This window comes from Mus caroli, unplaced genomic scaffold (assembly GCF_978045245.1).
Source record: "Mus caroli unplaced genomic scaffold, Mus_caroli_1 scaffold_11, whole genome shotgun sequence".
Classification (NCBI taxonomy): domain Eukaryota; kingdom Metazoa; phylum Chordata; class Mammalia; order Rodentia; family Muridae; genus Mus; species Mus caroli.
In genome coordinates this window covers 41,130,902-41,188,285 of record NW_028227266.1, presented here as the reverse complement: position 1 = coordinate 41,188,285, position 57,384 = coordinate 41,130,902, and the positions used below count along the sequence as shown (strand labels likewise).

The 57,384-nt window shown below is 48.3% G+C and overlaps 1 long non-coding RNA gene across 8 annotated transcripts; it reads right to left on the bottom strand.

Moving 5' to 3' along the window:
- Positions 1–24,695: 24,695 nt before the first annotated feature.
- Positions 24,696–34,316, bottom strand: LOC147002001 (uncharacterized). Of its 8 annotated transcripts, XR_015048937.1 has the most exons (5): positions 34,235–34,316; positions 30,741–30,867; positions 30,514–30,586; positions 28,495–28,678; positions 24,696–24,956 (listed from the first exon to the last, which is right to left on the bottom strand). It is a non-coding gene; the product is annotated as an uncharacterized LOC147002001 (long non-coding RNA). The 8 variants fall into 8 exon arrangements; XR_015048939.1 differs by lacking the exon at positions 30,514–30,586; XR_015048932.1 differs by lacking the exons at positions 28,495–28,678; positions 30,514–30,586.
- Between the last annotated feature and the right edge of the window lie 23,068 nt (positions 34,317–57,384).

The following is a 57,384-nucleotide window of genomic DNA, read 5'->3' as shown; positions in this document are numbered from 1 at the left end:
GCCACAGACAGGGCCACTCGCCTCAGAGAGCGGCGCACTGGAGGAGTGTGGGCTGGCACGGGTGATTAGGGTGGGAAATGGATTCCGCAGCATTTCCTCCTTGACATCTGGATTCTAGATCCTTACTTTTACAGAACTGTGAGAGAGAGGAGAAAAGAGACTAGGAACGAAAGGGTTGGTTTTGACTTATGGTTCCAGAGGGAGATAGTTCGCGGCGGTGAGAAAGGCTCGGCCTCAGACAGGGAAAGCACGGTGACAGGGGCAGGAAGATGGCTGACATGCTTGTCCACACCGGAAGTAGAGAAGAGAATAAAAGGGTTTTTAAAAAAATACAAACTGAACAGCTATTAGGGGATATAAAGAAGTTGGGCCAGCAGCCCTAGACCCAGGGAGTCATGAGATGCCTCGCCCCCAAGGCTTAGCGATAACAAGGAGCCACAAATCAAAGCATGGAGTCCCTGCCTGCTCCTCAGAGTCCCGCCATAGGCACCTCTCGCCCTTCCTTCCTGGAACAGTAAATGTCCAAGGAAGGCTGGGAAGGACATTTCTGTCCTGAGCCTGCCAGCCAGCCAGTGCCCCTCTTACCCCTTCATCATTACTGGTGCTTTTAAAGGAACAGAACCAGCTACTGTTTTAGGTTTGGTGCATTCTCTTGCCAGGAACTTCATATAGACACAGCCCTGGTTGCATAACTGCCTACTACAAAACACAGGTTAGGAATCAGAGGCCCAGAGATAGAAAGCAACCCTCCCAAAGCCACCCAGCAGCCAGGACTCAGCCTAGAGCCGTTCTGAACCGTGAGAGGACAGAACACAAAAGAGCTAAGAGCAAGAAGTTGAGCTGTTTCCCTCACTCACTGATCCCAAGGATGCTCTAAGCTTCTCTCCTGCACACTCCCATTCGGCTCTGATTACCAGGGATGGAAGGGACAATCCCGGCAAGGCTCCCAGAGGGTGACAGGAACAGCTAGAAGTCTCACAATCAATAAATGGCATTACCATTATATGTGACATGTTTTATTCTTCCCGTTTTACATAAGAGGAACTAGACAGGTTAGGTAACAGGCCCAAGGTCAGTAGGCTAATAGCTAGCAGAACTGGGTTTGAACTCAGCATAATCCAGCCCCGGAACTTTCTCTTTAATTCCCTACACTCTGCTAGTGAATTTTGCTTCTGGCTGGGCATGCCAGGAGCTTCTCTGTGAAGTGTCTAACACGTTTTGTCTATTCCCCCACATTCCTTCAGCTTCCCAATGTGTTGGGGGGAGTGGGCCTCCTCCAGCTGCTTCTTAATCCTAGAGAAGCCACTGAATCCTACCCACTCCACACTGCCCAGTGCCCCTCTATCCCAGCTCAAGAGTATGTGGGATAGAGGGGTACCTTTGGTATCTGTGAGGTCAGTGTCAGGCTCCAACAAGGCCTGGCTACCTGGGTATATGCTCAGCTAGGGAGCAGCACTGGCATCAGAACCACAATCAAAAACATGATCCAGAGACAGAGACAGAATTCCCCAGAAGACAAAGGGAACAGAGGAGCAGGTGAGGCACCGAGGCAGAGGCAGGAGTCACATGTCAGACACTGAGGCCAGCTCCTCCTGAGTCATTGCCCAGCCAGAGGCTTGGTGGGGTGGGGTTGGGTGGGAGGGGTTGGGAGAATGGGGGATGGGGGTGGGGGTGGGGATAGGAATTGGGGGATGGGGGTCAGGGCATGGGGGCATCCCTGTAGGAAATGAATGAAGGTTGGGTACCAGTTCTACTTCACCACTCCGGGAAAGGCCATATCTGCGTGAGCAAGGACACTGGTGGCTTAGCTGAGGAAGAATGGGCCGGTGCGTGGCCGATCCTGGCAGGGAGGCTGTGTGAGCATCACAGGCTTCTTTTCGGCCTGACCCTCCCTTTACACCTGCACTGCCTGCAGCTCCCAGGGAGCCCAGCCCAAGAGAGCTAACCTCACTGCCTCACAGGCTGTGTCCAGGCCTGTTCGCCTACTTTGGATCTTAGCTTCATGGGTGTTTTGTCTAGCATGGCCTGACCTACCTCCCCAAGCTATGCTGTATATAAGGGCCCTCTGTGTGCCCCACAGCTTGGCAACACTGTATCATAACCCCTGCATTTTATTTTACCTCCCTTAACCGTGGATGGCTATGACCACAGGGTCTAACAGTACCTAGCAAATAATAGGTGCTCATTAAACACTGCTGAGCTCATAGGTGGTTAACAGAGAACAAGAGTGAGTGCAGAGAGTCAGCGTCTCGTGAGACCGCCCTGAGCTGATGCCTGGCAAGAAAAGAATCAGGGCGCAAGCGCTGGGGCGCTGACAGAGAAGCGAGGCTGTCACCCACATCTGTCTGAACAGGAGCCAGATTGAGGTACAAGGTTGGGTGGAGTAGGGAGGGTGCCTTCTGCAGGGAGGTGAGCCAGGTCTTAGGGCTGGGAGCCAGAATCAAACTTCCCCTAATCTGAGAGTTTTGGGGAAAGCCAGGGAGAGGTGACAAGGGCCAGCTGCACAGCCTGCCCATCCTGTCACAAGTACCCTTGGCTTTCAGTCAAGAGTGTCACCAGCCTCTTCTGGAGGAGGAGTCAGGAGCACGGAGAGCAAAGGACAATGAGGAAAGAAAGCAGAACCTCAAAGGGGTCCCAAGCCCCTTCCCCATTGTTTATCCCCAAAATTGTCACCCCGGTGGACAAAGGGCCATAGGGAAAGGGCAGTGAAGGTTCAAAGCAGAAACCAGGCAGGTGCAAACTGGGGGAAGGAGTGTAAGGTGATCTCAGCACTGGAGAGGCTGAGGCAGGAGGATATCTGGAATAGAGAGGACAGTCTGGGCTAGACAGTGAGGAGATCCTGTCTCTGAAAAACAGAAGGTGGAGAAGAGAAACGGGAGGGGGTGGAGGAGCAACGGTAAAAGAAAAGAACTCATCAGGAAGGGTGAAGAAGAAGGGAGAAGATGAAGAAGAAGGAGGCAGTGGCTACAGCAGATCCTGACGGGAGGAGAGGAGAGCAGATCACACGGGGAGAGCACAGACCTCAGAATGTACTCCACAGCCTTCGAAGCCCTCCCCAACCTTCGCAGGAACTCGAAACAGCCCCTCAAGGTGCAATTATCCTTTTCTTCCCCTTTATTTTATTTCACTTTTTATTATGGGAAACTTGAAAAACACACAAAGTAAACATAATGGTCTAATTGAGAGCCCTGTGCGCCCATCACCGGCTCCAGCGACAATCACAGTATGCCATTCTCGCTATGATTTCACACACTCCATTTGTGTGCTTTTTTTTTTTTTTTGAACATGGCTTTTCTAAGAAAATTTGCATAGTCAAATGTACAAATATTAGCTGCATGGTGCTGATAAGTGTTTATATCCCAGTGCCCACATCTCTGTCATAACACCGTACGTTAACATCTTATTGGGAAATTCTCTCTCATTCCTTCCCAGGTAATCCCACAGGCTACCACCACTCCAAACTAACACCACCTCCAACGATGGATGCATTTCTTCACTTTGCTTCCTCTAGATCTTGGAGAAAGCAGAATTACACAGCAAGCTTTCTCACGGGCTTGCTTTGTGTCTGAGCATCACGTCTCGGTGACTCACCTGTCTCATGTCTGTGGCTTTTTATTCCTCTGGATGTGAGCATTGCAATTCATCTCCAAGTTTTGCTGGTGGCCATTTGGGTCGTTTCCAGTGTACGACTATAGTGTATGAGGCTCCTGTCACATCTGTCTCTGGCCAGGCTCTCACTTCTCCTGGGTAAATAAATACCCAGGAGTGGAGTATGTGTGTTTAACTGTAAACGAAACAGTCGGCTGGCCAGATGGTTCAGCACAAAAAGGGAAAAGCCCTTGCCACTAAGTCTGAGGATCTGAATTTGTTTCTTGAGGCTTAAGTGGTGGAAGAAAAGTGACTTCCACAAGTTGTCTTTTGACCCCTGCATGGACACTGTGGCACTTTTCAGTGCTCTTATGCATGTTCTTGCTCATGCATGCATGCTTGTATGTATGTGTGTGCACAACACAGAAATAAATGAGGAAAATCAGAAGAAAGGAAGGATGGGGGAGGGAGGGAGGGAGGGAGGGAGGGAGAAAGGGGGGAGAAGGGAGGAAGAGGGGAGGGAGGAAGGAGGGAAGGAGGAAAGGGGGAGGGAGAATGAAGTAGGGGAAAGAGGGAGGGAAGGAGGAAGTGGGGGGAGAGGAAGGGAAGGAGAGAGGGAGAGAGAGGGACAAAAGAAGGGAGGGAAGGGAAGGGAGGGAGACAAGGAGGGAGAGGGTGGGAGAGAGGGAGGGAGGGAGGGAGGGAAGGAGTGGGGAGGAAGGGAGAAAGAGTCCATTTTTTTCAGATGTGGCTGCGCTGTGTGAAATTCCAACAGTGGTGTGTATGCATCCAGCTTCTGTGGCTTCTTCAACTTCTTGTTGACCGTAGGCTTTTTCTTCCTCCTCCCCACAATATTACATATATTCATTTTACCTGCATGTATGTCTGTGTACCATAGTATGTCTGGTGCTGGAGGAGACCAGAGGAGGCATCAGATCCCTGGAACTGGAGTTACAGACAGTTGTGCCATCATACGGGTGCTGGGGAGTGAGCCAGGGTCCTCTGCAAGAGCAGCCTGCCTTCTTTCTTAACCACTGAGCCATCTCTCCAGCCCCTATAAGTGTTTTCAATGCAGCCACCAGGAGGTCTGTGGTGATCTCTCATCGTTGCCTAGTGACTAATGATGTCACCAGTGTTTCATGTGAATATTGTGCATTCGTTTCCCTGTGTGTGTGAGGACTCTCTTCAACTCTTTTACCCATTTTCACTACGGTTACTTGACTTTTAGGGGGTGCATATGTGGTGCATGTATAAGTTCATGTGGATGCATGCAGGTGGGTAGTGAGGGTGTATGTGCCCATGTGTGTACATGCGAAGGCCAAGGGTCAATGTCAGGTGTCTTCCTGGATGGCGCTTCACCTTCTTTTCTGAGATAGGGTCAGTCTGTGACTGAGCCTCGAGCTCACTGATTGGTTGGATTGGTCAGTGAACCCTTGAGATCCTCTCAGCATCCTGGAGCTGGAGTTACAGCCAAGCATAGCCACGCCCATGTGGGTGCTGGGAGCCTAGATGCAGGGCCTCACCCTTAGGTGGTGAGCCCTCTAACTACAGAGCTATCGCCATAGCTCCTTATCTTAAGCTTCTTACTATTAATATTATTAATGCATGAGATTGGCCCCAGAGTTTCACCCATGCTAAATTTCACCATCAAGCTATGTCCCAGTCCCTGTCACTGAATGAGAGGACTTTATTGTGCATTTGGGTAGGAACAAGTCCTTTTGCAGACATATGCTTTATAGATATTTTCTTTAAATATGTGGTCAGCCTATTTGCTTAATAGGATGCTTTTAAAGAATTACTAAAGCATACTTCACATAAGTTATATAAAATTAAATAAGGTATACATAAACCAATTTAAAGTGTGCCAATCAACGAGCCCCTGATAAACGTATAGACTAATGAGAGGTGCAGTCCTTTGGGCTACTGCCAGGCCCTGGACATCACTGACCGGCTTTCTGACATTAGCTTCTCTAGACGGTCATATCAATGGGTACTTACAGAATATCATCTTCTCTGCCTGCCTGGCCTCTTTCTCTGACACAACATTTTGAGAGCCATCCATGATTTTGCTGTAAGTTCCTTTGCAGTGTTCATCTTTGGATGAGCCATGACTGGTTTATCTATTCAACTCTTGATGCACATTTGGTCTTTGTTTCAGTTTGAAGTTGTTATACCAACTGCTATGAATACTCTGGGCATGGTGGCTCATGCCTATAATTCGGCACTGGGGAAGCTGAGGCAGGGGGATTGCCACAAACTGGGCTAGGTTACAGAATGAGTTCCAGGCTGGTCTGGACTACAAAGCATGAACCTATCTCAAAAACAAAAAAAGAAAAGAAAATACAAGAAAAAGAAAAATAGAAAGAAGGAAGGAATGGATGGAGGGAGGGAAGGGAGAGGGAGGGAAGGGGGAAGGAGGGAGGGAAGGAGGAAGAAAAGAAGGAAGGGGAAGGGAGAAAGAAAAGGAAAATGGAAAAGAAAAAAAACATACTATGAAGAAATGTCTTTTTTTTTTCTTTTCCCATTCTCAGGTGTGTGGAGTATGCATGTGTGTATACACGTTTGCACATTGTAGGCACACACGTGTGGATGTGAATGCACCCGTGCTGTGTACACATGCTGTGTACATGTGCCTGTAGAGGCCTGAAGAGGATGACAGAAATCATCCTTTATCCACTCTTCTGTTTTATTCACTGAGCCAGGATCTCTCCATCATCTCAGAGCTCTCAGACATGGCTAGTCTCTCCCTAGGCAGATTGTTCAGGGATCCCTTGTCTCCACCTTCTGAGTCTGGAACTGCAGGCTGGCTAACACATTCCCTCAACATAAACATGGGTTCTGGGCATCCTGACGGACACACCTGTCCTCACACATCTGCAGCAAGCGCTTTCACCCTCGAGCTGTCTTCCTGGCCCCCAGAAATCTCTGTCTTCATGTCTTACAAATGGATTCTTTGGTCATGTAACTGTCACACTATTTTCCAGGGTGGCTGTACCATCTCCCATCCCTCCAACAAGAGTTCTTGTTTCACATCTTGCTGACACAGGATCTAATCGGTCTTTTTCCATTGTTGAGCTCCTAGCCCTTGCATGGCACCCCAGTGTGATGGAGGTGCACGTTCATCCAGTGATGGATGATGCTGAGCTTATGCTGTGTGCTAGCCCTGCTATGTGCTAGCCCTGCTGTGTGCTAGCCCTGCTATGTGCTAACCATTATGGGCTCAGGGTCTTTACATCTTTGGCCCAGCTCTTACACAGGCTGTTTGTTTTCCTATAGAAGGAAAAGGAGATACAAGCACATATCCTAGACCCAAGTCTGTTGTTAGACACTGATTTTGCAAATGTTTCCAGCCCCAGTATGACTTGCGTTTGTACTTTGAGAACCATGTCTTCTAAAAAGCAGATTTTCATTTTGATAAAATCCAAAAGATTGTTTTTCTTATAAGAGTTATGCTTCCAATGTTTAAAAAAAATTCTAAACTTAGATTTAAAAGACTTGAAGCATTGAACCAGATTAACTCTTAGTTTTGGTACAAAATGATTTTTTTTTTTTACTATTGTCCATGGACATCCCATCTTTATAGGGTCATTCATTAAAAACTCTTGTTAAACAAAAACTATTATTTTCCCCATTAAATTGCAGTGTCATCTCTATGAAAAACCCGTTCGCTGTATTTATAAAATCTATTCCTGGACTCCTCTGCTCTTCCGGTCATCTAAGTGACTTGTCTGTGTTATAAAACAGTCTTGGCTCTTGCCATCTTGCTATAAGTCTTGAAATAAGAAATGAAGTTTCCAAAGCCTGCACAGACAAAGTCACAAGTCTAAAACGTATTTTATGACTCTCTCGCACAACCCAGCCTGCACTCAGACTTGCTGCATAAGCAACAATGGCCTCTAACTCCTCATAGTCCTACCTCCAACCACCCACCCCTGAGCGCTGGGGTTACAGTGTGTGCTACCACACCTGACTCACAAGGTTCTGTGAATCAAACCCAGGTTTTGTGCCAGCTAGATACGCACTCTGCCAGTTGACCTGCATCCCCAACCTGGGGTGTTGAGGTTTTTTGCAAGACAGGATGTAGTCCTGGATGGCCTGGAACTCATAGCAGCTCTCCTGCCTCAGCCTCCCAAGTGCTGGGATTCCAGGTCCAAATTATCACACCCAGCTAAGTTTCATTTATTTGTGGACAAAGACGTTCAATTATGTCTTTACCGCTTGCTCAAAGAGTGTCTTCTCTTCACAGAATGTCTTAGATTCCACTAAATTCAATCAACTATGTATAGTGCCAGCCCTTGTCTAGAGTTTCCATTGTATGTCCACAGTTCTGTCTGTCCCAATACGACACCATCTCAGTTTCCACTTATTTAAGATCTTTTTTTTAATTTTTTTCTTTTTTAAGATTTATTTTTTATTATTATATAAGAGTACACTGTAGCTGTTCAGACACACCAGAAGAGGGCATCCGATCTCATTACAGGTGGTTGTGAGCCACCATGTGGTTGCTGGGATTTGAACTCAGGACCTCTGTAAGAACAGTCAGTGCTCTTACCCGCTGAGCCATCTCGACAGCCCCTTATTTAAGATCTTAAAGCAAACCCAGCACTCATCCTTGAGATTTGTTTATCTTTTTTAGGTTTATTTTGGCTTTTTTATACTTCCACATATTTTTCAGAATGAATACACCAGAAAGCCTCCCAGGAATATGACAGAAATTACATTACATCTGTAGACTAATTTGTCAAAAATGATCTTCTCAATGTTTTCCCATTCATAATCTGCTTCTCTCTCCCCTTGCCTGGATCTTCTCCATTTCACTCAGCCATGGTTTTTCCGAGCACAGCTCCTGCATATCTCTGTGGAAGACTTTCCTGACTCTTTCATAATTCTCTTGTAACAGGTATATTCCCTGTGTCATCAATGGCTTTTCTGAACACTAGTATGCATGAATACAATTTATTTGTATATAATGACCTCATATCCTGCAACTTTGCTAAATTCACGTGTTAGTTCTAGTAAGATTTTTATCCACATAAATCATCACCACCTGTTTCTTTTTTTTTCCTTATATCACTTATTTCTTTTTCTTGCCTTGTACTCGAGGCTATGATCACTATCATACTTTGTAACCATGGTAATGAAGGTGAACACCCTGGCAGTTAGTCCTGGGCTGTGAAGCATGTCTTAGGGGTTTTGCCTGTAATGGTGACTTTAGCTGGATTTTTTTAAATAAAATACTCTTTATCAGACTGATTAAACTTATACAGCTTTCCAAAGTTTTCCTGTGAGTGGTTGGAATTATTTTTCAAATGATTTTTGAATACTTACTGATGTAATAACGTCAGGATCCAGCTTAACCTGCCTCCAGCCCCTGTGGTGGTAACTACCATTCTCTCTGCCAAGCAACCTTGGCGTCCGTTCCATATGCTAGAAGATAAACAAAGTCATTAAGAGTCCACCCAAGCATTTGGTGCCAGGCCTAGATTGCTGCTCACCTGATGCGTGCCATGTTGATAGGTTTTGAGAAAACCCAGGTACATTTCCACTGGCTGCAGCCCTGCTGTGTCCAGCTTGGTGCATAAACCTCTCCCTCCTGCCCTGCGTTACAAGAATCCTCATTTGCTACTGCCCAAGGTACGCATCGATTAAGTGTTGATAAGTGTTTGTAAGTCCCTAATATCTACACTTTGTGCAACTCCATCTTTCCGCAGGTGGTTCCTACACGCAGTCTTAACAAATAGTAACATGTTTTACTTTGACTCTGTAAGGAAGGTGGGTTACCATAACTGCTCTATGAATTTAATTCAACGTGGACTGGTTTACATGGGCAATCTCCTACTAAGGAAGGAGAAACCTACTGGGTTGTTTGGGTTTTTTGTTGTTTTGTTTCTCTTACTTTATTTTGGTGAGAAGTGCACATCAGTCCACATTCTGCATCCTGATCTTCTCCTGGGATAGTGATGTACAGCACCACTGTCTTTCGTGATGACGGGCAGTGGTGGAGAGCTGCACCATCCGTCAGCCACTGGATCACAGGAAGAAGTGGCCAGAATTCTAACGTGCATCCACCCTGTTACTAAGCTACAATGGTTGGTAGGTTAAGTGTATCAAATGGATTTTGCTCTGTTTTGCTTTTTGTTCTAGGTTTGTTTGTTTGTTTGTTTGTTTTTAATTTGGTTATTTGTTTGTTTGGGATTTTGTTTGGGTTCGTTGTTGTTGTTGTTTGGGTTTTGGGTTTTGGACTCTGTTGGAGATTGAATTCATGACTTCAATCATGCTAGGGTAAATGCCCTGCCCTGACCTTTAGCCCCAATTCAAATACATTCTTGACTTAGAATTTTCAACTTGCGGTTGAACTAGTGGATGACACTCCATTTGTGGAGACTGGGGAGATGGCTCAGTTAGTGAAGCAGATTCTGGAGCTCAGTGGGCCAATCACTGTAGCAGACTTGATGCGCTTCAAGTTCAGTGAGAGACCCTGCATCAGACAAGTCGATAAAATGTGATCAAAGACATCTGATCTCCACACACATACATGCACACACACATACAAGTGAATACAACATACACAGAAACAGACCCATACAAATAAAAAGTGATTAGACCCCATCATTTGTGTATTTTGGATTTAGTTTGAAATTAAATAATACAGCTTTGTTGAGTGTGGTAGGTAGATTCTTTTGATTCCAGCATTCAGGAGGCAGAGGCAGATGGATCTCTGTGAGTTCAAGACCAGCCTGGTCTACATAGTGAGTTCCAGGACAGCCAGGGCTTTATAGAGAGACCCTGTCTCAAAAAACCAGCAACAACAAAAACATATATAGAGAGAGTGCAAGTGATATTTCATACCATAAAAGGGTCAATGCATTACAGAATCACAATAATTACCAACATGTCCCAAAGCCTAATAATAATAATAATCTGTACCAAATCTAATAACAGGGCTTCAAAATATGAAGCGAAAACTGACAGGACAAAGAGGAAAAAGACAAAAGCTAAGACAGAAATTTTAAAGTTATCTTAAACTAACCAATGATGGTAAAGCATCAAGATTTGCTAAAAATCCAAATCAAGATTTGGATTCAATTCTGTTGTTTTTATTGTTTGATTCCACCTGTTGGGGAGTTTGAGATGGGGCTGTCACTCTGTCACTTGGGAGGGATCTGCACTCAGTATGTAACACAAACTGGCGCACCTCAGGACTTCCAGGCCCTAGTGCCAAGATCATGACTGTTAACCAACACACTGTTCAAGCTTGGAAACGCTGAGACGTTTTCTTTTCTCCAGCGTGTGACTCATTGCTGCTTCTTGATGTCTGTTTTGTTTTTATTTTTTGAGAAATCTCATGTATGCCAGGACCCACGATGTAACCTGGATTAGCTTGAACTGATCTTCCAGCCTCTGCCTCCTGAGTGCTGGGTTACAGTCATGAGCCAGCACGCCTCGTTTTATCTGGTGCTGAGGATCTAGACCAGGACTTTGTGTGTGCTGGTCAAACACTCTATCAACTGAGCTGTGTCCCCAGCCCCAGATGCATCATGGTGAGTGTTCCACGTACTCCCCGGGGAAATTAGTTGTTCTGTGTCATATTTCAGAAATATCAATTCAGTCGAGAAAGCGGGTAGTAGTATTCAGGCCTTCTGTATTCTGACTGAATTTGTGTCCAATTACACCATCAATTACCTCAAGAAGCATAAAATCTGCAGCTGTAAATGCGAATTTCTCTATTTTTTCTCTTCATTCTGTCAGTTTTTGCTTCATGTATTTGAAGCTCTGTTATTAGATTTGGTACAGATTATAATTATTATTATTATTATGAGGCTTTGGAACATGTTGGTAATTATTGTGATTCTTTAATGCGCTGACCCTTTTATGGCTATGAAATATCACTTTCGCTCTGTCTTGAAATCTATTTCATCAGATACGATTATAGTAACTGCAGCTTTATTGATGAATTCTGTTTGAGTGATAGATCCAGAAAGGAGGGAAAAGTGAAGCGGGGAAGGGAAAGAGAAGAAGAAGAAGAATTTTAAGGACAAGTTAGAGATGTGTAAGGCTAGCTATCCTTGGTCTCTGCAGGAAGTGAGTCAGGAGGATGCCTGCGCTGGTGAGCTTTCTCACAACCAGGTCCCCCCAGCTTAGGGGAATGGTACCACACACTCAAATTGAGTCTTCCTCCTTGGTTAAATATCCTTGGAAATACATCACAGACACACAGAAGTGTCCTTGAGTCCTAGGCACATCACAATGTAATCAAGTTGACACACAACACTACTGTCACGGCATCTGGTCACAAGGATGCCTACGTTACTGTTTGATTGAGTTGCTGGCTACCAAGCATACCCATAAACCAACACAAATACCTTTTCTAACCTTTAGCTTCCAGGTTGCATTTAAAGTGTATCTCTGGTAGTCCGTGCACACTTAGTCTTGCCTCTAAATCCAGTTGGCTAACCCGTACCTTTGAATTAAAGTGTTCAGTTCATCTATTTTGTATCATCCAACATAATTTAATGTAGTTACTGCTAAGTTTTCATTTAGGCCTACTGCTTCCTATGTCTTTGTTGCTGTTGTATTTGTTTGTTTGGTTTTGTTCTTTATACAGGGTCTCTTGTAGCTCTGCCTAGCCTTGAACTCTGTAGTTTCTGACTCTTGCCTCTGCTTTTCTTTTTTTCTTTTTTTTTTTAATATTTTTATTACATATTTTCCTCAATTACATTTCCAATGCTATCCCAAAAGTCCCCCATAGCGCCCCCCACTTCCCTACCCACCCATTCCCATTCTTTTGGCCCTGGCATTCCCCTATATTGGGGCATATAAAGTTTGCAAGTCCAATGGGCCTCTCTTTCCAGTGATGGCCGACTAGGCCATCTTTCGATACATATGCAGCTAGAGACAAGAGCTCCGGGGTACTGGTTAGTTCATAATGTTGTTCCAACAATAGGGTTGCAGATCCCTTTAGCTCCTTGGGTACTTTCTCTAGCTTCTCCATTGGGAGCCCTGTGATACATCCAATAGCTGACTGTGAGCATCCACTCCTGTGTTTGCTAGGCCCCGGCATCGTCTCACAAGAGACGCCTCTGCTTTTCAAGTGATGAGATTAGAGGTGTGTGACTGCCCCAGAGCAGCTCTGTTCTAACTAGCTGGCTGACGTTAGGCGTACATAATCCTTACGGACAATCCTCCTACAAGCTCGGTTTCCTAACACTTCCAGCTCTGTTGTTAAGCCTATCTGATGATTGTTTTATTTCAATTTTTAGTGATCTTTAGCTATGATTTTTTCATTTGTTTCCTCAAACAGCATCTATTTCTTTCCTGGGATCTCCCACTTGTTCATTCATAATCTATATATTTTCCTTTAAATTATCAAACACATTGTTGTTATTAAAACAGGGTTGCAGTCTGCAACACAGGCTGGCCTCAAACTCTCAATCACTCTGCCTTGGTCTACAGTTGAGAGTGCAGATGTGCGCCACCAGGCCCAGATCTCGGACATATTTTAACAGCTGCTTTAAAATCTTTATCCACTAATCACAAAAACCAGGTCATCTCACGGCTGGGATCAGCTGGTGTTTTGAACAAGTACAGGTGACACTTGGCTGTTACTTTGCATGCCTAGTGACTTCCAATTAGATATTGAGCATCGTGGTGTGTCACAGAGACTCCAGATTCTGCTATATTCTTCTGAAGGATCGATTTTGCACCAGATGTCAGTCACTCTGGCTGGACTCCAAACCATCTCCACTGTGGTAAGCAAAGTATGCCATCTTTGCTTGCATTTTTTTTTTCAATTTAAATTCTACATGACGTGTGTGTGTGTGTGTGTGTGTGTGTGTGTGTGTGTGTGTGTGTGTGTTTCCCTCACAGACTTGGTTATCTAGCTTACTAGTTTAGTAAGCAGCAAGGCCTTGGGCCAATTTTATACAAACATATTCTACACTGCTTTGGAAGGTCACCCCCTCTTTGGCACCGTTCATTTCAAAGTCTTACCCCAGTGTTCTGGTTACCCCCACCTTAACACCTCCAACAGATCTCCCTCACAAATTCACTCCTTGCTAATGAAATTTCAGCTCCTGCTTGCTTTTAATTATTCTATGACGTTTGCAAAGAATTACTTTTAAAAAACGTTTGCATAAAGACCTGAAGAGATGACTCGGTGACTACAAGCCTGGCTGCTCTTCTAGAGGACTCAGGTTCGATTCCCAGCACCCACGTGTTGGCTCCCAACCATCAGTAACTCCAGTTCTAGAGGCTCCAACACTCCCAGCCTCCTCAGGCACCTGGCATACATGTGGGACGCAAACCTATATGCAAGCAAAATAGTCATGCACAAAATAAATCTCTTTTTAAAATGCATTTGTCTAGGGCTGGGAAGCTCAGTTAGTACGGCATTTGCCTTGCCAGCATGGGACCCTGAGCCCAACCCTAAGAGTTCATATAGAGCAGAATAAACCCCAGAGCTATGACCCCAGCACTGGGTAGGTGGAGGCAGACTGATACTGCCTACCCAAATCAGCAAATTTAAGGTGGCGAGAGACCCTGGTTCAAAAAGCAAGGATCTCTTGGGGGATGTAGCAGAGTGGTAGAGTGTTTGACCAACACAAGTGTGGTCTGAGTTTCAATTCCCCAGAGTTGGAAGTAACAAGGTAAACAGTCATGGATGGCACCTGACCAACAGCATTGAAGATGGTCCTCTGACCTATGCACTTGTGCACACACATATGCACTCATCTACTGTGGGAGGGTGTGGGGGGTGCATGCACGCATGTGCTCATGCACGCACACACCTAGATTCTATAACTGCTGTCCTTTGAGGTTGGGGGATTGATCCAGCAAAGCCATTTTTCCATTACTGGAAGCCAAAACTTTATTATTCCTTTTGGCCCAGAGGAAATGGAGGCCTGCCATAGAAACGACGTGACTAGTGCAAGTCATGTGACTAATTACCAGCCTCAGCGTCCAAGTCCCGCCTCCTTGGGTGGTGCGAGGGAGCGCGCTCTGTTCTCGCCTGGGATGCTTCCACCTCTCTCCCTCTTCTCATCCGACAAACAGTTTTACTCTGGCTCTGATATGGGGTGTGAACACGACACCGACCGGCCAGCCACGAACTGACTTTGTCTCATTTCAAAACAATTGATCTGCATTGGTGGTGACTTTGGACACACCATGTGGTGTGCTGATGGGGTCACTGCCTTCAGCGGTACCTGGACATAACACATGCATTTTGGTGGCCAATTGTACAAGAGAGCAGAGGGGTGTGCTGAAAATAAGGTGTTGGGTCCTGAGTGTTTGGTGTAGCTCTAAACCTGCTACATCATAGATGCGAACTGCTATCGTTCCAGTCATTACAATGTGCCAGGATCGATGTAACTCTCAGAGTTATCGTACTGTTCTAAAGACCAAAGAGAAGTATGGAGTGTGCAAGCTGTGAGGCTCACAAATATGAGCTTTCCTCCTCTTCCTCCTCCTCCTTTTCCTCCTCCTCCTCCTTTTCCTCTTCCTCTTCCTTTCTCTCCTCTTCCTCGTCTTCTTCCTCCTCTTCTTCCTCCTCCTTTCCCTCCTCCTTTTCCTCCTTCTCCTCCTCCTCCTTTTCCTCCTCCTCCTCCTTTTCCTCTTCCTCTTCCTTTCTCTCCTCTTCCTCGTCTTCTTCCTCCTCTTCTTCCTCCTCCTTTCCCTCCTCCTTTTCCTCCTTCTCCTCCTCCTCTTCCTCCTCTTCATCATCAGGCCAGGTGAGGGTGACTAGCCGTAAACCTGGCCACACAGGACAGGTTTGCCAGTATTTGTGGCAGGAAGCGCTTCCAAGGATGATCATGGAAGTAGTAACCGCACAAGGAGAGTACAGAAGTGACCCAAGGGGGCCATCCACAAACAGGAAGATAAAAGGATTTGGAAGCCTGTATGTTCATTTCCAGGAACCAAAGTGCACACAGAGCAGAAAGAATGGCCAATGCTGAGTGAGAAGCAGACAGCAGTAGTGGCTCACATCTGTAATCTGGCCAAGGAAGGAGGACCATCATGAGTTTGTGGCCAGCCTAGGCTACCTAGTAGTTCAGACAGTCTGAGGCTCTGTCCCAGAATCAGAAGGAGAAAAGCAGTCTGAGAAGGCGTACACAGTTCAAAAGCAATCAGTGTCAGGAAGAAGAAGGCAAAGACAGATCCTGGGGGACAGTTACAAACACCCCAATACGCCAGAGAACAGGGGCTTCCCAGGTGCCACAGAGGTACTTCCTACTGGGAGACAGAAGAGTTCATGAGAGAAGGACCCTGGGACTTCCTGCATATGACACATAAGAAGATAACCAACACATGAGACACATACTACATATGACTAACCTAAATCCTGCATGTCCTCTACAGTCAATGTGGTAATAGTCAGTGGAGTGTGTGTGTGTGTGTGTGTGTGTGTGTGTGTGTGTGTGTGTGTGTGTGCGTGCTCATGAGCACCATATATCATCATAATTGGAATTGTGCTCACAACTCTGCAAGACCTTCATACACTACTTCAACATTATGCTTTCTTATTTGGGCTTCCAGACATTAATCATGAGTCACTTCCTGGGGGACGGGGACGGGTTGCCTCTGGTTGTGCCTGAGATTGGAGAGCAAGAGAGACTAAAAATTGTGAACCTATCTCCCCACATACATGCTTTCCATGTAAAAGCCTTTTGGGCCTGGCACGGGGCTGGCCAAGAACTCGGCTGTAGACATGGGGAATGTGTCTGTGGTCACAGCTTAGAGGTGGTGTGGCCGATTTGAACAAAGCCTCAGGACAAACACATTCTAGAGTAGGGGAAGGTCCTCTGGAAAGGAAAGATGGTCTAGGAGCCAGTGAGTGAGGTGCTTCGGGAATGAGGAGAGGCTATGCTGCCTGTCTCCTACCAATGAGTGCATGCCATTGGGTTCTTACTTAGTCAGTCAGTTGGTATCCTTTGCCTGGTTTAGTGTTCTGATTTGTGGAGTGTCACACCGAGACCAGGGCTGGCCTTGAACTTGAAGCCATCCTCCTGCCTCAACCTCTCAAGTGATAGGATTACAAGCATGAGCCACAAGGCTGAACTGTTTTATATATTGCTGTTGTTCAGGAAAGGAGTGTTGGTTTTGAGACAGGATCTCATTCTGAAACCCAAGCTGGTCTTGAACTTGCAGCAATCCTCCTGCCTCAGCCTCCCAAATGCTAGGATTTATAGGTATGAGCCAGGATGGCCAGCTGGTGGTTTGGGTTTTTTTTTTTTGTTTTGTTGTTGATGGTTGGTTGGTTGGTTGGTTGGGTTTTGGCTTTTTGTGGCTTTGTTTGTTTGTTTTGAATCAAGGTCTTGCTATGTAGCCCAGGCTGAGCTGGAGTTTGCAGTAACCTACTTGCCTCTGCCTCCAGAATGCTGGGATTCCAGGAGTGTGCTAACACACCCAGATAAATTCAATAAGCATAGCCCTGACACCATCACCACTGGGGCATCTCTAATGTCTCTGATGTTCCTGGTTGCTATCTCAGAGCACCCTGGCTCACCTGGGTCCATTCTCAGCAGCCACAGGTATCACGCCAAAACAAATCTGCTGTGTCCTCCACCTGTTACACCCTGCCAACCTCCCTGCAGGAGCCTCCCATCGTTTTCAGGAGGCAGACCCAAGTCTAAGATGACCAATAGCTGGGCAAAGTCTCACCGGCTATCGCATGCTGAGTTTATGAGTAGGTGGCTAATGACTTAGCTCTAAATGTCACCTTCATGGCTCCTGGCCTAGCGAAGCAAATCAGTCCAAGGGAGGTCGTCCCCAAATGCTATTCAAGCGATAGGCATCTTTTTTTTTTTTTTTTTTTTTGCCTAAGTGAAATGTAGAAAAAACGGAGACAAAGGGTCTGCAAAGGGGACTTGAAGAGAGGCAGAGAGTCCGGCAGGAAGGGGGTGGGGGGGAAGACGACGACACGTGCGCCCCCGTGCGGTGAGTTGAGGCACTGCAGTGTGGCTGCCGGGCCTTGGGAGCGGTGGGAAGGCTGTGCCTCTCTGGCTCCCAGCGCTGACCGACCTGCCTCGGCTCGCTAGGCTTTGATGACCGCCCCCCTCTTCCACAAAGGCCTGGGTTTTTTTTTTTTTTTTTTTTTTTGGCCAGCGCCGAGATACGTTTTATGATCGCCCTCGGATTCTCTATAGCAGGGAGAAGGCTGCTCTCAAACACATATTCCAGCCGGGTTCCTGTTTTAAACCAGGTTACTCTGTTGTATTGGGGGTGGGGCTTCACCCAGGATTCGGCTTCTATCAGGGTCAGTGTTTCTCTCTAGGCCCCTCCCTGGGCATCAGGCTGAATTCGTACTTTCTGTAAACCCACCGTGAGCACTCACCGAGCAAGAGAGCAATGCAGGTAGCAACAGCAGGCCTCTGCCTAGATCCTGAGGCTCGAGGCTGCAGGGACAGCTGCTAAAGTGGCAATTCCTATGGTTGGCAGGATTTAGATATTGAATGTCACCTCACCCCTCAGCCCCTGATTCCCAGAGTGCCCTAAGGAAGATCTTCTTGACTCTTGTCATGATGAAAAAAATACAACATCTGAAATGGCACACCGAAAAAGGTGGTGGACTGCTCTCAGCGGGCAAGAAGTATAGGACCACTTATAGGCCCGAGCATAGGTCTGTCTTGGCCATATGTCTATTCCTAACCCTGTCGTGGTCATCTGTGTAGTATGTGCCCCACAGGACTCTGCTTTCTGGAGGTAGGACTTATATCCTCTAGCCTCTGGCTAAGAATTCTGGTCTTCCACAAAAATCGCCAACCACACTGATTCCCTTCTTCCCAACCTCGCCCATTTCCCTAAGTCCCTATTACCACCCAAATTTGCAACGCCTTTCACTGCCCCGGCTCTCCCTCAACCCAGCCCACAGCCCCACTCTCTATTCAAAGCCAAACACAAGAGCTGACAGGTACAATGGTAGTAAGTACGGACTCAGCTGACCTGGGCTCAAATCCCACCTCTACAATGCTTAGGAGCACAGACCCCAGGATCCAGGTTGCTGCCTGCAGCCCTCGTTGGCCAGTGCCAGGTATGATCCATCAGGGTGGGCTGCCTGGCATACTGTGGTCACATCTCAGCCCCCTTACCCATCACAGATGTGTACAGACAAGGGACAAGCCCTGCCAAGGTCAGCTAGCAAAGGGTCCCAGGAGTGGAAACAGGTAGGGCAGGGAGACAATTGGCGCCTGAGCTCCAGGACACTGGCTCAGGAGCCCCGACTCCTCGGGCCAGCTCCAGCATGTTACAAGGAGAGGTCCCACCCTGCTTCTGGGCAGGATCCCAGCGCAGGAGGCCACCCCACCCCCAGGGCCCTGAATCACCCAGCCGGTGGCTTCTTGATTTACCCAGATCATTCTTGGCTCCGGCTGCTCCTCTTCAGAATGAAGGGAGAAAACAAGGGCTGGTGCGGAGCCAGCTCCCCTGAAAACAGTTAGGGCACAGGATCAGAGCCACAGATGCATAAGGCCACACCTGACTTTTTTTCTCAAACAATTTCCTCCTTGAAGAAGCATGCATAGGGGAGGGGAAGGGAAGGTATCTGGGCCAAGGTCCCTTAGGACACTCCTATAGGGGCTGAGCAGGTGGCAAAGGGACTCAAAAGAGTGAAGACAACAGTCGCCCACCCTAGCTAAGTCTGGAATAGAGGACTGGGGTAGCATCTAGCTCCATGGCTCTAACTCGTGTTGCCCAAGCCACTGGGATCACTACAGCTCGTGGTCTCCTCTTTAAGAATAGAAGGGTCCATTCCAAATCATGCCAGGTGACACAGATCTGCTTCTCCTGTTTGCAGAGCAGGCTTGCCAAAACAAAAACAAACAAACAAACAAGCAGATGTGGCCATTCAACTTTCTCTTGCCTCACCTGAGATGGTATATAACCCTCTCCATCCTAAGAACCATTATCAGCTTGGGGTCCACTCTGTCTCCAGTAAAACACAGTAAGTTCCCTTCTAACTATGTGACATTGGGAAAGAGGTCCCCTTTCTAGCAGTGGCCAGCCTTTCTTTGGCTGGTGTTCCATGCTAGACCTTGGGCTAAGCATCTGTCCCCTTGACTGGCACAACCTGCTGGTACATCCCATTTCACAGGTGAAGAAACTGAGGCTTTGTGGGGTAATGGAAGACTTCTAGAAAGTGCAACTAGAAGGTGGGCAGTAGCTGAGCTTGGGCCATTGCTCCTCCCTGTAGGGGCTGCTGGGGTGTGGATGGGCTCTGCCTTTAACACCAGCAAGGCTTTGCTCCCAGGCCCTGCAGTGAACCAAAGTGTAGTACCCATTTTTACCACAGGGTGTCTCCACACCACCGCTCAACCAGCCTCACAGGGCAGGCTCAGCCAATTCTCCCTCCCTGCCCTGGGTCTCGTTCCAGCGTAGGTCTGCTTTGTCAGACTCTTTCTCCAGCAAAGCCTGGGGACAGCTGGGTGGCCTGGAACAGACGTTTTGCTTCCCATTAAGGCCCCTAGCCTAAAGCCCTAGGTGGCTTCCTCTCTGACCTTCCTCGATCCCACCATCTTTGTGATCTATTGAAAGCCTCTGGTAGCGTCAAAGCTCCCATCGAGCCGCGGAAAAGAGCCTAAAGAACAAGATGAAGTGCTCACTATTGAAATCCCGGCCCTAGGACAGTGGAAGCGCGCCATTAGTTTGAGACCAACCTACGCTACATAGTTCCAGATCAGCCGGGGCTGCAGAGCAAGACCCTGAGCCAAAACATTGAGGGGAATAATAATAATAATAATAGCAATGATGATAATAATGAAGAGAAGCAAGGGGGCAAGGTGGGTTGCTGAGTTCCAGACCAGCCATAACTACATAGGAAGACCCTGTTTCATAAAAATAAGAAAGGAAAAACAAGTAACAGAGAAAGAAAGAGCTTAAAGCCAAGGTGCAGACCTGTAATTCAGAATGTAGGGGTAGAGACAAGAGCAGTAAGAGATGGAGACTCATTTTTTTTAAATATCAAATATTGAGTGACAGAAATTGAATTTTTTTTAATTTTTTATTAGATATTTCTTCATTTACATTTCAAATGCTATCCCAAAAGTCCCCTATACCCTCCCCCCGCCCTGTTCCCCTACCCACTCACTAACACTTCTTGGCCCTGGTGTTCCCCTGTACTGGGGCATATAAAGTTTGCAAAACCAAGGGGCTTCTCTTCCCAATGATGGCTGACTAGGCCATCCTCTGCTACATATGCAGCTAGAGACACGAGCTCTGGGGGTACTGGTTAGTTCATAATGTTGTTCCACCTATAGGGTTGCAGACCCCTTCAGCTCCTTGGGTACTTTCTCTAGCTCTAGAGATGGAGACTCTTACTACTCAGCCTGGACTACATGAGACCTTGTGTCCAAATGAGTAGAGGATGATGGGAAAGGAAGAAGAAAGAAAAAAGCCTAAGGAGACCCTGGGTCCTCTGTGAGCCTTTGTCAGCTTGGAGACAGGCTCAGGCCTTGCTCCGGGACCCCTCTCAGTCTGGCATCCGGACTGCTGGCTTCTAGTTCCCCGTATCTCACATATTCTTAGAAGCCCCTCTGTGATGGTCAACAGAAGAGGTATAATGAGAGATTCCACAAGCCTATGTAAATGGAAACCATTCTGGAAGTCCTTTATTGCAATAGAAATGTTGATTGCCAAGGCGGGGACACTGAAACTAGGTTGATTAGCTTTTCCAAAGCCACTCTGAAGTCAGCGGTGGTCACATGAGCACAGCCATTCTCCCAAAAAGCCACACTTGACTTTGCAATTGCCTGCTTCCTAGTCCAGGTGCGACCTATTCCAGGGTGCTAAAAGAGAAGAAAGTGCCAGCGAGTCTGCGGTTAAGGAGGTCAGGAGCCAGGGTAGTTGAAGGCTGGCTACTAACAGATCAGGACTGGAGCAGGAGGCCAGAAAGGCTGGCTTTGATTAGGCTCTCAGAGCTGTGTGGAGGATCTGACTGGAGAGACTGGCTGGCTGTGTGAAGCCACTGTGAATGTAGAGGAGAGAGGGGTGCTCCCTACAGTGCCTCTGCAAGGGTCACAATAGAGGACTCCTTCCCTAGAAACCTGACCAACCCCATCAGCCTAAGCCACACAGCCCTGCCTCGCTGCCTGCAATACAGGATCCCCTCCACCACCAAAGCCACCCCAAAGATGTACTATCACCCCAAGGAGAGAGGCCTCTGTGCTCTCTCTCTCTACAAGAGCCATGTCAGGATAATGGAAGCAAGCTTGGAGCCAGCCAACCCATACCTGGCCATCAAATCACAAGCAGCCAGCCAGTTGAACATGACGTGTGCCCATCTGGTCCCCAACCTAACTGCAGCATCTGGGACAGACATTAAATAGTGTCCTTTATGGTGAGGGTTTGGTGGTCCACCTAACTATGCACTTCCCATAGGCCTAAGGTCATGGAGTTAACTGAAGTCAGCGCTGGATTTGAACTCTAGACTCCTTACTCTTGAACCAGACCATCACCCAGTCCATCATCAGACAGCTTCCTGGATCTTGGTTTCTTCATCAAACCAAAGATATCTACTCTGCCTCCCTCGCAGCTGAAACGGAATGAAAGGTGGATTGCAAAAGGCTTTGAAAAATTAAAATCATGTTTCGAATGACCAAACCATGGCTGTACATGAGGAGGATCTCCACAGAGCTCCCTGGGGTGGGCCAGTAGCTTGGCTCAGAGATGTAAGCAGCACTCAGCCAAAGCAAACATCCGAACATCGCTGAGCAAACACCTCTGCATCGTTAGGAGGATGGATGGTCCTCTCTAAACCCCCCATAGAAGCGATTCTCAGGAACTCCACAAAGCAGTTAGCCACATCACTGTGCTGCATCACTTCTTGTTGGGGGCTGGAGGTCAGGGGGAGCAGACTTGCAAGGTTGGCATACAACTCTGTCCCCACTCAGAGTCCATGCTGGTTGGAAGACAACGTAAGTAAGCAATGCCTATCAATCCTGGGCTGCATATCCCTGTGGCAGCCATTCTGTTTCCAGAAATTGCACAGATGACTGTGCGTAAAGCTGGTTCCTCAGCTTCATCTTTACAGATGGACTAGAATGCCCTTCCTTAGGAGAGGTCAAAAAAATCACCATGGCTGTGCTTTATATGTAGCAAAAGGTGAAATTAATTAGATGCTCATACAAAAAATAAAATGTGTGACTAAATAAAGTCGACTTGTACAAAGATCTCTAATATGTATTGTTAAAAGCTACTAGCCAAGGCTTGATCACCTAAGCCAAGGATGATCCTGAACTTCTGGCCCTGCTGCCTCCCCTCTCAAGTGTCGGGGTGACAGATACACACCACCATGCCTAGCTTTGTGTTTGCTTGCTTAGTTACTTGAGGCCAGGACTCCTTGCTAATTAGCCCAGGCTAGCCTCAAACTCCTAACAATCCTCCTACCTCAGCTTTCTGAATTCCAAGATTACAGATGAGTACCACCAAGCCTGGTTCAGAAAAACAAAACAAAACAAAACAAACAAACAAACAAACAAAAAACAAGCAAGCAAACAAACGAACAAAAATGTAAATGATTCGGATATACTATAGCCTCTGCTTGAGAGATGGGTGTTCTAAAGTAAAGGGGGCTTATTTTTTCATTATATTCGTAAACATACAACTTCTTTTAACCAGGTAAGAGAAGAAGGGGAGAGGAGAAAGGAGAAGAGAATAACCATGAAAAATAATTTTGGGGGGTTCAACCACATGTCTCAGCCCCATCCACTTTCCAAGTTCCAAATCTTCTCCCAGCTCTGACCACTCCCGCCTGTCTGTTTCCACTCCAGCCATAGCCCCTGGAGATAGCTTTCCTTCGTTCTGTGGGGACCAAGGACTCCCTTTCATGCCCAGCCACAAGAAGCATCAAGAGTCCCCATGGGAGAAGCTCAGATGCTCGGACAGAGGAGGTGCTCTAGGTAGAGCCTTTGTGAGCTCGCCCAGGGGCTTGGTTTCCCATTAGATTCATGGAAGGAGTGGCTATTTAAGACGAAGCTTCAAAGAGTAGAGGATTTTCAAACATTGCTTTTGGGGAATATGCGGCTTTTATTGGAGGTGTCAGACGCTAATGAGGGCTCTGCATCTTTCCCAGCCTACAGAGTGGCTCTCTCCCTCTCATTTCGCCCCCACTCATTCTGGAAGCCGGATACCCCTACTTTGATGAGTCAAGAGAGGTAGGGGAGTTCAAGGAACAATCTTTTCCCCTCCTCAGCCCGTCTCTCTGCCTTCCTTGCTTTAGAAGCCAAGAGGACCCCAGGGAGGCAGGGAGAAGCCAAGGGCAGGGCTCAGAACAGGTTCAGACAGGGCAGAGGGGTCAGCCCTGCTGCCTGTGCCTCTGTGCAGGATTTCATTGCAATGAATTAGCAAATCTTGGGTCTGCCCCATGCCAAAGGGGCTGACACCCTCCACACTAATGCTCTTGGGGACAATGGTCTAAGTGTACTCAAAGCTTGCACAGAAGCAGGAACAGCTCCGCGTTGTACGATTCCATCATTACAAATGAGGACATTTGTAGTGCCAGGAGTTGTGTTGCATGTATGTAATCCCAGCACATGGAAGGCTGGGGCATGAGGATCGCTGTGAATTAGAGGCCAATGTGATCTGCATAGTGAATTGGGCCAGCCTCAGTTACACATGGGTCTCAAAAGAAAGAAAGAAAGAAAGAAAGAAAGAAAGAAAGAAAGAAAGAAAGAAAGAAAGAAAGAAAGAGAGGGGGGGAGGGAGGGAGGGAGGGAGGGAAGGAAAGGAAAGGAAGGAAGGAAGGAAGGAAGGAAGGAAGGAAGGAAGGAAGGAAGGAAAAGAAAAGAAAATGAAAGAGAAAAAGAAAAAGAAAAAGAAAAAAAGAATTAATTTTATTGTCTTAGTTTTATTTTGAGATAGGTTCTTAGTATTACAGCCTTGAATTTGTAAGCTTCCTGCCCTAGTCCCCATGTAAAACTTAAACTAGAAGTTTGGTTGTATCATTGTGAAGTCCTTTGGGGTTTGTTTAACAGGTGTGGTGGTAATAGCAGTGGTAATGGTGGTGGTGGTGACAGTGGTCCTGATGTTGGTGATGCTGATGGCAGTAGGAGACTGACTGTCCATCATGGTAGTGAGGAAGGGATTAGCAGGTAGTAAATAAATTTATCCTTTAGAGCTGGATAGAAAGAAAACAAGTTTATTTGCCATACTACAGGGGGCAGTGAGCTGGGCAGTAACAGGAGCTCAGCCCACCAGTTGTGAGGCTTCACCCCAGGTTGAATATTGGTCCAAGTCCCAGGTTAGAATATACCAAGTGAGCTTGAAGCATATGCTGAGTGTCCAGCGCAGAAGAGCATCTGGTGCAGTTCATCTGGATAGATAATACTCTCGAGCATCACCCAGTTCATCTGGATAGATGACAAGGCTCTCAAAAGTATCTGCAAAAAGAATATATGCTTCAGGTTTGCACAGATGACTACACGTGTGACCTTACTTTAATCATCCTTATTTATAAAGTGAGGGCATTAGTTATTAACACTAGCCTGTAGATTGGACACTAGAAGTTATTCCTTCATGGGGCAGTGGGATATTCAGAAATCCCAAGCTATAAGGGCTTTCTCTCACTTCCTGCCAATGTCTAGGTTGCAATCCAGGGCCGTCCTCTACCTCTGAGTAACACCTCCAGCTCTGAGGTTTGTTTGTTTGTTTGTTTGTTTGTTTGGCTTTTTGGAGACAGCGTTTCTCTGTATAGCCCTGGCTGTCTTGGAACTCACTTTGTAGATCAGGCTGGCCTCAAACTCAGAAATCTGCCTGCCTCTGCCTCCTGAGTGCTGGGATTAAAGGCGTGCGCCACCACTGCCCGGCCTCAGCTCTGAGTTTTGTCGTCTTGTTTTGTTTTGAAGACGGAGTCTTACTGTGTACTCCAGGCTGGGCTCCAACTCGCCCTCCTTCTCTCCCTTCCTGACTGCTTCCTCAATGTTGGGATTATGGGTATGCGCCATCATACCCAGCCTTGAACTGTAAGTCCTTAAGAAAAAGGACTCATGCCTTATTCCTCTTTCAATAAATGATGGATGGAGAGAGAATTAGAGGAGTCTATAGACAGTGCCCTAAGCCCCGGAAACATGGGGTAATAACCAGACAGCCATACATCAAACGTTAGTCCTGCCTGAAGCAGGAAGATCCACAAAATGACCTTTGGCTCAGTTTCCTGCCTAAGCATCAGCAGCCGGGATGAGTTTGCTCACCGTGACAGCCATCAGGACGCTCAGCCTCTTACTTGTGAATAGGCCATCATCTCCACCACTGCTGGCCGCTGCCAGATCGATCTCTTTTCATCTCTTACCAGTAACCATGGTAACCCCAGACTGTCATTTACCCAAGACCCAGTGCCCCACTATAGCATCACAACACATCCTCCTGTGTATAAATTCGAAAGAAGCACTGTCCTGTCTGAGTATGTTATTCCTGAGAACATGGTCTAGTTCTGCCATAATATGGAGAACTAAGCTGGAGACAGTAAGATCTATCAGTTCTTCTCACTCAGGGTCGGGCAGAGCTTGCCAGTTACACAGCATATGGAGAAAGGTCACGAGTTGTCTCCCAGATAGCAACAAAGAAAGCCTGTCAGGCAGAGGGTTTGAGGACGTTTGATCCCATTTCTACCCAGATTTCTCTGTCTTATTCTTCGTTCCCAACCTTTTCCTTAAGTCTCTTTCCCCTAACTGTCTGCAACAGAGCACCTACTTACCCCTTCCAAAGACAACTGCTTCTTTATACCCTAGAATTTGGTCAGTGGATACCACCATCATAGATACTATCCGCTTGGGTACATGCCAGCTCAGGAGAGCCATAGCCAATGGGTAATGTCCCTTCACTAGTCTAGAAATGAGCATGTGTCTGTCCATGACAAGTACTTGAGTTTTATTCTCCGTGTATTAACAACCTGGTTCTGACATGAACTCTCTTTACTTTACTTTGAGTCTGCCTCTTATAAAACAGTGACCCCAGCTGAGATCACCCAAGGAGCACCACCCATCCCTGAGCTTCGATTACAACAGAAGCATCACCACAGTCATCCTGTCGTGCTCTCTGCATCTCCAGTGATTAATCAGGTTCCTGCTACACCCCTAGTAGAGGAATGGAGGCTACCATGAGAAGTGTGTCTGAGAACAAGCTGTGTGATCTGACCCTCTATGGGAGAGGAGGGAGAGGTATATGTGCTCTCAAGCTATGTCATCAAAAGCTAGCAGGTTGTGTGTGTGTGTGTGTGTGTGTGTGTGTGTGTGTGTGTGTGTGTGTGTGTGTGTGAAGGGATGGAGCCCCAACTGGACATCTCCTATCGCCAGCTGAGCTTCTTGTACCAGGACTGGGTTGTATCTAATTGAGTTGTTGGCCAAAAGGGTCCCATGGGAACCCCCAAACAACCCAGTTGTATCAGTGAGGGTTCTCTAGAGTAATGAAACATACAGAATATGTATATGTATGTGCATATGTGTGTGTGTGTGTGTGTGTGTGTGTGTGTGCATATGTATATATAAAGGGGATCTGTTAGAATGACTTACAGGCTATGGTCCAGCTAGACTAGCAATGGCTGCCTATGCATGGAAAGTTCAAGAATCTAGAAGTTGCTCAGTCCACAAAGCTGGATGTCTCAGAAGGTCTTCAGTAGATGCTGGAATCCCATCAAGTAGGCTCTAGTGCCAGTGAAGGAATGGATTTACCAGCAAGAAGAGAAAAGGCAGGAAAAGAGCGTTCTTCTGTGTCTTAATAAAGACTTCCAGCAGAAGGTGTGGCCCAGGTTAGATCTGGATTAAAGCTCTAGATTAAAGGTGTGTCTTTGGGGCTGGAGAGATGGCTCAATGGTTGAGAGCACTGACTGCTCTTCCAGAAGACCCTGGTTCAACTCCCAGCACCCACATGACAGCTCACAACTCTCTGTAACTTCAAAATCTGACACCCTCACACAGACACGCAGGCAGACCAAACACCAGCTCACATTAAAAAATAAATTAATTAAAAAATAAATAACAGGGCTGGAGAGATGGCTCAGTGGGTAAGAGCACCCGACTGCTCTTCTGAAGGTCCAAAGTTCAAATCCCAGCAACCACATGGTGGCTCACAACCATCCGTAACGAGATCTGGCGGCCTCTTCTGGAGTGTCTGAAGACAGCTACAGTGTACTTAGATATAATAAATAAATAAATCTTAAATAAATAAATAAATAAATAACAGCCGGGCGTGGTGGCACACGCCTTTAATCCCAGCACTCGGGAGGCAGAGGCAGGTAGATTTCTGAGGCCAGCCTGGTCTACACAGTGAGTTCCAAGACAGCCAGGGCTATACAGAGAAACCCTATCTCAAACAAAGAAAATAAATAAATAAATAAATAACGATGTGTCTTCCTACTTTAAAGATCTGGATTAGAAATCCAGATAGACCTTCCACTTCAAACTAAGTAGAAATTCCTCACAGATGTGCTCTGTATTTTGGTGTATTTGGTTAATTCCAGATGTAACCAAGTCGACAGCCAAGAATAGCTATCACACCAGGCTATTGTCAAGGCTATTGGTTACTCTTTACAAACTGAAATTAGTCCAAAACCAGTACATAGACAAGTTATTGAACATGGAGAAATTGACCTGGAGCCACCTGGAGTCTTTATCCCTTCCAGTTCATGACAGTGGAAGGCACTGTGCAGGGCTCCAAAGGAGAAAGGTAAGCACTAATCAGCTACAAACTCCTCCATCTGCAATGGTGACCTACCTACAAGATGTGCGAGTGCCATGGTGGCACAAAGCTTGTAGGCAGAAATAACCAATACCTGATCAGCTTTAAGGCCCATGGCGTGAGATAGAATCTATCCCAGATACTACTTGGGTGGCCAAGAACCTGAGACTAGATAAGCCAGGGACCCGGGAGAAAACCAGATGTGGCTGTTCTGCTAAAGGAACGTAGTAACAAAGCGACTCCTACCCATATTCTGCTATACTCAGAGATCAGGGGCCTTGCTCAGCCATCATCAGAGAGGCTTCCTCCTGCAGCCGATGGGAACAGATACCGAGGCCCACAGTATGCAGAGTGTGAGAAACTTTGGAACACTCCATCCTACACGAATATCTCCATCAAACCCTCCTCTTCTGTCAGGGATCAGGGAATCCTGCAGAAGAGGAGGTAGGAAGACTGTAAGAGCCAGGGATGGAGGACACCAAGGAAACAAGGCTGTCACACAGCAGGGCCAACACACACCAAGCTCACAGAGACTGTGGCAACATACACAGGGCCTACATGAGTCTGGGTCTGATGGGGTTCTAGAGCTAAAAGGAGACGTGGATACACGCCCCCATTCCTAACCCAGAAGCACTTGCAAATGAATAGTTAGTTTCGTCCAACAGAGTCTTACTGGGCATACAAACTACTCTTAAGGACAGGCAGAGAGTCCCACAGAAGACTGTCAGCAGGAAGTGAGCTGGGGACAGGCAGAGTGCCCCACAGAACACTGTCAGCAGGAAGTGAGCTGGGGACAGGCAGAGTGCCCCACAGAACACTGTCAGCAGGAAGTGAGCTGGGGACAGGCAGAGTGCCCCACAGAACACTGTCAGCAGGAAGTGAGCTGGGGACAGGCAGAGTGCCCCACAGAACACTGTCAGCAGGAAGTGAGCTGGGGACAGGCAGAGTGCCCCACAGAACACTGTCAGCAGGAAGTGAGCTGGGGACAGGCAGAGTGCCCCACAGAACACTGTCAGCAGGAAGTGAGCTGGGGACAGGCAGAGTGCCCCACAGAACACTGTCAGCAGGAAGTGAGCTCGGTGGTATCCGTGGACAAGGTTCTTTGGCTCATGTTGTTTTGTCGGGACTGGTTTTTAACCTTAAAGATCCTTTGCATATATAATGATGCTTCCAGTTTTGTGGTTTTATGGGATTTTGCTGTGGGTGAACATGTGTGTCTCTGAGTCTGTACATGTTTCTTGTGCTTTCTCTTTGGCTCCTTTTCTTGTTCGGGTGTTTTTTTTTTTTTTTCCTCTTCTAATTTGTTTGGCTTTGTTATCTTATTGTATTTTTTATTATTCATTAGATGTCTGCTTGTTTTCTAAGGAAAGACAGAAAGAGAGGTAAACAGATTCTTAGAGGAATTGGTGAAAGGGAAACCATAATTAGAATACATTGTATGAAAAAAATCTATTTTCAATACAAAAGGGGGGAGCTAGCAGAGGTCAGACATGGTGGCCCACATCTTTAATCCTAGCACTTGGTTGGGGGGGGGGCAGGGAGGGCAGAGGCAGGTGGATCTCTGTGTGTTTAAGGCCGGCTAAGATTGGTCTACATAGCAAGTTCCAAGCCAATCAGGGTTCCATAGTTAGATCCTGTCAAAGAAAGAAAGAAAGAGAGAGAGAGAGAGAGAGAGAGAGAGAGAGAGAGAGAGAGAGAGGAAGGAAGGAAGGAAGGAAGGAAGGAAGGAAGGAAGGAAGGAAGGAAGAAGGAAAGAAAGAACAAAAGAAAGAAGAGAAGAGAAGAGAAGAGAAGAGAAGAGAAGAGAAGAGAAGAGAAGAGAAGAGAAAGACGAGAAGAGAAGGCTACTAGAGCATATGTCCAAACCTTTGTACTCTTCCAGTGGATGTGTGTGTGTGTGTGTGTGTGAGAGAGAGAGAGAGAGAGAGAGAGAGAGAGAGAGAGAGAGAGAGGAAGAGGTGATACTTTGCAGTCTTCCAAATATGTCCCTGGCCATTATATCTTCTGATCCAACTCCCAGGAGGCTGGTAGCATCGTTATCTCACTAAGAAAACTGAAATCTAGACAGACATGCCCAAGGTCATACAACTGGAAAAAGAACAAGTCAAAGTCAGAACACAGGTTCCCCCAACCCACCTGCTTTCTTCACTTTGCCTTTAGAGAACAATTTTTTAGGCTCATCAGGAAGCCATGTTGGTACCAGGACTACATCTGTGTCTAGTGTGGACTGCAGACCCACTTCCCTCCTTCCCCGGCAGGACTCACTGTAAACAGCCACTGGGTTTTCAGAAGCCTTGGGTCCTGAAACTGTGCCGATAGCACCACTGCCTCTCGCCCTCTGTCAAGAAACTGAATCGTAAGCCAAGACAGCCCGGAGAGAGAAGAGAAGGAGGAGGAAGGGAACTGGGGGGGATGGTTAAAACGTCCTATAAGGGGCTCTAGAAAAATTACACAGAGATTCACCAACCGTACAGGTGCACATGTGCACACACCTTGTAGGCGTGAGATGGTAACAGGATGAGCTTCTCCTGCAGGAGGACCTCTGGTTGGTTTCCCCAGAAGGAACCTTTGGCTATGTGGGTATAAGCCAGTCACCACATCTTTGTAAGTCTCTGTCATCTGCAAAATGAGGGAATCCATGTTCAGCCAAAGACCTCGGGAAGCTCACTGAGCCAGCGTCTGCAGGAGATGATAAGAGAAAGATGCAAGCATCCGGGGAAGCAGCGTGGAGGGCTTGGGAACCTCAGCGATGATCTAAGAAGTCGGACTGAAGAAGGCATTCTCTAGAATCCCCAAACCACCGAAGCTCACATTCTTTTCTCCTTACGACTTGGATGTCCAGCCCAGCTTCTCGTACCACTGAAGAATCTTCCCAGGCATCTCCACCCAGACTTAGTGAGAAGATGCTGGCGGCTGCCTCTGTTTTGCCAAGCTTCCTAGTTTCCCCAGCTGGGCTCCAGGCCCAGGAGTAAGCAACGACCCACAGATACACAGATCCAAGATGGCGTGAACCAGGCCTTGAGAGGTCAGCACAAAACAGCCCCTGGGAGAGAGGACTGGCAAAGCCAAGTGGGGTGAGGGAGAGAAATTCGAGCTAGAACTAGATTGTAAAGGGTCCAGGAGGGGGCTGTGGGGCAGTTTAGTTGGTAGAGTGTTTACCTAGAATTCACAGAACCCTGGGTTCCATCCCTAGTACCACCTAAACAAGTTGTGGTGGTGTGTGCATTGAATACCTGCAGGACTTGGGAAGTAGAGCCAAGAGGGTTGTCATGACTACAAGGCCTGCCTGGAATACATGAGACCCTGTCTCAAAAAGTCAGAAATTGGGCTGGGGAGGTGGCTCAGTTGGTACAATGCTTCGTGCACAGGTAAGGGAAACTGAGTTCAATCGTCAGTACCAAGTAAAAAGCCAGCTCAGTGGGACACACCTGTGCCTGTTCCCAGTGCTGGGACAGGAGGAGACCAGAGGCTTGCTGACCACTCAGTCTAGACAAAGCAGTGAGAGATGCTGTGCTGTCTCAGAAATTAGGATGGATCTGGCAAGATCGCTCAGCTGGTAAAGATGCTTGCTGCCAAACCTGAGTTTGATCCCAGGGACCCATATAGGAGAAGGGAAGAACTGACTCCTGTAAGTTGTCTTCTTGTCTCCATTTACACAGATGTACACACACAGCATGAATGCACACACACATGCACACACAGGCACACATAGGTACACACATACACACATGTGCACACACATATACACACATGCACACACATACACACATGTATACACACATACACACAGGCACACATATATATACACATGCACACACACAGACACACATGCACACATAGGCACACATACAGGCACACATAGGTACACACATACAGGCACACATAGGTACACATACACACACATAAACACACATGTACACACATATACACACATACATACACATGCACACACACATATACACACATACACACACACAAAACTAAAGAAGTAGGGTAGAGCCAGGCGTGGTGGTGCACGCCTTTAATCCCAGCACTCTGGAGGCAGTCAGGCAGATTTCTGAGTTCAAGGCCAGCCTGGTCTACAGAGTAAGTTCCAGGACAGCCAGGGCTACACAGAGAAACCCTGTCTCAAAAAACAAACAAACACACAAACAAACAAAAGTAGGGTAGAAAGCAACTGAGGAGTACACCAGGTGTCAAGATAGCCACTCGCCCTTGTGCTGCAAGGGCTAGGATATAGACAGGCCCAGGCCTGTGGCACACATTTTGCTGACCCATGTAAAGGCCAAGAGCAAACCAAAAGTCAGACACTGGGGTCCTTGAATAGACCAGCCCAGCTTAGTGGACAGCCAGAGAGAAAAGGAAGAGGGGGCTGAGATGGAAGAGCCCCCACGGGCCAGCAAGAAGCCTGGCGTTAATGAGGTGGATGGTCTGCAGCCAGAGGCACCCTGGACATCAATGCAGCAAGCACACTGAGTCAGCGACCCAAGCTGGAGGCGGACAGAGAAGGGCTGGAACCAGCCTCTTCAGAAACAAGCGGGGGCGGGCGAGCTGGGCTTCAGAAAAACTGCGGCAGCTACATCAAGCGGCCCCCGTGAGAAGCTGGGGTGTTGGTGAGGCCAGCACTGTTACCTGCTCCTGGGGCACGGGAGAACAGGGTGACTTTGATCCTGCAGCGTGGAACAGCACAAGGGCAGGTGGCTATCTTGGGTCAAGGAAGCCAGCCCTGGACTCTTCAGCCCTCCTCCTCATCATTAAAATGGCCCCTCTCCACCCCCTGCTCATCCTTGTGCAACATCTGGCCCTACTTTCCCAGGACACCCCTGCACTCTGCCCCCTCTTATCCAGCAGGCTGAGATCAAGAGCTCAGACACCTTTTGTGTCCTGACTCAGCAGAAGGAGGCCGCCTCACCAAGCCAAGGGAGGCTGGGACACGCTCCCTTTAAATGTTCCTGGTAATAACCTAAGTTCTTTGCCTGCCTGTGTGACCCATGAGCACTACATGGCCCTCTGTGTCCTGCTCCCTGTGAGAACTGAAGGCAGCAGCATCCCAAACACCCTGCCATTCCCCCACAAGCAGTGCTAGTGGGAGCCGGCTCTCCAGTCTGTGAGACTCTTTGAGTGGACCTTTTGATGCACCTGAAATTCAGACAAGTTAAAAGAATAACTCAAGGCTGCCCAGCAAGGCAGTTTCCAAGCCAGCACCATACTGATTGTCTCAGGTAGGGTACACAGAGCCCAGCGGTTATTGGTTGCTGGGCTACAGGTAGATAGATGCTCTGGCAGAAAAGGTAAGAGAAACTTAATGCCGTTCACTGGCTGGCATAGCCAGCGCAGCTGACAAAGCTGGGTCTTCTTGTCAGGTTCCAATCCGTGGTGGAAGGTTGGCTCCAGACCCATCCTGTTACCTCTCCCTGCAGGTCACCATGGTTCCTAACTCTAACCACGCAGCAGCTCCCTGGGAAGTTGCAGCCCGGCAAAATCACAGGAGGACTTTAACCACGCAGGAAGGTGACTCCCCACAGTCCTTCATCACCCCGGTGCTTAATGCAGAAGTCTGGGACAGGGAAACCCTGGCAGCCCTGGGCACCAGCCTGCAGGCAGAATTCTGAGGAAAGTTACCCCACCACCACCACCACCACCAGCCTCCACCCCAGCTTTCTCCAGTTAATTGAAATAATGACCCAACTCCCTGGGCCAGGGCCGCTTTAAGCTTAAAAGGGGCTTTGAGATGCCGGGATAAAAGGAACCAGGCTAGTATAAAGCACAGAACAAGTTGTCCCGGGAGCGGAGGCTGGCCTTCCCGAGCCCCCTGCTGAGTCACTTCCTCCCTCTTAGCCGCTTGTCACCTCCGTAATTCACACACACACCAGCTCTCCCTTTGAGGCTGTGATGGGGGTCACGCGTGAAATCACGTAGCGCACAGGCCATCCAACCTCGGTGTTGGGAGTCCCTCAGCATGGGAGGGGTGGGAGGCGCAACGGACCTCGATGCAGGTAGGGACAGTATTGCGTTCCCAGCTTCCGGAAGTGCCTTCCCAGACAGTGGCAACTCAGCCGTGAGAGTCCCGTGTTACTTTGTAAGAAGCCGGGGAGAGGGATATAAAGGTGAGAGGCTTTTCTTTCAAGGTCACAGGAAACATCTGAGGAGCGGCTTTCCGCCTTCCAACTCGCTGCGCCGGTAGCCAGGCCTCCCGATAGCTCGCTTAAATGAACTGCTTTGGCTATCGGAGGGAGGTACAGCGGCTGCTGCTGCTGCGGCAGAGGCACGGTGGTCTGGGCCTTCCAGCTCTCCCTTCTAAACAGTTATCTCCTTATCACTGATATTTTGGGGAGGCTGAAGATGGAAATGAGTTCTTCCAGGAGGTGGAGACGGGACAGCTAACTAGGTCAGCTTTAGTACTCCCAAACCATGCTCTTCGGGGTACCTTGTTCTGAGGTGGCCACTGATCATCCACCACACTAGGCTTCCCACTCAACAATCAGACATGAAATGACTAGTGCCTGCCTGCTTTGGAAAGAATCTAGGCTGTAGACAAAAAAGCCATGGTCCCTCCCCTCAGTAGAGAGAAAGCATCCTTCCACACTGTGGCTGATCAGTGTGGAAGTCGGGACAGGCAGCAAAACAGGCTGTGGGGCTCGAGGAGCCCATGGGGTTAAGGACAAGAACAGTGTGGGGACTGGTTGTTCAGAGAACGTATGGCTGCTTACTTGTGTTATGGAATTGAGACTCTTTCTGTTTTTGGTTTTTTATTATTATTACATTGTGTGTGTGTGTGTGTGTGTGTGTGCACTGTGACAAACATTTGAAGGTCACAGGACAACTTGTGGGAATTGGTTTTCTCTTTCGACAAGGGTCCCGGGGATCAAACTCAGGTTGTCAGCCTTAGTGGCAAGCACCCCCACCTATGTCTGCCTGGCTCGATGTTAAAGCAGCTGTCCCAAGCCCTGGGCTTACCTTGCCATTCTAAGCTAGGCAGACTTAGCCGACATTCCCACTAAAAGCTTCCTTATTCCTACACACTGGCAACTTGGGGACCACCACTGGAGTGAATACAAACCTTCTTTGAAGTACCAGTCTCTTTATTTGTGGTATTCCCAGATCTGTGCTTACCAGAAAGCAATGGGTGAGCTGGTGCGAACCATAAAGAGCTCTCCCCAGCAGGGGTGATTAAAACCTCAGAAGTGCAAGCAGAAGTCGGAACATCTTTAAAATGGGGATGTTGCTGGCTGTCCAACTATTTGAGGTGGCTTAGGTAGAGTCTGAAGGCAGGGGGCTCACTGCAATGACCTCTCCAGTGGGCTGCAGATCTGAAGGATGCCAAGAGAGGACCAGAGTGGAGGTGTGAGCGTCCGTGGTTGTTTTTCCTATTTTTCTGGGCCCTGGCATGCAAGGGGCCTCCCTCCTCCTGGCACTGGTCCTTGCTGGGCGCCTGGCTCCAGCTTGTTAGATTTAACTGGAGCCATTTCCTTTGAACTCGGCTTGAATTAGCATCACCATGGTGATGGATCAGGGTTTTCACAAGTCGACCTGGTCTTCACCTCTTAAGCAATTAGTTCGAAGAAGAAGAAAAGGAGGAGGATGGGGGGGGGGGAGTAAAAGGTGGCAGAGAAAATGGGGAGGAGGGGAATGGGTCAGCAAAAGGTAGGGGGAGAAAATAGAGAGAAGGAAAAGGAGGGGGAAGGAGTTAGAAAAATAATGGGGTAGAGGACAAGAAAATGGAGGTTGGAATGTAAGAGGGCTGGGAGCTAGGAAGATGGGGAGAGAGGAAAGAGATGGAGTACTCCACCCAACCCTGCAGACTGAACAGCCTACTTATGCCCCCCCCCACACACACCCGCCTTTCCCTTCCCAACTCTCCCAATGGCCCCCTCTATTGAGAGACAGAGGAAAAGCAAGAGAATGAGATATATCAGAACACAGTTTCTACAAAATCCCAAACATAGACATTGGACTCTTTTGTTTTAAATTTGTATTTATTTGCTTATTTAGTGTGTGTGTGTGTGTGTGTATGTGTGTGCAGGTGCATATGCCTGTGACTTGTGCTCAAAGAACCCCTGTGGATAGCTATCAATGCTAATTCTTCCACTCCATGAATATGGTATAGCTTACCAATTATTTTCGTGTCCTTCACATTTTTATTTATATTTTACATATAGTTTTCTGTATTCAAGTCTTTCAACTCCCTGGTTAAATTTAATCCTAACTATTTCTGTAGTCACTATAAATGGAATGTGTTTAGTTTCCAACCCAGGGACAAGGGACCAAAGTGTATATATTACATATGAAAGCAGACGCGACTTTCGGGTTCTCCCAGCATCCCTCAGTCCCTACCTGGCATACCCTGCGCTCAACCCTGAACTTTGCAACCCAGAGGCTGGGCTGCCCTTCCCCCAGAGGCTCTTCCCTATATGATCCAGACATTTTGCTCTCTCCTCCTCCTCTTCCTCCTCCTCCTCTTCCTCCTCCTCCTCCCCCTCCTCCTCCACTTCTCTCTCTGAATGCATACCCTTTCTCTCTTTCTCTTCCCCTCCCCCACCCTTCTTTTGAATGACAACTCCCCTAGCCTCAATCCTTGGGACCAGTAAACCTGGGCCCGGGAGCAGCATCCCGATAAACCTGCCTTTAATATAATCTAATCTGTCTTGAATTGGCTCATTTCAATTCAAGGAGAAATAACCTATCGGTAGAATTCTTAGTATTCCTGCATTTCTTTTCACATGATTCATTTTTAACGTATTACACTTAAATTCATTTAGTTGACTTTTTAATTTTTTCCTTGTTTTTCTTTGTTCTTTGTTTGTTTGTTTTCAAAACAAGGTTTCTCTGTGTATAACTCAGATAGTCACCTGCTAATCAGCTTCACCAGCCCAGGCATGATTTGTGATAAACATAGATGTGCCACCAGTTCTTGGGTTTGCACATGCGAGTGGGAGTGGCCAGGGGGCGCTAGTGATCAAACTCAGAACCATGGGCGTGCTGAGTTCTACCACTGAGCCACATCCTCGGCCCTTGATATTTGGAGACAGAGTTTCACTGTGGAGCTCAGGCTTGCCTAAACATGTCATTCTCCTGCCTCGGTCTCTCAAATACGATGGTCACAGACACATGCCACCACATCCAGCTGCTTCTGGTTTTTCTGTATAGATTTTGCATCCCAAACTTTACTGTCTATTATTATTATTATTATTATTATTATTCGAAAAAGTTCTTCTGTAAATTCCTTAGGGACTCCTATATGTAAGTTCTTGACACCAGCAGTGACCACACCCTTCTTCCTTTCCTAGCTGGACACCTTCTATTTCCATCTCTTCCCTGATTTCCCAGCACTCAGGCTGCAACCCTTTCCTTCTGCAAGAATCAGGGAACAGGGCCTGGATTCTGAGAATGAGGGAGTGTCTTGAACCCCTGTGTACTTGTCCTCTCACCTCAGGCAAGCCATTGTCCCTACAAAATATGCCAGAGCTGGCTCCTCTTCCCCAGGAGGAAGGAGATAGGATACCATGTGCTCAGGGACCCTTGAGACAGATTCCATGCAGTTGTCTCTGTGAGGTCACTGCTCGCCCGCTTATGGCCTCGTTCACTCAGCTGAGAGCCTCAAGAGGGTAGCGGTATCATTGTAGGATTCCCAAACACTAGCACAGTGTCCCAGCTAATGAGACCTTTTTCAAGAGAATGGATGAATGAATGAATGAATGAATGGTGCTTATTTTCCCTAAATGACTGAAGAGTCAAGAAACAGCAATAGAACACGGGAATCTACCAGACTTTGATGCAAGGTGTGGTGTGGTGGTTCACTCCTTTAATCCCAGCACTCGGGAGGCACAGGCAGGCAGATTTCTGAGTTCGAGGCCAGCCTGGTCTACAAAGTGAGTTCCAGGACAGCCAGGGCTATTTAGAGAAACCCTGTCTTGAAAAACCAAAAAAAGAAAAGAAAAGAAAAAAGACAGTCCTCTGAGACTGGGTCTCACACCCAGCCCATTGTTCCTCAGCTTTTGGGGAATGCCCCCCAGGTAGGAATCAGCGGGGCTTTACACTCTGACCTGTGAAGGGGAATAATGCTAAAACCTGCTTCATTTGGTTATGCAGATCAAGGCTCATCCTTGTAGAGACTTATCATGTCCAGGATAGCAAGAGTTTCTCTGTGCTAGCTGTTATGATGCCCCATGCAGCCTTGGTTTTCCCACATGTAAAATGAAAGCAAAGGATCTAGAGAGATGGCTAGACCAGTAAACAACTTAACCATACAAGCATGAAACCTTTTGACCAGCTCCCAGGTCTAACATTGAGTGCAAACAGTGTGTACGTGTAATCCCAAGGCTAGGGAAATGGAAACAGGAATGCTGGGAGCATCCTGATGAGTCATCTCAATGAATCAGTGTGCTGCAGATACAGGGAAAGACTCTGCATCAGAAAAATAGGTAAATAAGACAGATATTCAGTGTCAGCCTTTTATCTGCATGTGCACACATGTGTGTATACACATATATGTGTATGTGCATGAGTCTATGCATTGCGCTCTCGCTCTCTCATACACACACAGAGAGAGAGAGAGAGAGAGAGAGAGACATACACACACAAAGCACACTCACAGGCACATGCACACGTACACACACACACACACAATTTGGCCATGCCTGGCAATTAGGCCTGTGATCCCAGCTTTGCAGGAAGCTGAGGTAGGTAGGAGGTATCACAGGTTCAAGACCTCCCAGGCAGCAGAGAGTAAGTTCAAATCCAGTGTAAGCAAGTTAATGAGACTTGCGTAGCCTATGGAAGAAAATGCATGGAAGTCAACCGCACTCCCGGCACCTCCTTTTTACACTCATTTGTTCATTGAGTTTCAGTGCTGACGATGGAACCTAGGGCCTCAGGGCATGTCAGGCAAGTCCTCTACCACTGAGCTGAATCATCAACTTTCTTTTTATTATTTATATCGGGACAGACTTGCACAAATCACCTGGGCTGGCTTTTCCTTCTCTTCCCTGTTTTTCTCTCTCTGGCTCCTTTCCCATGCCCATCACCCTCTATTCTGTGTAAGTACTCTTCCCGGCCCTTGTCCCGTCCCTGTCTCTTCTTCCCATCCCTGTCTTTGACCTCTCCGTCCATCTCTCCCTCCCTCTTCCTCCTCGGCTGCTGTTCTAAAAAAGAAATCTTTCTAAATACACCAAAAATGTACTCACCCCCAAGGACCCTGCTGCAGCACAAAGGGCTGGTTCTTTCTGACTGCTCCATGCGGCCTCCTCCTTGCCCACTGCCTTTGAATCAAACGTGGCCTCATTCGCATGACTGGAAGGGCTAACGGGACATTTTCCCATGTGTCTGGGTGGGAAGGCAGCTAGGGGGTGGGTGAGCTTCGTGAGAGGGGAGAAATGAGCAATTAAGGGATCTTCCCCAAAGTTTGGCTCATCCACAGGAAGAAAAACGAACTGCTTGTGCTGATTCCTTGGAACCTAACAAATCCTATCAGATACCCGGGAAAGACTCAAACCAGAATCAGGAAAGCTATAGAGACCAGAGAGGCAGCTACAAAGCTCAAGAATGGGGCTCAAAAACATAAAGAGTGGTAGGGTTGTAGCTCAGTTGATTGATTTCCTTAGCGTGCTCGAGGTCCCAAGTTCAATCCCCAATACCAAATAAATGACTGTGGATAGTGGCAAAAGCCTGAAATCCCAGCACTCAGGAAGATCAGGAGCTCAAGACTATTGTGGACAATATAGGACAAGTTCAAGGCCAGCTTGGACTACGTGAGACCCTGTCTAAATAAAGTAAAATAAAATAGAATGAAATAGGGGCTGGAGAGATGGCTCAGCGGTTAAGAGCACCGACTGCTCTTCTAAAGGTCCTATGTTCAAATCCCAGCAACCACATGGTGGCTCACAGCTATCCATAATGAGATCTGACTCCCTCTTCTGGTGTCTGATGACAGCTACAATGTACTTAGATATAATAATAAATAAAGCTCTTTTTAAAAAGAATAAAATAGAATAAAATAAACATGGCAATTTGGCCTTCTTCCTAAAACATCTTGGGATGTCTCTTAGATAGGGCTGGGAGGACCCCTGAATGGGAACACCAAAGGTTTTTAAGGGAGCTGACAGGGTCTCTCTCTCTCTCTCTCTCTCTCTCTCTCTCTCTCTCTCTCTCTCTCTCTCACACACACACACACACACACACACACACACACACACATGACCCCCCTCACTCACTTTTACCCTGTGCTCTTTGGCCGAGTTCCTGGTCGAGGAGCACTGAACTTGTGCACAGGGAGCCTCCCCTCGGATGACCTTGTCCCAGCTGGGTTCAGAAGAAAACACGCCTCTGACGCACTTGTGCTTAGGGCCAGGGGCTGGGGGTTGAAGCAAGGACAAAGGGGAGATCCCATGGCCTTGCAGTCCCAGGCACACACAGTGCAGCCTTGTCACTGAGAGTGACAGACACAGCCCGGGCTCTGCCTCTCCAGCTGTGGACAAGCCCCGGAAGCAAAAGGTAGTTTGGCCAGGCCTTGGCCTCAGCATTTGCCTGCCTTCATGGCTTTATTTGCTACACCAACCAATTTCTTTCATGAGTCTTCAAGAGCCCAGCCCCACACACCCCACCCTGCAGCAGCTGGGCCCCTGGAAGCCTGTGGTGTTTCCGAGTTAATCAAAAACTCCTGTACTTTGCTCTTGAACTGAGGCCATCATTCCTTTGTCCCCGGGGCAGTGAGGTCAGCTAGCTCTTCCCTGGCTCACATCTGCTTTCAGGAGAGTAAAGGGGGGAAATCAGGGGAGGAAATGGACACCGAACATCGCATCATCCACCAGGAGACTCAGCTACATGGCTGGATGCTCGACAGACACTGGCTTCTAAGCTGTCCCACTGAGTAAAGTCTCCCTTTTGCATTTAGCAGACCGAGGTGCAAAACCTTGAGGAAATGGGTTTCTTGGTGTGTTGAGGCTTAGGGGTAATAGCTCAGTTAGCAGAGGGCTTGCCTCACTTGTACAGTGCTCTGGCCCGGATGCCCAGTGCACCATAAAATGGGGTGTGGTTGCACATAGCTGTAATCCCAGCACTGGGGAAATAGAGACAAGAGGAGCAGGAGTGTCATCCTCGGACCACATAGTGAGTTTGAGGCCAGCCTGGGCTGCCTGAAACTCTGTCCCAGAACCAAACAAAAACCCAAACAAAAATCAGTAACATTGTTTAATAAGTAAAGGTGCCTGCCACCGAGCCTGACGGCCTGAGTTCACTGCCTGGAACCCACACAGCCTTTCAAGTTGTCCTCGGATTTCCACATGTAGGCTGTGGCTTGCATCACATTGAAATTATAAAAAAAGTCAATTTAAAAAAAAAAAAAAGCTTTGAGGGGCTGGAAATGGTTCAGTGGTTAAGAGCACCTAAAGGCTCACAACCAACTGTAACTTCAGGGAGTTCAACGACACTTTCTGGCCTTCACAGACACCAGGCGCACACACATGGTGTTCAGACAGGCATGCAGCCAAGACACCCATACGCATTAAAGCTAAAATGAAAGGCTTCGAGGTTTCCAGTGGCATTTGAAGGTGTTCCTAGCTCACGGCTGGGTTAGAAGGCTGGCAAACTATCTATAGGCTATGAACAGAAACTTCAGTGCTCCAGCCTGGAAAGGCGGCACGAAAGGTCTGCAGTGGCCTAGGCTCTCTGCCAGAGGAGGCACCCCAGGAGGGCTGGGAAGGCTGAAGGCTGGGAGGCCTTTAGGCCTCCACTAACTAGCCTGCCCATGGAAGAGGAGCAGGGAAGTGTTGAAGAAGAAGCTCAAAACTGCTCTGGGGCCCTGGGGAATCCTGGTGTGGACTGGGAAGAGAAGGGGTCTGGTATATAGTGCTAGAGAAGCCAAGGGACTCAGTCTCATGTGGGTGGGTCTTCAAATGGATTCCCAGCAGAGTCCAGGTATCTGTCTCTGTCCCTGACCCCCACCACCTCCTCTCCACGTTCCCCTCGCTTCCTTTCCTTCCACTTACCCCTCCCCTCTTCTCTTTCCCTTCTGCTGCCTTTGCCACCCCTCCCCCACCTCCCCTAAAGAAGACATTCCTAGCCTGACCAAGAAGATTTGTTGGAATCTGGGAGGAAACTCAGGGCTGAGAGAGAAGAAACCCAAAGAATGAGGGAGACAGAAGGAGGCTTTACAGCGGGGAATCAAAGAAGTCAAAGTGTCTTAGGCAATGGAAAGGTTAAGACTGGCCAGACAAATGACCCCAGGAACATTCAAGTCTTTTGGGACAATGTTGGGTGTAAATCTGGAGGGGGGGTGTCCCTGGAGTCCGCTATCTGTCCTTGCCCTGCAGAGGGGACATAGCAGCCTTACAGAGTTAGACTCTGTTAGGAAAAGAGCAAGCTAGGCAAGAACAGGGACATTCCCCAGGTGGAAGTACCCAGGTCTCCCAGGGGAGGGCAGGCCTTTCCTGAGACTGAGTGAGTAGGCCCTGACCAGTTTGGGGTGGGTTTCTGTGGGTGGCTGGAAGTGAGTCACACTTTCTTGTGTGCTGCATAGGTCTGCGTGGGTTTGCTGAGTCAACATGTATTGTCCCACCCATCTAAGGCTGGTGACTGGCTCAAGGGTGATGATCCTGAATAGCAGAGGGCTCCTTAGAGCTGGGGCATTATGAATAAATGTCGTGTTCGAAGTCAGGAATGTCCTCGTGTGCAGTTCACCCTACTGAAACCAAGTGTGTGTGACAGTATTCTGTGAGTGTAGACATATGCAGATAAAGACAGTGTGTGTGTGTAGGGGGGGTACTATTTACAGAAACAGGATCCAACAGATATGGCAGTCCTGAAGAGACAGGGAAACTCTTTGGGGATAAAGGTATGTACCATGTGCTCCAAATCCCCCCCCCACTCCAGTTCCTGGGTTTCCAGATGTCCCAGCCAAACTGTGCACAGATGTGTGCCTCTCTGCTATAGCCATAAACAGACCTCCCAGGATTTTTCCAAAGGAAATGTGGAAATATTTTGGGGTCTGATCTGGGCAGCAGGGAAGAGTGGGGATGGGGCTTGAGAATAATGCTTCCAACCCGAGGGGCTGAGGAGGCTCCCACGAACCAAAGCCCAGAAGGCTCTGATGGCTTCCAGAGTCCAGAAGGCTCTCATGGCTTCCAGCTCTACCGCCTCACTGGAGCCTCAACCCACCTTAAGAAAAGAGACCCAGCAGCTAGGGATCCCCCCACCCCCAATCCCTCATCCCCCTCATCCTCTCTACCTCCACCTCTGGACCTCCCCTCCATGCTACCCCTCCACCCCCTCCCAAACCCAGGATGAGCAGCTCTGCCCTTCTTTCTCTGTTCTCCACAGCACAGGCTGGAAGGCATCAGGCTCCAGGATGCAGCCTAAGCCCCCGCCCCAACTGCACACACTACCAACCCCCACCTCCACTGCATATACCAACCCCCACCCCCACCCACTGCACACACACTCAACCCACCACCCACATGTACACTGCACACACCACCAAGCCACCCCCCATACATGCTGCACACACACACACTGCACATACTGCACCCCCCAACACACACTGCACACACCACCAACCCATCCCCCCTACATGCTGTGCACGCGCGCGCGCACACACACACACACCACCAAGCCACCCCCCACACACCCTCATTTTCTTTCTCATTTCAGTTAAGAGCCCTCATAGCCACCATGCGCATGCTCCCAGACATGCCAAGCCTTTTGTTATTGCTACACAAGTTGTTTGTGCTCACAAACCACACAAATTGCAGCTAACAGATGGCTCCGTGGGTCAAGGACTTATCACCAAGCCTGAGTTCAAGCCCTAGAACCCATGTGGTGGAAGAGGAGACTGAACGCTGTGCTTGTGTGCTCTCTGTCTCTCTGTCTCTGTCTCTGTCTCTCTGTCTCTGTCTCTCTCTGTCTCTCTCTCTCTCACACACACACAGAACATAGTAATTATTTTTAATTACAAAAAAATAGAACATAGTGTTTTAAGTAAGTTTACAATTTGGGGGCTAGGCTGCATTCAGCTATCCTGTTGGTCAGAAGTTATTAAAAAAAGAATAACCCAGCCAGGCGTGGTGGCGCACGCCTTTAATCCCAGCACTTGGGAGGCAGAGGCAGGCGGATTTCTGAGTTTGAGGCCAGCCTGGTCTACAAAGTGAGTTCCAGGACAGCCAGGGCTACACAGAGAAACCCTATCTCGAAAAACAAAAACAAAACAAAACAAAAACAAAAAACAAAAAAAACCCCAACAACAACAAAAAGAATAACCCTTCAGCCTGAACCTGGCCCCTGGGCAGCTCTGTCACCTTGGGTAAAGCTTAATTCCACTTCCCACACCACAATCTCCTCATCTGTGAAGCAGAGAAAAACCAATCCATTTTCTGCTCACTGTGTTAGTGGGAAGTGGGACCTGAGAGGCCAGTGCTTAGAATTCGGAGGCTCTTCCTTCTCGGCGACCAGGGACCAATTCTACCATGATGGATCCAGGTGGCCATCAATTGCTTGTTCACTAAGACTCTTTCAAACTCTGCGTTTGACTGCACTTGCTCCCTGGAGCCTTCCCCCTCAGTAGGCAAGGACAGAGGTTGGGACTCACCAGACACCCAGGGCAGGAAGGGCTCAAGTCATAAGTTCCATATGGGACTGTGCAAGAGGTGACACCGATGCCGTGGTGCAGACAGGAAGCTGCGCCTCCTTCACTCTGTTCCTTATTTTCATTATTTTCATCCATTTCTTTATTTTCATTCATTTACCTGCTTCACTGGAACTGCTCCGAGAGCCATGACTGCACTAGGCATTAGGAATTCAGATGCTTGTGTGAATACAGGTGCAGTTACGTTCACAGCCTCCTGGAGGAAAATGACAGGTTCCCACACCGTGTGAGCCGTGCTGAGACAGCAGGAGCACTGGACGCCACTGTGAGGCACAGAGGTCAGCCTGCACCAAGCAAGGTGGGACAGGTCTCCCCTTAGACACTACAGGAAACTTGCTGAGATGAGGGAAAAACACAGCAGTTTCTTGGTGCCCCACAGCTTAGAGGGTGGCACGAGGAAAATACACCCGACAGAGAGGTTCCAGGGTAGGATAATTAATATTTTGCTAAGTGGGAAAATACAAGTTGTGACGCTCACACACCCGCGCGCGCGTGCGCACACACACACACATACATGCACAAAGCTCAGAGAATACAAACTGGGATTCTTCTCACATAAATTAAAAAGAAGGGAGAGAGAGAGAGAGAGAGAGAGAGAGAGAGAGAGAGAGAGAGAGAGCAGTTATAGGCACTTCTGTGGCTGAAAGAGCAGTCTCTACAAGATGAGACCCACTCTACTACCGAGCCACACACTACCACCATCTTAAGGTTTTTATTGCTGTGCAGAGACATCATGGCCACAGCAACTCTTAAAAAAGAAAACATTTAATTGGGGCTGGCTTATGGTTTCAGAGTCCATTATTGTCATGGCGCAAGCATGCAAGCATGTAGGCAGATATGGTGCTAGGAATTCTATATCTGGATCTGTAGGCAGCAGGAGAGAGAGAGCCTTTGGGTGTCTCCATTAGGGTTTTATCTCTGTGAGTAGACGCCATGACCACAGCAACTCTTATAAAGGAAAACATTTAGTTGGGGCTGGCTGAGGGTTGGTCCGTCCTCATCATGGCGGAAAGCACGGCAGCACAGAGGCAGGCTTAATGCTAGAGAAGTAACCAAGAATTCTACACCTGGATCTGTAGGCAGAAGGGAGAGAAGGGTGCAGACACTGGGCCTGGCTGGAGCATTTGAGGCCCACTTCCTCCAGTTAAGTCCACACCAATCCAACAAGACCACAGCACCTAATCTTCTCAAATAGCACCACTCCCTAGAATCTATGCGGTCATTTCCATTTAAACCACTGCAGCCACCAAGCTACCCCACCATACTACCACTGCGCCACCCTACTTCATAGCAGTAGCTACAAGACAAGAGATTCCCAACTGTCCATTCAGTAGGTAGGTGTCACTTCTAGACACCTACCTCCTCCCCCAGAGTCTTACATTCCCGGGGAAGTCGGCAGATCTCAAACCCATCACCCTATCTGGAAGCTCCAATTTAATAGGAATAGGTAAAGGGTTAATATTAGCTAGGGTTGCAGCTCAGTTAGGAGAGAGCTTGCCTACCATCATGAATCTTCGATTCCTTCCCCAGCATCCTGTAAAACAGGCATGGTTAGACCATATCTGTAATCCCACATCTAGAGAGGCAGGGCAGGGGAATCAGAAATTAGGGTCATCCTTGACTCTACAGCAAGTTCAAGGGAGTTATTTTTTTGTGAACTGTAGATATAAGTATAAAATATCCAAGAGACAAGCAAAGCCGAGCATACAGTCATTCAAAGAGACCTGAGAGTGTCTCAAGGGAGCACTTATTAGGTCCACCAGAACCAAAGTGATATCAGCTAATTTTGTTTCCAAACTCCTTCTAGATGGCCTTCCAGGTCCACCATTCCTCAGCAGGAGGTGTCTAGCGTTGGGCTTCTTCTCATAGAGAATATGTCAAGGGTAGAACTGCATTGTGGTGTACAAACACAAAGTTTCAGGGAGTCCTCTTCACACTGCTGTCTCCAGAGTACGCTGGAGACAAACCTGAGGGAGAAGCCTGTGACTCTGGCTGCTAACTTTAAACTTGCCTTGACCAGACCAGAAGAACTGTTGTTCCTTAGTTACGTGGAGACCAGAGGGCACTAATTAACCAAAAAATCAGTGGTATGTAGGGTTATGGGGTCTAGAGTCTGCTCTGCCACAGGGCTCAGCAGTTCGGGGAGGTGGGACTCAGGGAGTCAATCCCATTCTCCCCAACCTTCCCACCCCTTACCCCCACTCCCCCACTCCCCTACTCCCCCACCCTCCACTTACCCCACGCTGTCGCTGTTGCTGGGCTGGTGTCAGGCTATGGGGAAACCAATGGAAAGCTCTCCAAGGGTGGGGAGGCACAGTGTGAGGTGCGGGACAGCTGGAGCTGGTTTGGGGGTCCCCGGGCCTCTGGTTCTCAGGCTCTTGAACACCCAGGCAGCGCTGGATGCTGTGGAAGAGCTGAGAACAGAGTGGGGGCTGATGGCTGGATCTAGCCCAGGGCCAGGGGTAGGGTGATGGGGAGGGGAGAGTTCCAGCTGGTCCTGCTGGGAGAGTCCTTGGCTTGGCTTGGTGGCACCCATGGCTGGGAGTGCAGAGAGGCCTACAGGCTCTGTAGGCAAAGGCCTTCTCCATGGCTCCCTACAGTGGATCCTGATGAAAAGAGGCAGTCCATGGTTTTAAGGCATGTATTGTCATGGCAGAAAGTAAATGACTAAAACTATAACCCACTTTTCAGGGTGGGGCTGAGGTTAAACACCTTTTGCAGGGAGGAGTGTCTGGGAAGAAAAGCTTATTGGCTAAGTTCTCTAGTCCTTTATGTACCTCATTAAAATGGAGATCTGTCCTGAGGCTATGTGACCGTAGGTCACATCCTCTACCTAAGGAGGGGCTTGGGCGTTGCCCCTACATGACTGATGGCCACAAATCTATGGAGGGCTGTGGCTAGTGATAGGAGCCTGGTTCCCAGAAAGAGGCAAAATGCCTACCATCTCTTCAGGATCACAGGGTTTTGAGCATTAGTTCAACTGGGAACAAGGTTGCCTTTCATAGTCCTACAGTGGTGTCCTCATCTGTCACTAGGGCAGGACTAAGCCTGGGTCTTGTCAATTAGATTGGGTATAGGTGACCCCTCTTTGGTACCCAGAGATACTAAAAGCTGAAGTTCCAACCATGTGGCATCGGTGGGGAGAGGAACAGACAGGGGCTGGCAAGATGGCTCAGTGGGTAAAGGTGTTGACTACACTACACAAACCTGGCTGCCTGGGTTCAATCCCTGGAACCTGTGTAAAGGTAAAAAGAAAGAAAGGATTGCAAAGTTACCCTCTGATCACCATATGTGTGCCGTGACACGTGCACCCCGCCCCCAGCACTCACACACACGCACACACACACACCACTGCATTCTGTTGCTCCTTTCTGCCTCAGCTGGAGTTCCTGGGAAGCAGAGCTTTCCATGTGCTTATGAGGGAAGAAGCAGGCTTGGACTAAGGCGACTACTCTATAGAGTCATCAAGGCCTTGATAGCTCCGTGGAGAGTGCTCCAGCCTGAGCCTATACAGATAGCTCATATTCAAGCAAAGAGGCCAGGACTCTTTCCAAGTCAATCACTGGAAATCAGCAGTCCCACTTCCACAGGGAGCATGACCATGGCCAGCTCCCACCAGCTCAGAGCCACTCTGAGGAAGGAACATGGCAGGGCCTTCTAGGCATTACGGAGCAGCTGAAGCAGCGGCTGCCTCCATCTGTAAAGCAGGCTACAGCGGGCACACGGACACCGGCTACAACCCTGAATCTCTTCCTTTCAACTCCAGCCTAACGCTAATTTTCAAAAGGAGGACTATAAACTTGCATTAGCAGAGAGGTCAGCGGGAAGTCAAAGGTGACATTTCCTGAGAGCTCCAACTCTTACTTAGTATAGGGGCCTTTTGTTGTTGTTGTTGTTGTTGTTGTTGCTGTTGTTGTTGTTGTTTTTGGTTGTTTGATTTGTTTTCGTTGGTTGGTTGTTCTGGGTTTTTTGGGGTTTTTTTTGCTATTGTTTGTTTTGTTTTGGTCTCTGAAATGGGGCCTTTCTTCGAAGGCTAGGCTAGGCTTGAACTCACGGCTACCCTCCTGCTTCCACTTTTCCAGTGTGGGGGATGGTAGCCATTCGCTATCCCGCTCCACTTAGCTTTCCCATTGTTATTTAAGATCTATTCCTTCTGAGGCAGAGAGGAGAGGAAGAAATGCCCTGAGTGTTGAAGGAAACCTGTGGGGGTTCTACAACGGGAAACCCACACATGGATCCCTGCACCCCAAGGACCTGAAAGAGGGTGGCAGGGGTAATGGAGGCCTGAACCCCACAATAATGCTCCACTGGAGGAAAGGTAAACTCAGTCCTGGCCTTCACAGGAGCTCCTGCAGGCCCTTGGGTCTTAGGACTGGTGGCAGGCAGGTATCACACCCTGGGTGGTCCCTCTGAGTCTCATCTGTAGGCCTGCCTGGCCTGAGGGGGGAGCAGATGATCTTCTGCTCCCCTCCTACTCAAGCTCCTGCCCTCAGGAAGTCTCAGCTACCACATTCATCCAGGAGAACCCCTGAAGCATCCCTGAAGCCAGCAGGGCCCCTCCAGCATCAGGTGTATCTGTTTGACTACCCACAACACCAAAATGACTCATTTTCAGCTGATGGTGCTAGGCCCTTCAGCTTGGACCACATGACAAGAGCATCCCTGCTCTCCCTAAGCCTCTTTGGCAGTGAAGAGGAAGATGGACCCTGGGGGCTGGGGGTGAGGATGGGAGACTCAAATTTGTTCTTGTTGCTTAAGGCTATGTCTTAATGTAGCCCAGGCTAGCCTCAAACTTTCGGTGGATCTGAAGCAAGTTTCTTTCTCTTGCCCCCACCCCCCACGCCCTGAGCACTGGAATTAGAGGCTAACCCAGGGATGTGTGCATGTGAGGTGTGCTGGCTAGTGCTTCTATCAACTTGACACACTACAGGGTCTTCTGAGAAGAGGGAGCCTCCAATGAGGCACTGCCTCCATCAGATTGGCCTGTGGGCAAGCCTGTGGGGCAATTTCATGATTAAAGGTCCAGCACACTGTGGACAGTGTCACCCTGGGCAGGTGGTTGGGACAAGCCAAGGCAGCCATGAGAACAATGCAGTGAGAGTGGTCCTCCCTCCCAGGTCTCCTCTTCAGTTCTTGCTTCCAGGTTTCTGCCTTAAGTTCCAGCCCTGCTGTTCCTTTATGGGGGGACTGTTGACCTGTAAGATGAAATAAACCTTTCCTCCCCAAGTTGGTTTGGTCACGGTGTTTCGTCATAACAAAAGACAAGTGACTAATACACTAGGTAAGAATTCTACTAATGGAACTATATCCCCAGCCCAGAGCCGTGTACAGCACAGATTCCCAAACGGGGCAGAGAAGACACTCACACTCACCTGGGCCGCTGTGTGAACATGCAGATGACTACAGATGACTACAGGTATTTCACCACGCTGCTCTCTCAGCTCCTGCAGTCCCTGTTGATGTGCAGTACCATGCACGTCCTGCAGTCTTCCTGAGCCAGCACTTTGCTGCTGCAGCTTTGGGCCTTGGGCAGAGGAAGAAAGCAGGCCTGAGTCGTGGTGAGGTCATTCTAAGGCAGAGGTCCTCGAGATGCTGCCTAGAGCCATCATGATGAAGAATCACCATCATTTGGGAACTCAGAAATACTGGGAGGTCAGGAGTTCAAGGCCATCCTCTGCTGTATACGAAATTTGGGGCAAACCTAGTCTTTTTGAAACTCTGTATCAACAACAACAAGAAGAACAACAAGACGGAGGTGGCTCCATAAGTAAGAATGTGTGTTTGGAAAACATGAGGGCCTGAGTTCAAATCTCCAACACCTAAAAACCCTAAAAACCCTAAAGGGTAGCTGCACATCCCTGTACCCTAGATTGGGGAGTATGCACCGTGCCTGTAACCCAAGGAAAGACAGCAGAATTCGGTGTGAAGCCAGGCAGATTCCGAGAGCTCACTAGTTGGCCAGCCAGCCTAGGTAAAATGGCAAGCTTCCAGTTCAGTGAGACACCCTGTCTCAAGGTAATAAAGTCGGTGTGTGTGTGTGTGTGTGTGTATGTGTGTGTGTATGTGTGGAGAGAGAGAGAGAGAGAGAGAGAGAGAGAGAGAGAGAGAGAGAGAGAGAGAGAAAGGTCTAATGTCCTGCTCTGGCCTCTGTATGTGTGCTTACCCACACATTCATATGCATGTACAATACAGGCCTAAACCACATACCACATATCATATAGCTATGGTATGTCATATATCACATCACACATAACCTATCATATATAGAGTCAGACAAACCCAGAGAGGCCATCTGATGGCTTTTCCCCAGCAAAGCTGACATAATCCTTATGACCAAAGACAACAGCTTTTCTAGTCCCTGGAAAAGCCAATAAACAGACATGTCCTCAACCAGCCCTCAAGACACAAGCTGACTCTGCACCTTGACAGCCTCAGAAAGAGTGATAAAGAGAACTCCAGCTACATCCCTTCGGAGCACTGGGTAGGGCTTAGACACCATCTTCCTAGGGAGTCTCTAGCTCCCTCCCACCTCTACAACAGAACCTTGGGGGGGGAGGGCCCCACTGTTAGTTAAGGGGGCTTTTTCTTTGTGTCTGCGGTTCTCCCTGGATGAATGCCCCCCTTCCCTGGATTTACAGCAGCCTGGCCGTGGGGTTGATGTCACTGTAATGAGAGTTACAGCTGCCTCCCACTGGGACTGCATTCCAGCTGTGGCCTGGGCCTGGAGCTCATCAGACTGCTTCTCCCTGGACAGGAAAAGAGGCTGCTCATCACCTCTGACCTGGAGCCCTGGCTGGCCTCTCCGTTGATGCAGAGCAAGAGGGAAAGAGGGAGGAAGGGAGGGAAGGAAAGAAGAAAGGAGAGAGACAGAGAGAGAGAGAGAGAAACAGAGAAAGAGAGAGAGAGAGAGAGAGGCAGAGAGACTGAGACTTAACCTTACAGGTTTGTGGAAAGAGAGCTCTGAGCTTTCTTGACTCCCCAGCCCACCCCCACCCTGTGAGAACCAAAGTTCCAAAGTGGTGGACGGAGGGCAGAGGAGGTGGGGGTGTTCACAGAAAGCCTGTTGTTCCCTAGTTGGATCCAGATGTGGTGGTTGGAGGAGGGTGTGCGGGAGGGGAGGGGCTGGAGAGAGGTGGGGAGAGGAGGAGGGGAACTGGGGAAACAGAATTCCCTTCAGGAGTCTGAGCTGCCACAGACCCCTTCTCTTCCAAGCTCTCCTAGAGAATGCCGAGTTGTACCGAAAATCAGCCTCTGTTGTCTCTTGCTCATAAAATCTCAGGCGCCATTGCCAGTGGATTGAGCTGTATGGAAAAGCAGAGCCCTTTATTGTTCCTTTATCAGTCATGTCTCGTTTATCAGTCATGTCTCTGTATGGTCAAGGCCTGAGACATCGTGGAATGGTGGCCAAGAGGCAAAATGGACAGGTCTGGAGTGTCGCATGCAGTGCTTTAATTCCCCCTACAGTCCAAAGACTAGAAATCATTAGTTCCATTTTAATGGCAATAATGTTGGGGTGCGGGTGCATACCTACAATCCCAGCATTGGGGAGACACAGAAGCAGGACCGTCCTCTAAGGTTATTCTCTGGTCTGTAAAGGTTTTGAGGCCAACCCAGGTTACATGAGACCCTATCCCGAAGAAAACTAAACTCAGGGCCAAACAGATGGCTCAGCAGGTAAAAGTGCTGCCATGCAAGGCTAGTGACTGGAGTTCCATCCTGGGAAGCCCACCTAAAAATGTTCAAAGTGATGGAGCATATCCACAGATCCAGCAAGATAAGAGACTAAGGCTGGAGAATCATGTAGACGCTCATGGGGCAGCTAGCCTGGAGTACACCATACAACAGAAACACGAGAGACCCTGCTGCAGCAAGGTAGAAGGAAGGAGAGGCCTCTGACCTTCACACCCACCCTGTGGTCTTCATAGGCCATGCCTTCTTGCAGGTGCATACTAATAATAGATTCAACTGAATTTTTATTTTTATTTTTTTAAAGATTTATTTATTTATTTTTATTTTTATTTTTTTATTATATGTAAGTACACTGTAGCTGTCTTCAGACACTCCAGAAGAGGGAGTCAGATCTCCTTACGGATGGTTGTGAGCCACCATGTGGTTGCTGGGATTTGAACTCCGGACCTTCGGAAGAGCAGTCGGGTGCTCTTACCTACTGAGCCATCTCACCAGCCCTGAATTTTGATTTTTAATCACAAATTAAACATTGTATCGGCAATAGGAGCTAGAGGCTAGTTGAGTCACTATTCCAAAACCACATGACTAGACCTGTGTGACTGTGTGTGACTCCCCAGCCATTGACTTGTGTGCATTTTGAACTTCCAGGCCTTGTTCATCTTTTAAAGGTCCAACTGATACCAGAAACACCCCAGCCTGGTCTCTTAATTCATAGCAACCCTCTTGGCTCAGCCTCCCCAGCCCTGGGGTTACAGGTGGAAGGCCCCGTCCCTGGTTTTGTTTGTTTTTGAGACATGTCTATGTAACCCAAGCTGGCCTTCAATGTCAAATCCTCTGTGCCTCGGCTTCCCAAGTGCTGGGTTATAGGGGAGCCATCAGGCCCAGCTTTCAGAAATCTGAAAGTTGTTCCCAGGGGTCCCACAGTCATGATGGAGACAAGTCCCTAGGATACTGAGGTGAGTGACCATAGTGGCCGAGTTCACTTCCACACCATGCCCTGGAGGTGGGAGGAATTCATGATGAACAGAGGGAGGAGTTACACCCAAGAGGGCACAGGCTGAAGGCTCTCCCACAAGCTGTGGGCACCCACACTGAAGAAGGAAGGGCCTGTCCCTGCCCTGCCCTACCTGCATTATGGTCCTAGAAGCAGGAAGACCACACTCAAGTCAAGGGCACAGCGAGAGAAGCCTGTGCAGACCCCGAGACAGCCAGCAGCTCTGAGAACTAAGGGTGACTCGCATGTGCCCAGCGGGCTTCGGAAGGTGAGAACTGAACCTTGGCAGTAAGATGGCCTAGGTGTGGCCCTAATTCTGCCACACTCACCTATGACTTTGGCCTAAAACCTGTGCCCACTTTCCTCCTCTGTAAAGGATGGCAAATAGCAGCCTGATTCCCTGGATATGGTGGGAATGAGTGCTCGCTCACCAGTGTTCACTCTGGCGCTCGGGAAACATCAGCCGTGACTACCGCTGCCCATTCGAGGCCTTGGTCTTCTTACAGATTCTTTTGGATGAAACCATACAATTCCCCCAGGTCTCCCAGACCTCTCATTCTAGGGACCCAAGAGACCACAGAGGTATTAATTAGCAAAACCTCCAGACAGGCCCAGACGGAGAAGGAGCCTCGTTAACATTAATTGGTACCATCAGATCTTTGCCCGGTCAGGATAAAGCATTGCATGCTGGGTCAGACTCTCTGCCCTGGGGGTTCATAATCTACCCAAGACTGCTCACCCAGAGTGACTGAGGTGAAGTGGACAGACAGGAACCCCCTTCCCTTTCTCACCTCTCATAGGGCCAGCATGTGAGGAGGACAGGGGGGATGGGGTACCATTGTGGATGAAAGGGTCAGGACTGTATTCTTGCTCTCAAGTGCAGCCATGCTATGGACACTCTGCTAAGTCCCAATACTGGGGACAGTGCTTGAGAGGAGATGCCAACTTTATAGTGGCTCTCGGAATAATTTAATGAGTCCAGGAAACCTGACTAGAATACCCAGTCATGGGCAGTGACCTCTGTGTTTGAGATCCAGAGACCTTTGGTGTTGGGTATTGAACTCAGGGCCCTACACATGCTAAGCACATGTCCTACTGCCCATTTCTACTCTTGACCACCAGCAATGTGTTTTATAGGTTTTGTTTTCTTCTGTTGTTATTTTGTTCAGGTTTGGTTTGGTTTACTTTAGTTTGGTTCAGTTTTTTGAGACTGGGTCTCACCCTGTAGCCCAGGCTGTCCTTGAACTCTTAAGAGCATCCCCTCCTGCCACAGCCTCTGCAGTGCTGGGATTTCAGGCGTGAGCCACCATATCCTGCTTTGTTTTGAAACAGCATCTTCATAAGCAGACGAGCTTCAGATCCTCCTGCCTCGGGCTTCTGAGTTGCCGGAGTCTGCAGAACTGTACTTTAAACGACCCAGGGTTGGTCAGTGGGTAAAGTGCTTGCTGGACAAGCGTGAGCGAGTTTGGATCTTCACCATCCACATAATAACAAAGCAAGAGCTGGGTGTGCACACCTTTAACCCTAGCACTCAGAGGGCAGAGGTCAAGGCCAGCCTAATCTACATACCAAGATCCTGCCCAGCAAAAACAAAAGACAAAAAGCAAAAACAAAAGACAAACAGAAAGAACCCTAAAACCAGGCACAGCAGCTTACATCTGTACCTCCAACTCCTTCAAGGGAGAGACAGGCAGAAGTCCTGATGTTTGCTAGCCAGCCAGACTATCTAAAACAGCAAGCTCCAGGCTTGAGACCCTGTCTCACACGCTCAGTGGAGGGATCATCGAGGTGACTCAGCAGATAAAGGTGCCTGCCACTAAACCTGATAACCTGCGTATAATCCCTGGAACCTACCAGCTGGAAGAAGAGAATCAACTTCTGCAAGTTGTCCCCTGACCTGCACATACATGCGTGCATGCGTGTGCTCCTACACACACAAACAACACGTCAACATAAAAGGTAGAGAGTAATAGAAGACTCCTGGTGCTGACATCTGGACTCGGAACGAGTGTGCCCACTGGTACATACACACTCACTTACACCTGCCCCAATGCAATAAGAATAAATCAGTTACATGGGAATGACGTCTGTCCACAGTCAGTGCACAGCCATGTACTAACTCAAAGAATGTCGGTGTGTGGAAAGGGAAGGGAGAGAGTGAGTGGCAGCCAGGTGTGACAACCCATACCTGTCCTGTCATCTTAGCTCTTAGAAGGTGGAGGGGCTCAAGGCTAGCCTCAGTGACTATCATTCAAAGCCAGCTTTAGTTAGGCAATACCTTGTTTCTGGTTTTTGGTTTTAAAAGCAAGTACACAAGAAAGAAAGCCCTGTAAGTGGGTGAGGCTTAGCCTAGAGTAGTGGATCAACCCTATAATCTCATCGTTCTAAAGACTGAAGCAGGAGGATCACCATGACTGGAAGATACACAGTGAGTTCCAGGCCAGCCTGGGGTACAGTATCAGACGGTTTCAACAAAACAAAAGCAATAAGAGTCTGTGAATGGTTATGCAGGATTTAGACACAAAGCCTGCCTTCTTGCTATACCTTGTGGTGCATACATACCCTGGAGGCTGAGGCAGGAGGATTATACATTAAAGACCAGCCTGGGCAATTTAGTAAGGAAGTTATCTCAAAACAAAAATTAAAGTCTTAGAATGGCTCAGTGTTAGAACCCTTGCCTGACATTTGGAAAGTCCCAGGTTCAAACCCACGGGAAGTGGGAAGATTTGCTCTTCTTCAGAAAGTTGCTTCCAAGGAGAACATGGACCCTTCATCTCTGGTGCATTTCCTTTAGTGACTGGCACTAAACATTCACTATTGGCATTGCAGATTGTTGTCTAAATTCTAGAAGTCTCAGTCCACACAGAAGAAACTCAGGAACATGACTTCTAACCTCACTTCTATAGGAGCTCAGAGATCCCCAAAACTTCTATTTACAGGAAAATGCCAGTCCACCCAAAGGCTTGTGTCCGATTTCCAGAGTTCTCTGCCAGAGCACTCTTTGATCTGTGAGTCACTGTTACTGGCACAAGCTGGGTAAAGGTAAAGGAGGCACAGGGGAGGGTCTGTGCCCTAGGGAAGGCTGCCTGGGCTCTGCCCCCGAGGGCAGGGAGCCAACGTTGGCCCAACCCAAGGTCTTGAGTTTGAAAGCTGTGTTGGTTAGCTTCATGGATGGAGAAAAGTCAGATCTGGACTCAATGTCTCACCCCCCCCCCCACGGTTCATAGCACAACCTTGGGCACACGCCTTCAGTTCTTTGAGCTTCTACATTCTTACCTATTAGACGAGCAATTCTACCTGCACCTGGGGCTTTATAAGAATTGAGAGAGAAAATGAAGGCTGGCAAGATGGCTCAGCGGGTAAAGGCATTGTCACCAAGCCTGGCAACCTGAGTTTGATCTCTAGGACACACAGTAGGAGAGGGCTGTCTCCCAATGCTTTCCTCTGACCTCTGTGCTCTTACTGTGCACACACACTCATGCACACACACACACGCACACACACACACACACACACCAAATGTAATAAGCAAATTTAAAAAGCAAAAAAAATTATCAGGAGTAAAGGAAGAGAGAGAGAGAGAGGAAAGAAGGAAGAACAGAGGGTGCAGGGGAGAGGGGAGGGAAGGAGGGAGGGATGGAGGGAGAGAGGGAGGGAGGGGGGAGGGGAGTACCTGGGAAACTGAGGTAGGAGGACTCTGCTGCAAACTGAGAGCCAGCCTGGGATGCTTGAAACATTGTCTCTCAGAAAAAGAAGGAAGAAGAGGAAGAGAAAAAGATAAAGATAGCAAGAAGTGGTTTTGCAGTGACCGATTTGGGAA